The sequence below is a fragment of the Beta vulgaris genome, chromosome 4 (genome assembly GCF_026745355.1).
Source record: "Beta vulgaris subsp. vulgaris cultivar EL10 chromosome 4, EL10.2, whole genome shotgun sequence".
In the NCBI taxonomy this organism is placed as follows: Eukaryota; Viridiplantae; Streptophyta; class Magnoliopsida; order Caryophyllales; family Amaranthaceae; genus Beta; species Beta vulgaris.
Window position 1 is genome coordinate 41,076,082 of NC_079205.1, and position 72,089 is coordinate 41,148,170.

The window sequence follows — 72,089 nt, forward strand, 5'->3', positions numbered from 1 at the left end:
CCAGATCTCTGCAAATAATCATCTCTTCCTCCATTTTGCATTGACGGTTGCGTCTGTTAGTGGTTGTGTGTTTATCATGGTTGAATTTTGGTGCGAGAAAATGAGGAGAGAGAAGAATACGAAGAGAGAGAAGAAGATGAAGAAGGAGAAGGGAGAAGAACATGAAGAAGGAGAAGAGAGAAGAAGAAGATGAGAATCGACTGAAGAGTGAGAATTTTGAAGGGTTAGGGTTATGGGTTGAGAAAGGGGGGGGGGGGTTGATGAACATTAATTGATCAATTCAATTTCATCTGGGTTGTTGGTAGTTGGGATGTTGAAAAGTGAGATCTGAAAATTGGTGGAAATCATTAAGTAAGGAAGTAGGATTATGATTTTAATATATTTTTTGAGCCCAAATTAGTTTAACTAAATAAGACTTAATTAGTTTTAGTAAGGCTATATGCGTAATTTCACACTCAATTTTTTACGAAGAATAGAAAGAAGTAAATTGTTGCATTCAATTTGAAATTGTCGTTTTTAGAAATTGTTGCATTTAATTTGGAATGGAGGAAGTACTATGAGAAATCAAATAATATCCTAACGATAATATGTTATCTCTAACATTCCCCTACAAGATAAATCGCTGAAGGGGAAGTTCATCCTTGGAAAATGGGTACTTAATGGCCAAGTGATTGGTCGTTGCTGGCTATGAGAATTACACATCAATCATGAGGATAATGAGGTTGCATAATTTTTTTTTTGTAAAAGGAAGAGAAAGAAAAAAAATGGGGAATGCAGGCTTAGTGAGGAAAAGAGGAGAGGTAAATTTTTTCTAATTATTATTTTTAAGAAAGTGAATGAAGGAGTGAAGTAACATTGAAAAGCATTACGGAGTTGCAACAAAATGTTTACAAATAATAAGGTTTTGTTTTCATTGTTTTGTTTGGGAATCCTAATGAGACTGGGATTCTGTAATGTTAGTTTTATACCACAATATTGGGGTTTTGGGTAGGAAACCACGAGAGTTGTGTGGGATGTTATGGTTTTATATCTACTTTTTCCCCCTCTTTTTAGTTAAAATGTGGCTAATAATACTCTTAGGAGCTGTTTTATACTAACATTTTTCATCTAGTTGTGATTTTGTGTTTTATGATAGTTTACAGGTTTTAGGGCTTTTTTTAACCTATTTTCTGCTATTCTGGACGCCACAATGGATTGGAGAGAGTTAGGAGTCACGTGTACCAGTTCTCGAGGCCCGAAGCTGTTTCTAAAGCCTTCGGGTATGAAGAGGTTTGAAGACTTGGCGTCAAAACCCAAGTAAGCTTAGTTTGAAGGGCCGCCCCATCGGCGATCATTTTCCTCAAGCAGTTGATGTTTCGGGCACGATCAGACGTTGTTCGCCCAGTAGTAATTCGCTAAGGACGCCCGATCTGGCGCCTTGCTTGCTGAGCCTGCTGAAGACCTATGCTGCTGGAGGACCGCTCGATTGGGTCGGGCGCACGATGCCTGATAGGGCGGTTGACACGGAAGCTAAATCCAGACTTTTTATTTCCTTTTTCATCTTTTTTTAGGAGTTAGTATAAATAGCTTTGTGAAATATTTGGCAAGGACCTTTTTTCTGATTTTTAATTTACGTTCATTAGTTTTCCTAAACACTAGTTTTCTCCCTCTAGCCTAATTATTGAACGTTAGAGATTGTTCAAGTTTAATTCAAGTTCTTCCATTTTCCTTTCAATTGGTAATTGTCTCTTCCATTGTTCTTATTTACTTTCAAGTATTTGTGTCTTATTATTTTTAATAATTGCTTAAAAGTATGAATTTCAAGAGTTATTGTTTTTACTATATATATTTGTCTTGAGTGAGTAGATTCATCTGTAGGGCTTAGTGAGGGAAGCCATGCTTATCCCATGATATATTATTCTTGATTTCTTTTAGTATTATTTAGGTTGTGGTTAGAGAAATTCCAGTGTGATTCAATTTCATCTGCAATTTATGTTAGTGTATAATTTCATGAATTGTTTTCTGGCTAATAGTTGTTTGTATTGACTAAGATCTTACTTTTAGAGGCCTAGAACACACCCGTGAGTCTGATTATGTGATGTGATCATACTGCATATGTTGCCTTGAGAGTGTTAAGACCAACCACAGGATTAACACATACTCTATATGCTCGATCCTATACCTAAGTATTATTAGTTGTCTAAACCCCCTGATTACTATAAGCATTGGTAGGTGGTTGCCGTGTACTCCTAACCAAATATAATTAACCTACTCTCATGCACACTAAGAAAGTATAGTAGAAGTAGGGATCGTATCCACGGGGAGCGAAGGAACTTGATCGAAAATTAGTGAATTAAGAACCCTAGTATGTGCTAAGGCCAAAGTAACCGAATTGGGGGGATTTGGAACAGTGTAAGTAAACTAAACTACGCACAAAATTAAAACACGAAAGGATTACAATATAAAAAGGTGTTGGACTCAATTAGCATCCACCCTAACCTAGTTTGTGATCACGAAACCTTAACCCTTAACACTTCCTATGGTCACCTATTGAGAAGTCTAGACCTCTATCCTCCTAGATCGTGGCTAAACACACGATCCGCTGTGTTTGGACCACCCTTACTATGACTTAAATCAAATGAATCGCACTTAAGTCCAAACCAAAGTAGAATTAAGGTCGAGGAACATGATAGGATTACTAATTATCAAAGCAATAACATTCAAATAATAACCACTGCTTCTCTAAGTGCACAAGATTAATGTTCCAACATTTAATCGAACACCTAGTATGCTACATGGAGCTAGGAACATAACAATCCGATTATGCACCTAGAGCTAGCATTAGATGAATCACACAACACTACTAGCAACGTTCCTAGCAAATATTATGCAAGCATGATGGAAGTAAATACAAGAAGCATCACAATGACCATAGAGAAAGTAAAGAGTAAGAACTTCTCACAAATAGATTAGAGCTTCAACAACCAAATCCAATATAGAAGTTTAAGCTAGCAAAGCCATAGAATTCATTACAAATCTACCAAAGAAGAGAAGAAGAAACCTTGTAAAGCAATATTCTTTTTCGCCTTTCTCTCGTAGTTAGAACAAAAAACTAAAACTAAAATTACAACCTAACCCTCCAAGGGAGGAAAAGCAAACAAAAAGGCGGCTGACACAGGGCTCGCAACTCACGACAGCCCTCGCGACACTGATTGCGGGTCGCGGCGTAGAGCCTGCCTCAAAACCAGACCTTTATGCCCAAACTTGAGACTTGGAAGAAAAAAAAGGCCTAAGCAGCATAACTAAACCTAAGCCAACTGCACCTAACCAGACCTAGCCTTTACTATTGATGATCAGTCAAGCCCAAACTCACCTCAATTGACCCAACCTGATTTTGTCCAACAAACCGAACTCTCCCTAATTACATGTCCTACACAAAGGAGAAACCCAAGATTCCCTGAACTACTATTGTGTAGCCCACCATCCTCACAAGCCCAAATTCACCTAAACTCTCAACAATTATCCTAGCCCCAAATTCACCTAAACTCGCAACCATCTTCCCAGCCTCAAACTACTGTAAATTTCCCACCATTATCCCAGCCCCAAATTCACCTACCCCCCCCCCCCACATACACAGGACCACATTGACTTCAACATCCCACTGACCAAGGACTAAAATGAACCTAGTTCCCCCACTGACCCAGGTGCAAAAGGAACCTAATTCCCCACTGAACCGGGACCAAAATGAACCCAATCCACCACCTTCCAACACTGTAGGGGAAATCACACATCTAAAGACCGTTACAACCTTTCTTCATGAGAAGAAGATGGCTAGGACCACAACTAAAAAAAGGGCATTTGGGTTCCTAAATCTACCTCCACTAGTGCCAATGTTGATATTAATGTTGAAGTAAATAGGACTAGGAGATGTAGGATCACAGTTGTAGCTTTGGAGGGACCGAATTTCAGTGGTGAGGGTGACAGTGAGAGTGAAGAGGAGTAGGTGCCAGGTGTGAATGATAAAGATGATGGGACTGATAAGAGTTTTTTAGTCTGTCGTTAAGGCACCAAAAATCGCTTCTCAAACAATATTTATAAAACCTAACAAGCAATTACTAAGAAAATAGTAAGGGCGAGTCAAGGGTAGATCCACAGGGAAAATGGGATTAATTAAGGTCTTCAAGTCTAGATTACCTAATTGAAAGGTGGGGGTTTTAAAAGATTCGGTAATAACTATGACTAGCTAATATCAAGAACTAGCAAATAACACGAGTTAGAATATCAAATTAGAAGACACTAGAGTTAAGGTTACTAGTATGGATCAAAGTGGAGCAACGATTATTAATGCGATGGTGAAGCAAAGGAGACGATTATGCAAGGTTTAGTTTTCCTCTAAAATACTCAAGTCCTTTCTCGAATGGTCCTCGAGAATGATCGCTTAATCAATCAACTAAATCCTCTCTCGAATGGTCTTTAGTCAATTGATTAAGAGATCCAATGAATTCAGAAAACCCCTAAAGCCCCTTAATTTCTACCCAATATTTTCGCCTAAAAAATGAAGTTGATACTTGGGGATGATAAAAGAGTTCAAAATTCGATTTAAGAACATTTGAATTCAAAATACCAAAGTGTAAATGTGATCAATATATATCCTAAGGCCTCAAAACACCAAGATCAATGCAAAAACAACTTTAGAACATCACAATCACATTAACAATACATTCAAACCCTAATACATACTTTCACCCTAATCCTAGATAAGAAACTATTCACTAATCATGGATTCTAAGCAATTAAACATGAAATCTATGACTAATCTAGGGCTAAACACACTAGTAGAATAAATGCTTATTGCTGCGGTCATTAAGTGGCCTATTACGACGGTTTTGGCCGCACAACAATTAAGGGGGCAGCAAAAGGTAATTAATATATTTCTGCGGTTTCTGGGTAAAATCGCAGCAATATATATTTTATATCAGATTCAAAAAGTATATTGCTTCGGCTTCTAGGGATTACATTACACTGAATAAACGAACAAACAAATCTGAAACAATAAAAATAAAAATATACAAGAATTCACATATAATAGGCAGAAATAATATTGTTGATTCAAATTCCAACGTTATGCTAAACTGAAATCAACCTATCAACAAAAAAAAGAAACTGAATCTGAAACTAAAACTGAAATCAGCCACGAAACGCCACCATCGACGACCTTTTGGTTCTCATCCATGGTGGTGGTGCGATTCACGAGCGACAAAGGCCGGCGAGCGACGAAAGCCAGCTGCGACAAAGCACGGCGAGCGAGAAGGACGGCTAGTGAGAAGGAAGGAGAGCGAGAAGGATGGCGAGCGAGAGCTAAGGCGAGCCACCAGCGCCGAAGAGGAGAGTAGTGCAAAGAGGAGAGCGAACCGTCTATGCGAAGAGGAGAGAGGATAGTGAGGAGATAGTGGGTGAACCGTCTGTGCGAAAAGGAGATAGAAGAGGAGAGAGGATAGTGAGGAGAGAGAGGGTGAAACGTCTGTGCGAAGAGGAGAGAGGATAGTGAAGTGGATGGCTTATGAGAGAGAGAAGGTGGAACAAAACCCTAGTTGGGCCATAAATTTTTTTATACTTAGAACAATCTATATTGTTGCGATTTTCCCGAGGAACCGCAGCAATATATATAAATAATAATTTTTTATACTATTTCAATATATTGCTTCGGTTTTTTCGAGAAACCGCAACAATATGTAGTCAAAAATTTTTTGTTGAAACCATATTGCTGCGGTTTTTGGCCGAAACCGCAGCAATATGGTTATTTTGTATTTTTTCTTTTCTTTTTATGTTATATATTGTTGCGTATGGGTAAAACCGCAACAATGTCACCGCAACAATAAATAATTATTCAACTAGTGACATGATCAAGGGATGATTAATCTAGTAGAAGTAACAATTATAAAATATAATTAAGGAGAACTAATAATAAGAAAGAAAAGATATGAAAAGATGGAATAACAACTGAAACTTTGAAATTAAATTGAATGAAAAGTACCTTAGATGTTCAGGAATCACAAACTATGATCTAGGAATCTCAAATCTAGCACAAGCTTAATGTTTTTTCTCTCTAATTTAAACCTTAATAATCTATCTAGTCTAGAATAATAGTGCATCCAACACTACTAATAAAAAAATACAATGCTCTAAGACAAGCCTCAAATATTTTTCTTTGCAGATTCGAATGGTGTGGGCGCACCACAACCAGGCGCGGGCGCACAATTCTTTCTGATCTGGTCGGACAATTCAACTTAAAACGACCGTAGCTTTTTCGTTTTATATTCAAATCAAGCTTATGACCGTTTGTTGGAAAGATATTGAAACAAGCATTCACCTCCAACTAGAATTACCTTCATCCTTTTTGTGATTTGAATCTTTTGTACATTTGAAGTTCCCCATATAAGATTTTACGACATTATGTGCTCCTTTGTGCGAGGGAACATAGGGCATGGTGCAAGCATACAATTTCTCAACGTGTGCTCTATTTTCATTGCTTATTTTTTCCAACTCTACGAATCATATCCATCTTAGGTAGTTCCACCTATATTAAGAATATCGCAAAATAGGGTGAAAGCAAATGTACTAGAAATTCGGTCAAAAATGACTGAAAATCTAGCAATATATCACTATGATCAAGAATGATCAAGTGAATGAAATAAAAGGGAAAATGGAGAAGAAAGAAGGAAGAAAAAAGATAAAGAGGATCAAAATGAGCTAAAAGAGTAAAAGGAGTCCATAAAGTGCGTTAAAAACACACTTATCAGGGACTGATCAAGAAGTTGATGGTAATGATTTTTTAGAGGAAGAGGATGTTAATGAGCTATTGCACCATAATTTTGTTGATGGTGGGTGGGAGGCATTTAGGAACTCATATTGGAATGCTGAAGAAGGAGGATTTTTCAATAGGATGTATGAAAATGGTGTTATATATGATGATGTTGAGATGGGGAAGATTTTTTTAAAAACCATGGATGCTTTTTGTGGACAAAGATCACTTCAAAGACACCTTGAGAGACTACGGTGTACAGGAAGGTTTTGCCTTAGTTGTCATTAGGTCAGAGGAGCTTAGGTATACAGTAGAGTATGCTGATGAAAGGTGTGGGTGGAGAATCCATATTGTTAGGCTAGGGATGGGTACACTTGGGCAATCAAAACAATGAAGCAAAAGCATATTTGTGATTTGAATTTAGTAACTAATCCTATGGTGAACTGTGAATGGGCAGCCAGAAAATTATTAGAGGATATTAGAGTAAATGTGGACATTAGAGGGAAAACTGTGAATGAGATGCTTTAGATACATATGGTGTGAGAATGGCAACTTTCACACTTTACAAAATGAAAGATAAGGCAATAAGAATCATCCAAGGAGGTCATGATGATTCCAACACAAATCTACTAACCTATTGTGAGCTGCTTAAGATGAATAACCCAAACTCAGTTTCCTTCTATACTTGGGCAATATTACAGAGGCCTGAAAAGCCTCTACAGTTGAGGTCCATTTTCATTAGCTTCCATGCTCGTTTCAAAGGCTTAATAGATGGTTGTATGGGTTTGGTTGGTGTTGATGGCATCCATATTAAAGGGAATTTCGGAGAGATATTGTTGTCTCGTGGGATGGAAACAATGAGATATTTTTTGTAGCAGTTGCTATATTCTGAGAATAAGACATCATGGAGTTGGTTCCATCATCTGAAGAAAACTTTGACTGCAAGTGGAAGGTCAAACTGGACCATTATGTCAGATAGGCAAAAGTTAACCCTACTCCATCCACTTTTAATGTTTTTATACTACTTATTATGTATTCCTGTTTTTTATGTTACATAATTGTGTGTTATAGGGCATTGATCAAGTGTGGCCAAAGGTCCCTAGAAGATATTGTACAAGACACTTGTTCAAAAATTTAAAGACTGATTATACAGGGATCTTGATGCATAAGCTCTTTTGGTCAGTTGTTAAGTCATGTTCTCAATACTCATTCAAGAAAACTTTGCAAAATATTCAAAAAGTGGTTGGACTAGGAGCAGTTAAGTGGTTTGAAGATGTAGGTCCACTTGACTGATGAACCAAATGAAAGTTTAATCCTACTTTGTGCAATGATGAGGTGACAAACAATTTTGTGGAGAGTTTTAACTCCACAATAGGTGCAGATAGGTGTAATCCTATCCTCACATTATTAGAGGGCAAACACTAAACGACCCTTCTTAATATGCACTTGTAACTATCTTTACTAATGTATTTAGACTTATTATCTACTTGGGTTTTTATTGTGACAGGTGTAAGAAGGATTGCAATGGTAAGGCATGCCACTAGAAAATAACATTATAGAGAGGGTGAGATATTTGACAAAAGAGTCAAGGACTTACCAAGCGTATCCATTTGGGAGGGGATAGTATGAGGTGCATGATGGGAGGGCTCATCTGCCTGTGTCATTAAATAGGAGGGAGTGTGCTTGTGGAAGGTGGTAAGTTGGTGGTATTCCATGTAAGCATGGAATTAAAGCCATCTTGGATGCTGCTAAAGACCCACTAGACTATGTCTCAGATTGGTTTAGTGTATCTAGGTATAAAGCATCTTATGATGGCAACATTTCACTAATCCCTGATTTTGAGCAGTGGCCAGATTTGGGTCAACCAACACTTATTCCTCCAACCATGAAAAGGGGGATTGGTAGACCATCTACGAACATGAGAAGGGAGGAGGGAGAACACAAGAAAGGAAAGAGGAGCATTACTGTACAATGCAAGAAATACAAGGACTTTGGCCATAACTCAAAGACTTGCAAAGGTGGAGCTACAACTAGGGAGCTAAGGGAGCAGCAAGGAGGTGGGGTGCAACCAAGATCTGATGGCAGCAACCAGGCCTCAAAAAGAAGATAAAGTTAGAGCAGCCAAGTAGAAGTTGATTTAATCACATTGATTTAATGATCAATCAGTCACGCACAGACTTAGAGCAACCAAAAAAACGTAGAGCAACCAACAAGAAGACAAGTTGACTTTGCATCATCTAGCCAACCTACCACAGTTGCCAACCCTCCTCTACAACATCAGCCATCTTCTAGCCAGCCTTCAACAAGTGGCACTGGAAGAATTAGTGCTAAAAGGCAAAAGATTATGAATAGAATGACCCTTCTTTGAAGATTATAAACAGATTTTTTTCGAAGAATTATAATGTGGTGGTGTTTTTTGTGAACAATTGAGTCTAAGATACAATTAAGTATAACTTTTGTTCAATTTTTATTAGTTCACCAAAAGTTCAACATTACACCAAAAGTGAAATTACAAAAACCCTAGGTTTCATCCTTTGTTCAACAACTACACCAACTGAGTTGGATATTCCTATCTCATTACATTTTTACTAACAATTTCACCCTAATTGCATAATAACAAGTAGAAAAACATACATAAACAACCCAATTTTAACCAACTCCTTCAAATATTTGACAAGTCCTTCAACCTTCTCCTTCAAATCAGTAATTTCGTGCTTCATCTCCAACAAACCTTCTTCTTCAAGCATTACACCATGTTCATCACCACCATGCATCAACAACTTCTCAAGTGTATCTCCTCTCACTACAACATTGTCGTTGTTCAGCCACAAGAAGAACTAACAGTAGTCACATTTGAAGTACGCCTTTCGTGGATTCCTTTGGGACCCAGATATATGTAGCTTGGCAATTTTTGCAAGGCAGCCAGTTGCACCTAGGACTTATGAATTCCAATTTGCAAGCATTGTAAGACTTAGAAGAATAAGAACTTGACAAATTCAGTAATGGAAGAGAGGGAGAAGAAAAATGCAGATTTAAAAGAGATAGGATGGAAAGAGAAAAGAGATACGAGAGATTTAAAGAAGACATAACTATTACAGTGTGTTTTGGTGGAAAAAGTTCCCACCATTTGTTAGGGTTTAATAAAACTAACAGTCAACTTAACGTTGACTTAACGGGAGGGTACCATAGAGATAACTTAAAAAGTATGAGGGTATAATGGAGAGGAAAAAAAGTGAGGATACAACGTAGAATTTTAAATAACACAAAGGCATACCATAGAAAAAATAGCCTTTTAAGTGCATGGTGGATGTTTCAAATTTTGACTGTATATATACCTCACTTATATCCGGAGCTTATATATATTGATCTAATAGGAGCTTCAAGAGGGTAGTGCATAATGGCGAATCTAGGCAAAAACCAAAAAGCGATTTTGTGTGTGAGGAGTTACTTCATTTTGTTTAGTACTGGTTAGTAGTTACACTGAGTACATATCAACAAATGATCATCAAGAATTATCAACATTTATTATCTTTTCTAAATCATTTAAAGTTTGCATATACTAAGAACAACAATTTCATAATATCTTATGTGTGAGCTAGCTTTTTGTACTAACTTTTATTAATGCAGAACATTGGAGAAGAAAATGGATGCAATTAAGACAAAACTAAAAGGAGGATCTCAGGAATGACATAATGAAGAGGGAGGAATGTGGAAGTTATATTTCATGACTGCATTCGTGAAGCCCTTCTCATCATGGAGTAATAAGACAGAAGCGAGGCGAGAAAAAGCGTTTACTATAATTGGTATTAATAGGGTTGATAATGAGTTTGGTATGTTCGCCAACAGTTTAGGCTCGACTCGGTCAAAGCTTGGCTCGAGGGTTTAACGAGTCAAGGCGAACTACACCAAGCTCGGCTCTAAAAGTTCCTGAACAGGCTCGATTATTATTTTATATAAAAAATCAACATAACTTAAAGCCTTTAAAAAATTATTATATGCTAAACCACTTTAAAAAGTTATTATACGTATCCTATTTTATATCATTTTTTACATTGGACAATTTATATCTTTTCTTTATGAATCCTTTTGGATCTAGTTTGTCGATTATTTATGTATATTTGTAAGTAATTTATTTGGTTAGCATGTAAAATGCAATAAAATACGTTTATTTGTGGTACTTTTTGATATGAGTCTATAATTTTACAAGATTTGTCAAATGTCGAATATTCTGTTTGGTTTAATGTTCATGTGTTGGTTTGTTCTTAATTTATCTCAAATCGAGCTCGAGCGCGAGCCTTGACAAAATCTTACGAGCTCAAGCCGAGCTTCACTTATCGAGCTCGTCGAGCCGAACCGAGCCGAGCTAAACGATAAACGACCCAACTCGAACCCAGTACAGTTCGAGGTCGCTCGTGCAATAAGCACCCGTGGATATTAACACTGCCTTCAGCAGTAGAAAAAGGTGTGGATATTAGAGAGACTTAGATGCCTAAAGGTATATTACTATATTGCAATTTAGAAGATGCCTAAAGGTATGTTTTTTCTTATTATTTTTTTATTTTTGTTGTGAAACAAAGGGAACAGAAAGATTAAAGAGTGAGAAATAGCATATAAGTGATTTTCTTTCCAAAGTTGTGTATTACCACTTATGGCAAAAGCATATATATACTACAAGATATATGATTCAAGTCAACATATGTACATTACCCTATTATATAGGTTTTGAAAAAACTTACCATGCATTAAATACATGACATTCACTTTTTGACTTCATAACAGTTTCCTTATAATTTATATGGTTTTCTTTTCTTTATTTATAGAAGTTTTTGGTAAAATATAAGAAATATTGCTTTCACTTTCCAAGATAAGAATTACTCAATTAAAGGAGAAAGGAATTACCATCCATTTTATGATTGGCCACACATATGTTAGTCATTTTCATCTTTTCTTTCGGTATATTTCTCATAATAATTGCTCTTTCTATAGATTCATAAAAAAACTATCCTTTGAAAAAAAAAAAGTATGCCTCCCAACTTATGCTTTTTAAATACCTTGATATCTCGAAATCTTTTTAAAATTCCTATTCAAATCTCCATGTTTTCGAAAGCCACTCACGCATCCAATATTAAGGTGTATTCTTTTCACTAATAAAAATAAGTTTTAAGGAAAACAAGTACACATATTCCGATAACTTTCAATAAGTACTAAGAAGTTTTAAGTAAATTTTAACAAGTTCCATCAACTCATATTAATTTTAAAAAGTTTCAATTTGGAGAAATTCAACAAATTTCAAGTGAAGAGAACGTGTTATTAGTGATATGTGTATCCTTTCTCCAAATTAACCAAACCCTTAAGTTCAGATAGTATGCATCCTGATATGGAAGTACTCCAAAAGCCTTGGCCCGTTTGGTAGTTGGTTATAAACAACGGTAATGGAAATGAATTTGTGTGTAAATTTGTGAAGAATATCGTTGTTCATTCCCATGGTAATGCTAATTTATCCTAAAGTGTCCATTTTTCTTCTTGAATTTTCATTCCCATCCAATACCACCTTGTAGGTGGTAATGAGTGGTAATGAAAATTGCTTCCCCTTGGAGACAAAAACACAAGTTTAGGGGTGATATTGCTTGCCCATGGAGAAAAAAAGCCTCCTCATGGAGATTTTAAGGGTACTTACCTAATAAAATTACACTTAAAATTTATTCCCATTACCACAATTTATTAACAACTACCAAACGGGCCGTTAGTTTAACATAAAGGCCTACAGGCAATGGGATACTAGGCCAAGCTATCCACGACGAAAATGCGCAGCGCAAAGACTTTATAAGACTTGTAAGACTAGAATCTGGTCTCTTTTCTTTTTTCTTCAAATTGAGTTGGGAAGTAGGAAGAGGAACAAAGTAGCGACACTGACTGAGCTTACTGCTTTGAAAATTGGTTGCTTACACTCACAGGATCATGTCGAAGGTTATCTCGAGTTTTCAGCAAAGACAATCTGTGCTGCATTCATTCCATGTTAACCTGGGAATTTGTTAATGCAGTTTTACATATGTATGCTGTTGAAGCTCAGAAAACTTTTAAGAATTTTTTCATTCATCTAGATTAGAAGTTTGATAATTTGAATCAAAATCTCTAACTCGATTCAGCTAAATTTTCAGGTATGCTTTCTGCCACTCTTCTTCGCCACCATATGAAGCCGATAGTGTACGCAGGGTGTCCTGTTCTCTACCAGAAGTAATTCATCTAGTTGATCCTATATCTCATATGGATGTGATTCACTAAATTATAGCGATGGTCAAAGACAGCAAAAGCATAAACATATAGAAAACAAATAGAAAAGAACTGATAAAAGAAAAAGATCATGATGGTCGCAAAAGTTGATCAATCACCTGCACTGCAACATGATACTTCAGAACAATCAGTTTGTTGATGGTTGAAATTGAAATTATTGCAAATCTGCTTAGAAAATTCACGTTTTGTGACATCTTCATGTTCACAGGGGAGTTAAATACCATGCGTCATGCAACTGGGCAGTTTTTATGCAATATCAAAAGACCTGGCTTAAGTAGATTTCAAATTATCAGTAAGAATATCTCAGAAAGCTAATCCAACAACAATTCAAATCCAAAGTGCACACATATGTGTTGACATTTAAAGTTGTACTTCTCCAGCTAGAAGATCATCATGTCTGTTGAAATCCTGAAACTCCAGGGAAATACTCCACGTGTATACCAATGTGGATGTGTCAGTTGGGGCCTGGTTCATTGGCCTTGAGGTCGACCAGGTGGATGCAAAGTATGTGTTGCAGGACAGAGGATTGTGAGCGCCTGAGCGGAAGTTGCAGGAAGGTGATGTTTGTGTAGCATCTTTCGATTGGAAATGCAATGCAATTCGGTAGATAGGATGAAGGACGTACACACACGATGTGGTGAAGATTCAGCAGCTCTCTGGAGGGCACTTTACTAATAGCATAAACGTAATCAGCTTGACACCTGAAGTTCCTTCTTTTTGTTGGGTGATTCTCAGGGTTTATCCTCAAAAGATGTAGCATTAAGCATTGTATACAATAGCTAGCAAACGTCACTAAACTAACAGATTGTACTAGTGGGAATTTGTTAACACAGAAAAGCATCTAAAAAGAAACTAATATTATCAATGTGATTATACATTATCAGTAGACAAAATTCAGATTCTTGCTCGTGATTTTTTGTTACAAAAAATTATATTTGGATTTCTTTAGGTTGTTTAGTAACCTAACAAGTTTCACATCTTTTAGAGGATATTGATTATGAAGTACATGTACAACTGCGGATCAGTATTCAATCTAAATGAAGAAAATGGATTTAACACCTAAAATTCTATACAAGGTATACGAATCTGATCATACCACCTCCTTTTCAAGCTTCAACACAGCCATAAATGCTTCTTGGGGCACATCCACTTTACCAATAGCCTTCATTCGCTTCTTCCCTTCAGCCTGACCAAATGAACCATATTTATTGTCAACTAAACAAGAAAGTGTCTTTCAGAGCCAAACAACAGCAGCAGCCATGTATGAAATATGCTAAGATTAAGGGCTGAAAAGGTCAGACTCCAGATACATGCAGCGTTATACCTGATTTACTAAACCAAAGTGTTCAGTAAACTAGTTTTTTATTTCATATATATATATATATATATATATATATATATATTTTACCCATTTTCACTTTTCTCAGGAAGAGATAATTGACCTTATTGGGACTGCATGAAAAGAATCACATTTGGAGATCATCACAATTGTCATAGGAAAAGGGCAAAAGTCAAGATTTATACTAAAGTCCTTCAATAGGATAGAAAATTAGTTATAGCAGGGGTTGCTGTATGCCTGTATAAAAACTGAGAAAAGAAGAGATAATTGGCCTTTAACCCTTCTGTATCTTAGATAAGCAAGCTTTCAATCTCATTGGCGTCATTGCATTTATAAGGATAGTCCATAAATAGGAAACCATATAATGCGACCAACATCCCCCACATGTTTCAAAAACCTCCCTTACAAGGACCAGCCAAGGGCCAAATTAAATTGGCCTTCACCCCCTTCTCCACATAATTGAAAGAGGCAGACATCATGTTTTGAAGATATAATCTGATGCCACTGACAGGAATTTATGTTTTTTTTTAGTTTGCTTGTATGCTATTTATAGTTATGTAAGCCATACACCACGGACAATGAACTTTTGTCAAGACATACCTTATTTTAAAAAAAAAAATACAATAAGCAACAAATACAATGTAAATAGCAAACTATCTTTGAACTATATATGACGTAAAACATAAAATATCAAATAAGAAAAGTTGGTTAAGTGGACCGATAAAATGGAATGGATGATTTATATACCACTGGCTTTGATTTTCTTAGCCTCTAACGAGAATTGTTGAGCAGATGCGGAAAAGAAAAAGGAAAGAGGGGGGGTTGGGGGTGATCAGATGAAGTACCTGTTTTTTAAGCAATTTCTTTTTCCTTGATATGTCACCACCTGTTCAGAGAATAAGAAAAGAGAATTCATGAAAAAATTGTCCCATAATGGTCAAGAAATAGCTTGAACTTGAGCCTAATGTTTTCCTTGCTTTTACCAATAAGATAATTTTTTCATCACTTTGCAAGTGTTGTTCTAAAAACTCCTCTTTTTTTTTGGGGGGAGGGGGTGTTCAAGATATGTGTTATTCTACAATCCCAATGTAATACTCTTTCGAACTATCTTCCTATCTTACCATTATTAATTGCTTTATTAAATAATACTTTTAAGTCATTTTATTGGAACTCCTTAATTTATGCACACAACTTTTGAAGTGCGTTACTTCAGGGATCGGCAAAATAATATGAAAATTATGAACAAGAGGTTCCCCAAGTTCCAAGTACGCATAGCAAGTGTTTAGAACAACTTGACAAAAAGAGAGAATATCTATCCTGGATCCTGGCAGAATGCTTTACTGTTTAGGCTTCAAGTTTTCATAGTCAGCTATCAAGATTAGTTGGGGAAAGAAATTAAGATAAATTCCTCAAGCAGGGAAAGAATTTGTGTCAGTAAAAGGACAATCTTACTAAACAAGGTTAAATCTATACAAATATATTAAAAGACGTGCGTGACATGTATACACGCCACGTGGTACCTCGGTTACTCCACTAGAATTGTCCAATGTGTATTTAAGTCATGTCAATTAACAAAAGTAAAATTAGCTTGCAACAAGATTTGAACCCGTCACCTCTTACTATTATACATGACACAATTACCATCTCAACCAACTTTTAATCATGTTTTAAGTGTCCACATTATTATATTTGTACCTTTTAAATGTTGAGTTTTCCTTGATATATTTTAGTGAGAATGGAAAAAAAATACATATCAAGTCAGAAACATAATACCAACTAGGGGTAACGCCCAGGCCAAAATACTAGTTATATACAAAACAAGTTAGCCTTACCATAGCATTTGGCCAAAACATCCTTCCTGATTGCAGAAATAGCTTCACTTGCGATAACTTTAGAGCCGATGCTTGCCTGTCAAATTGTTGCACAAACATTCAATCCCTATAAGCATCAGGACCAAAAGGGGGGTAAAGGGAAGATTAAACAGTCAAAGAAAGATCTCATAGCGTCAGATATGTGAAAGAGATCAGATTAAAATAAATCATTTCTGCGGCCCAACACAATACAAAGCTGAAGGACTACATATTATTTTGTCCACAAGATATGTAATGGGACAAGACATCTACTCTATACAACCCTAAAAGTGGCGTTTTTAACAATTTAGCATGCACCAATTAAACAATTTAAAATCCTTGACCTTTAACCCTGACACTTATTCCTCAACAACAAAGGATGTCTTCAGAAACTCCATTATCTCTATTTTATAGCTAATCATGTCAACTATCATCATTTTACCAAATCAATAGCAAATTACAAACTGATACAGGAACTCTAGATGTTCGTTCATCTTGAGGAGACGATACAGGAACTTAATATCCTGATTCTTGGCTCAACAAAATGAGCTAAATAAGTAGCTTACTTCGACTTCACAACACCAAAATCTAGCTCATATCGAGGGAGGTGGGAGACTGAGCCTTTTTGGCAAAGTAACCATTTGCTAATCTGAATTCTATAATAAATATACATTTCCTTTGTTCCAGAGTATGGCACATTGTCTACATATGGGTATCGCTAAATTCAATTATCTTTAGGTTATATGAAAATGCCTTGATGGGCAATAATTTTTGCGATATCTTATGTTGACAAGTTTACCTTAGTGTGTTTAAGCATGTTTCAGCATGATGCCATTCTTTTTTCTTTCTTTTTGAGGAAAAGAATGCCATTCTAGATTTCTAGGTGATCTTAATACTCTCACAGTTTGACTACTATTTATCATATTATAGTTATCATTTTAAGGTTATCAATTTAAAGTTACCCATGAAATGCCAAGTGATCCAATGCCATATTATCAATCCTTTTAACTAGCTCTTCTAAGGGGGCGTTTGGTTTCCACAGGATAAAGGAATTGAATCAAGAAAAGGGGTAGAGGGGGAAAGGAAACTAAAACCCTTTGATTGAAAAGGTTGTTTGGTTGGTATATAACTCTTCCACCTTTCTTCCTCCTCTCACCATTTCTCCCTCCCTTGATTTGCTGCCGGTTCCCCTCCCTGTCGTCACCCCGACATCGCCGCTGCTTCCCATCCCCTCCCGGCAATGGCCCGCCTCCACACTGCCGCAGCCACCCCTTTTCTATTTTTTCTCTTTTATCTCATCACCTCCTCAAAAGGTTAAATTTGAGGTTTAAACGGTCAAATTCAGCCATAAAAACTTCAGATCTGAAGTTTTTATGGCCGAATTTGACCTCCTAAACCCATGATTAATAGTAAGAAGAGGGATTCCATCCTTCCTCTTGATTTTCTTTGAAACTTTAGGGTTATGGATTATTGGGTGGGTGGTGGTGGATCTTTTCGTTAGTTGTGGGTTTACGGGGTGGTATTTTTTTCAAGTGAGTCATGGTGCTTTTTGAGTGGTTATGGTTGTTTTCGACTGGGTGGGGGTGGGTTTTTAAGGTGGTGGGATGGGTTTCTTGGGTGGTTTATGGGTGGATTTTGTGGGTTAGTGGCAATGTTGGTGGCTTCAAGTGGTGGGTGCAGTGGCTTGGTGATTGCGGTGCTTATGGGCGGTGGTTGTGGTGTCTTTAAGTGGTGGGTGTAGTGGCTTGATGGTCGTGGGTAAGTGATGGTGTTGCTTCTGTTGGGGTCAAGTGGTGGTGCTGCTGCTGTTGGGGTCAAGTATGTATGGTGGAGTGTTGTGGTCAAGGTTGGTCAAAGTTGATCAAGGTGTAGAGGAGTTTTGGGGTAAGGTGAAACCCTAAGGGGGTTGGGGAATCAATGTAGAGGCGTATGGGACTAACAAAGGGGTAAAGGGAATAATTAAAATGGCTTACCAAACAAGATATAAGGGAATCAGAGTTGTTGTTTCCCTTTCCCTTTCTTAAAACTCCCAAAAAAAACGCCCCCTTAGTCAATATAAGATATTACTAAAAAGTAACAAGACACTAATACTTATCATTTTAAAATTACCATGTACCAATGATGTGTTATGTTTCAAATTAATAGTAATAAGTTTTCATTATAAGAATATTATTGAGAGAAATAATTAATGTAGGATTAAAGATGGAGATAATAAATTCGGAAAAGATTATCAATAATCCCACCGGATTTTTTTTACAGTATCCACTTTGACTTTTCTAGTCGTAGTTAGAAAATTATAATTTTAAATTCTAGCTAATACAACTATCAAATCCTTATCATAGATCTTGTTAGATTCGTCTCAACATGTTTTTTCAAAATATCAACCCCATATAATTTTAACTAGTATATAATTAAAGATAATAATGGCCAAATCTGTGTATCAGCTACCATGAAATTCAAGGTGGTAAGCTTAAAAAGTGGTAAGCTAACGCAGGGAAAAGAGCCAATTAAATTTCGTCCGCTCTTGATTATTATAGATATGATAGCTGTTTCTTCAGGTGAACGAAAAACATATGACCAGCTGCATAGCCTCATCAAAGATAAGGAAACATATGGTCCTTAATAATAGATTCTATTCTTTCCTGAGTTAGAAACAAAATCAGCAGATTAGCATAAGACAGGAATGTGAAAATAGAAAAGAACTTTTTACTTCTACCAGAAAAGCAGAAAAGTCCAGAACAGGGGCACTGAAAAGGATGGATGACATGCTTCACATCCAGCCAAAGTCTGTAAAAACGGCTGGCAAGTGGGCAGAACCAATCAATGACAACGAGTACATTGATGAAACTGCAGTTCTCCACAAGCCCTAATGTCTCGACTGCTTGTTAGCAAAGTTGGGTTTCAACTGAAAGATCTAGAGTTTCCTTATTCTACACCTGCAGTCCTGCACGCTACATCTGGAATGGTGTAAATTAAGACGACTTTAACAGAAGTGGATCGTATCTCCCCCTAAAAGGTTCCAACGAAGTATACTTTTGGTTGGATGAGTATACTTTGTGTAGGGTCATGTCAACACACTACATGGCCCTATTAAACTGAGTCTGAGTATGATCAATGATGACAGAGCCTCAGTTGTCAATACTTTACAAACCTGTGATATGAAAATTTCTAAAAGACAGAATGGAGTTTCAGCATAAATGCATGCCTCCATATAGCACTTATCACAAGAAAACCAAACTGAAGAAAGTTTTTAAAAAAAGAAATGACACCAGAGTCACTTGGAAGATTATGAGCAGCAAGACTTATATCAGGGATGTAGCAAACTAATCCAATCTCAGATATAATACCTAAAAATATCCATTTATCATTGTTATTTAAATTAAGTTCTTTCGCAATTTATTTCTGATTGTTAAATCGATTTCTTGCCTTGAGAGAGAACTCGTCTAGCACATCATGAACAATTATTTTCTCCAATGTGACGACGCAGTACTTACTTGAATAGGTACTTTAAACATCTGACGTGGAATAAGCTCCTTCAGCTTTTGAGTCAAGGCACGCCCCACACCGTATGCCTGATGAGAAATCAGAATAATAATCAGTGATACAATTCCATAACTGACCACAAGCCACGCAGATGTATCTTCTCAAATAGAGGGACAGAAAGAGCAACTAATATGGGGAGTGAGCAGAGTGCTAAGTGATTCAACCATGACGACCAACGATGATCATACAATTAGGATAGCTAACACTAACTAAAGCTAATTGATGAATATACTTATGAGTTATGTCCACATGAAATATCCATGTAAGGCACAACATAACAAGTCAATTCCAGTGACTTATACCATATAATGGAATTTCTCTTCTTCAGGACTCCTGCTTCTCAACAAGGAAGCAAACACAGATTGCGGTTTGAACAAATAATTACACAAAATACCTGCTGCCGAACATTATCAATCATTTCCTCCTGTGATAGGAATCAGCAATCTGCTTAGTTAAGTTATAGCTAACTTGGTCTTCAAAGTTTCACAGCCAGGCTAAAGTTTGGATTTTCAGAAAGACAGAAACAGATATAGCCTCCCTTTTACCACTCAATTTACTCCAATATAAAATTTATAATAATAATAAAAAAGAATAAAGAAAAGATAAGTTTGTGGAATAGCCCTGTGCCAATCACAAGCCTTTACTAAAGCTTTACGTCAAAGTCGAACTTTCTTCGCTTTCATATTCTACAATCACCTTCCTGAAAGCTCAGTCATAGTTCATCAACTATTTAACTCACAAAGAAAATGTATATGTTACTTATAATAAGGCATTCTACCACCAATCCTAACTATAAAAAAGTTGGTTTCAACTGGCACAGGTTTTCAGAGCACTATAAACCACAGTGAAACTTCAGATTTGCTATCTGTATTCAACTCAAATTTTCAGCTGAGCACCTATATTAAGTCAATTATACATTCCTACTCTTTAACAATTGCTCCTTCTCTCTCAAACTGCTACTTTGCTGATGCAGAAGCATCCTCACCAAAAGGAGGTCAATCATAAAACAGGAGCAACAGCCCTAATCTTGTCATCTGTTGACTCATATGAACAGTCATTTTATCCGATGTCATCACCTGATCACGATTCATCAATCTTATGATTTCTCATTTGAATCTCCTACCTCTCCTTTTTTTCTCTCTTATCCATATGCACTATTAGACCTGCATCGATATCTCTCGTACTACACCTGCACCTTTTTTATAGGTGACATTGTGTATTTTTATGAGCCAAATGTAGCTTCTACCTTGTAAAGTCCCATAAACAACTTCGTCACAAAGCATACATAACATTATATATTTATTCTCACCAACTGAGGCAAAGTATTGACCAACTTCAGGTAAAGATAGGCTAAGACAACATTCTTATTGATCCAGCAGTTCTGTATACAATTCTCTTCAAAACAGAACTTCTGCTATTGATTCACTCCTCGATATGAGATACCTGCATGTCTATAATTTAAATTGCAACCATGGAAGTTTGATGAGCCTCTTCACAGTAATGTAAGCTTTGAAAGGAATAAAAGAGGAAGTATACTGGTGCGCGTAGCTCTTCTATGGATTTCGTGGCTAGAGCAGAATGATAGAAGTCTCTATGGGGAAAAAAAAAAACATGGGGTTTTGTGCCATAAAGTGTTTCACCTTTTTCTTTAATGCCAGTATATGGGCATCTTCCTAGGCCTCACTTCAGAAAGAATGTTATGCATGGTTGGCGCATCACTTGTATTAGATTTTGTTAGAAAACAAATCGTCCTCGATGAAGGTATACTTCTCTCTTCTTTTTAGTAATACTTTTTCCTTATCCAGAGAGAGAAGAGGGGAAACCCAGAGTACCGTTGTAGGAGTCACGAGTGTCAAATTCAAATATATATTTATATATATATAGGGGCAAGATCATGAGAAATGAGAATGAATCTCAACCACACAATTGGATTAGAGTTACAACACTTGTTCATTAGAGTTATAACCCCCTAAAATATTTTGAGCCCAAAAAAAAATTTTTTGAAATTTTTTTTTCTAATATTCTTTTTTTGGAGTTACATCACTTTTTCATTAGAGTTACATCACATTCATAAGAGTTATAGCGTGTAAAATCCATTCTCATTTCTCATGTAAGTATGCATTCTCATATAAACTCACTTCTATATATATATATATAGATGAACGTAAGTTGTTCTATTATTAGCTTCAGTTAAAATATCCCTCCTCTGCTCCCAATTAGGAGTTCTCAAGTAAAAATCCACTTCTACTATACTTTTATACATACTTTTTCATCCTAGCCTTACAAAACACAAATTAAATTCACCTCTCAAACGCAAAACAATAGAAGTGATATGAAAGGCGTATTTCGTACTCTTTACAATTTTAAAACTTACAACATTTTAACCAAATATTTTAACCAATATAGCGCCACTGTAAAATGTCAATGCGGCATTTCAGTGCCACTTTATAATATCAGTTGCCACTTTACAGATAATACACGTCAAAAGGGGTCACAATGACAAATAATTTGGATCAAAGAGAGTATTTGTTTGATAATATCTGGAACGCCATTGAAGAGCACAAAAGAATGCGTAATTTGACAGAAGCTGATCAACTTAACAAAACCTGATTACCTTATCCTTGTGGACAATAGTAGCCAAAGGATCCACACAATCCCCATTTATTAGAATATCAAGCTTAACCAAGTCACTTTCTCGATACCTGGCAGTTCAAGTGAAGATAAACTATGAGCAAACTCATCATCTTCCTTTAGCTTATTAACTTCACTAATTTTTAAAACTTTTGACATTTGATAGGGTAGAAAGCCAAAAGTAGAGATGTTCCAGATTTAGGGAAAAATGCCCGCTTGAAAGCAGTGTTTTGAAAAACTCGAAGCACACTGAGGCGATAGGGGTCCTAGAGCCTGGGCGCACAGAGAAGGTGATTTGCAGTTAATAATAGTACTTTCTGGTGGGAAAAAAACTCAAAAAAACGCTTCGCCTATTGCAATAAAAGGGTTAGACACTTAAGACCCCTACTGCCTTGGTCTTTCAGCACCTAGGCACGCCTGAGACACTGCTTGGAACTTGGAAGCGTAGAAGATCAGAGGATTTAAAGCGCGCAAATATGTCAAGAAATTCATGTTTCATTAGAAACAATAAACACTACCCAATTAAAGTGTACTCCATGCTGGCATAACCCTTACTCCTGGACTTGAGCTGGTCAAAAAAATCACCCACCATCTGTTTTATTGAATTGATTATGTCAGCAATATAAAAGGAACAGCCAATTTAATTGGCAAACAAGATCACATAAGTTGGAGAAATTGACCAATTGAATTCGAGAAACCTACCTCCGCCAGCGGCATTTCATAAATTAATGATGCTCTATTCTCAGCGATATATTTCATTTCTTTAAACACTGCCCTTCTATCTTGAGCCAGCTCCATTAATGAACCAATATAGTCTTTTGGTGTAAGCATTTCAATCTAAATAAACAATATTGCAATGGAACTTCACGCAGGGAATTTGTGAAAACTAAAATGCAGCTTCAATCTGATCATAACATAAAGACAACAGCTTGTTCAAGGGACAGATGAGAACCTTAACATACGGCTCTTCAATTGACTTTCGTTTTCCAGGTTCTGGAAGAAGAGAAGGATTGGAGCATTCAATCTGAATTAATCATTATGAAATCAGTTTAACTAGTAGAACAGAGTAAGAGACAGTCTATTTAACTGATGGAAACATAAACATTTAAAAGAATCTAACTCAAACTTCACAATTCATGAACACTAAAAAAGATACCCTACACCAAGACAAAATTCCTCATCTTGGCCCCTTGAAGGAAAAAAGAGTAGAAGAGAAGATAACCAACATTCCCAAAATTGCAACTGACCTTAGAAACAGCAAGACTAAGATATTACATGAAAATTGTGCAACTTTGCAAGTGAATACAAGAAATATGAAAACTCCTACTGAGGTCCAAAATTGCGATTACCATTTCAGCATCTGAGCGATACACTCGGTATACCACACTCGGGGCAGTAGTGATTAGGGACAAATTATACTCTCGTTCCAGTCTCTCCTGCATGATTGCCACAAATCATTATTCCATATACATGGCTAGATATCATTTCAATATATGACAGCCACTATGCAAATGATTTAGATATCAGACGCATCTTCTCTCTGAGACCTCATTATAAGGGTTTTTGAGCTAACCCCAACCAGGATATTAGGCTACGACAGCCGCATTGCTGCAATCGCGACCATATCCGAGATTTAAAACCATGCCTTGCAGAGAATAGAGAGCATGATTACCTGAATTATCTCCATGTGGAGAAGACCCAAAAACCCACATCGAAACCCAAAACCCATTGCAGATGAAGTCTCTGGTTCAAACTGTAAAAATGCAGAACAGATAAAATTACATCCTGCTCCCTCTAAGCCAAGTCCAGGTGTCCAATAGAGTGCAACAAAACAGCAAGAAAGTTGAAGACATAAAATATGCTCCAACACACATGCAAAAATGTTGGTAGTTAGCTTTGGGGAAAGAGGGGAATGAAAAACTAATTTGTTAGCTCAAAGGAGAGAAGCCTCCTAGATATTTTATTACAACTCTAATAAATAAATAAAAGAAGCTCATAGTCAGTAGGCACAAGGTAGCAAACTAAATGAGGTCAACACACTGAGGATATCTTGTCTACTTTACTGCTACGGATGATACCAATGAATCTGAAGAATGATAAGCATGCAGGGAAGTACCATTGCAATTGCATGGGTAAAGTTGCATATATATTGCCCCCACTACTTTACTGTAGGCATGAGTCTCATGAGAGCCCAGGAAAAATGATAAGAATTGATAGCATGAGCTAAGAAATCCCGATCTTTCTTTCTGAATTGGTTGCATGAACTTCCTTTTGTGTAAGGTGACACTGGCACCCCCTTTGGAGTCTTTTGAATATGTCTATTACTTATCAAAATCGAATAATTTAAAAAATATATGTCTGAAATAGTTATTCTTTTTATTTACCTTCAGGGCAGCGTCATTAAGCTGCAGCTTTTCCAAGGCATCACGTAACTCGGGAAATCTGCAAACAGGAAAAACTGGCCATCAGTATCAATTGGAAATTAGTTAACTGAATTCTAGCCTCAAAATGACATTAAGCATCTTATATGGAAAATGGGTTATTACTGATCGGCATCAACAGGAAATAAACCACAGAAGACCATGGGAGTAACCTCCTGATATCCAGGAAGTGGTTCCTCTGCCTTCCGGCCATAATGAGTGATGGTGTCACCAACTCTAGCATCTGCAACTGATCTTATTGAGGCCGAGAGGTAACCAACCTGAAAGTCAAGCAAGCAAAAAAGTCAAATCATGCTCCAGAAGAGGAAAGTAGACCCTTAAAAACACTATCAATGACTACAAATAATCAACAATAAAGACTTTAGACCTAGTAGATATGCTAATATTATAATGGGTTGGAGGATAATCATAACGAAAATACATAAGATACCATCGAGAGTTGTGACTTCACGTAAAGAGACCATTAAGAATTCTTCTGCAACTGAAAAAATACTCTTTCAGGTACCTTTCAAGAGCATTCTGTTCACAAAACCTGGAAAACTACCACAACTAACAGACCTATTTCACTTCCAGCGATGACGAGGACACGTAGATTATATATTCACGCAACACTGCATATGTTTTCCCTTCACAAAGGTTCTACATCAGGATTTAGAAATATATATTAATATGATTTTTTAGAGTCACGAAATTCCCAAACACATCTTCAACCACATCATTGTTCTTTTTCCAGTGTTCCTCCAACATTAAGTCTCCCTTGAAAAATAAAAACTTTGTCCTTTGATGGAACTATGCTCAACCTGAAATGACATACACACATAGTCATCCACCTAGGCTCATTGATCAGGAAATATTATTTGAGACTTAGCCCAGACCTTGATCATGAAAATTCCATATTAGCTGCAATAACCTCTATGGTTGGCCATTAGTTTCCTCGATCACATTGAAAGGAGAAAGCCCCAAAATTCTTGACGTGTATGCTATGTATTAAAGGTAGATCTGAGGCATACAAGCATAAAGCTCAGAAGATGATCACCATTCACCTAATAGCACTCAAGATACAAGAGACAGTTTTATGTGCCTTGCAGGATTTTCAATCTCTTTACAATAAGATGAAACCATGAAGTATAGTACTCTTAGCTTATACTACCTCCGGGCTTTATTAGTTTACCCGTATTCCTTTTTGGGATATCCCTTATTAGTTTACCCATTTCTTTTGTTTCTATTTTTGAAATCGGACCACTAACTTTCCATCACACATACATTCAACTTTAACATAAAATAATAGTTTCTCATACCTTCTATGTCCCACAACATTGTTTCTCCTAAACCTTTGTGCAAAAGAAACGGGTAAACTAGTAAAGACCGGAGGGAGTATTATATCAAATTGTGATACATTAATATGAGAAGTTATTTTCTTTTTGATTTACATAAAAGTAGTTTAGATGATTGTAATGATGCATGACTTTATGTATAGCATTCTTATACAAATGACTGAATTATTAACTGAAGACATGTGTGCCTGGCTTTGAGTAGGCATGTACGGATGTACCTTTGCCTCGCACCTTATGCCTAGGTACCGATGGCCCTAAGGCCATCTGTGCGCCTTAAGCCTTTTTAGCACTATTCATGCATATTTTAGATGAGCCATTATGAGCAAGGATAATTTGATTAAACATAAAATATAAATTAAAAGATAACAATATCAAATTATGATGACATTCCCTCAATCACAAATTTCAGGAATAGATTAGAGCATTCACAACAGATAACGATAGCATTGTGACAAACTTGAATATTTAATGACTGGAATATGGGCAAAGAAAGAACAGACAGGAAAGTTCAGCTATAAAAGACATAATAAACCTACAAAACAAAATGAGGTCCAGCAGTACTATCCTACCTCACCAGCGTAGAGTTTTTCGGCTTGCATCTGACTGGGAGAAAGAACTCCAATTTCATCAGCGAAGTAATCCTGAGAGTCAGAGTAGGCCCTGCATCAGCTTCCAGAAATGGGTATCCAAAGCAGAAAAAAGCAATGGTGTAACTAAAATCTATTAAGAATTGAGACATGATGCCATCCACAATTAACAAATCAACTTATTCATTTTAAACCTGAAACATGAAAGAGCAACAAGAGAACAAATTTTCAGCTCTCGGCTATTATGAGTCAAATAATGTCCCATTAAACTATCCTGTACTTCTCACTTATCATGAAAAAACAAGCCAATTTTGTGTTTCCTTCAGGGTTAGAAAAAATAGCTTCTCAATAATTTTTAAAAGGAAGCATGATTCTTCAACTTAAGGTTCAAGAGAAGCAGCCCTTCAAAGATACGAGCCAACATCTGACTAAACAAGTCAACCTTAGCTTCTGGAAGAGTCTTGGGAAGCTGCCTTCTCAAATAATTTTCTTCATCATGTACATCTTTCGATTCTTCATATTCTCTAGAGAAGTCGTTGCCACTAGGAAAGGCAAATATTATGTGAATAATCATTACATCAGTCAGCTTTGGGAAGTAGAGAGCTTAAGGAAATGTCATGAAAGCTATAGGCAAGCTCTTATCTGACTCCTTGGGATCAGCATATCTAATTCAAAGATTCTTCTTGTTTCTTTTTCCTGTAGGCAACTTTAGTCCTCCCTGACACCCAGATATTTTAATCTAAGGACCAAAGGAAGGCAAAGCCCTTGTGTGGAAGGTTTATTAGGAAAGGTTTGACAGTAGCTAGGATGACACAATAAGTACATTTCTCTTTTGCAGGGGTGCTAGGAAGTATAAAAACAGGAAATCATGTATCTCGCATTTTCAGCTGGCTGCATCCGCTCCGAGTAGGTCATTAGAAATTGTTATGATGCTGTGGGTAAGTCTCCCATCCAGGGAAAAAAAATGCGCTCGCGGTCGCGTTGTCGCGGGAACGGCTTGTAACGGCGAAATAGAACGTTTCGCGGCCGACGCGGCGTGAATTTTTTTAAAAAATTCACATTAATATGTTTTAACCTTATTTGCGTTTTTATAGTTTATGAAGCATTATTACAACATAATATAATCAAATCTAATAGAATATCATGTTTCCTCAACTATATAATTAAATCATAAAAAAAAGTTGGCCAATGTTTGAAAAGAACGGATGTAACGGGGATAAAATCGGTCTAATGCGGCGAGATCGCGTTACGGAACGGACAACGCGGCGAGAAGTACGTGAATTTTATTATGGCGTTCCGTAACGGGATTTCGCGGAACGGCAAATCCAAAATCCGTTACAGAATGGCCGTTCTGTAACGGAACGGGAGAGTTTTAATTCCCTGCTCCCATCTACTTTGATACATTTATAGATCTTGTTATTTTTTAAAGGATAAGAGAAGGAAATTTTCGAAAGCCAGCTCTGCACCAGAGGAGGAATGGAATGACACAAAGAATGGAGTCATACTTGTTGTCATGATTCTCTATCAGTTTGCTTATTTGCTATAGTTTAGTTTTCACTTTTCATCGCTTGCATTTGGAAGTTCATGGGAATTCTTCATGGTGGAATATTGAAGACCTTTTATGCAAGTTTTCACCATCAATTTCTGCTGCTCCTCTCTGGTGTAATTTTTGTATTTTTGCTTCAGTGGCTTTTTCTCGTCTAAATAATGCACAGATGCGACCAGCATTTGCCTTCGGCAAAAGCATTCTGCATGCTGTACTGGGTTAATTGCTTTGTTTTGTTAGGTTGCCGGCATATTAAATAGGTAAGGCTGCCTTCAAATGACCTGGGTTTGGCAGGAACATTATAAGACGCACGGCATACTAATTTAGTTCCAACTATCAACAGAAAAAGGAGAGCACGCAATATGCAGAGTTCAATATGAATACCAAATACATAACTTATAAAACATCTAAAGGCTCAACGGATGTGACCTATGTCCAACACTAGAATTCATGGGTTCATCGGTTATCACAATGCACAAAGGTACAGTTCTTTTTAAAAGGTATTAATCGGGACCGGCAGGGTTCTAAGGCTCAAAGAAAATGGCTTCTCCCTCCCAGTTTTGTGAATTTCCAACACTGTTTCCTTCTTTTTGAGGGTTGTAGGCTTGTAGCCCCCTTGTAAATTGTATATCAAGCTCCTGTTTTGTGGCCTAAAAGATGATGACTCGATAGCAAATAAGGGATCAACAGTAAAAATCCAAATAAGTACTCACCTTTCCACTATTAATGAAATAGATTCGGTCACCTTTCTTCATAGTCCCATCAATTACTCGAAAATACGCGATAACTCCCCTATAAGGGTCATAATAACTGCAAAACATTCGAAAGAAATCTATTTACCAAATCAATTGGGAAATCTGATCAGTAGGATTAAAGTAAACTTGGAATTAGAATAAATAAAGGATCAAGAGATTCATAGACCCGAATTATTTGGCAATTGGTAGGATTGTAGGCCCCGTCGCAATGGTACAGAGGGCATGCTCACCAATAACATATGAAGTAGCTTTATAGTGTTTTGACAAAGTTAAAACACTACCAATTTTAATTTCTTGTTCGACAAAGTAGCACTAAGCACTAGCCTCCTTATGACATCAATAACAGCATTTCAAAAGAGCACTAGCCTCCTTATGACTTCCATCAGAGACTGGGGACATGAACCACTACCCCTTAGAAAGACCAAGAGGCTAAACCAAAGCTTTCTCATACACTGTTGTTTTTAAACAAACTAACACAAACAATCATCCTGTAGACAGCATAAGTAGATGAGATTTCTTTATTGTTGACTGAGAGAAAGTTTAGAAGAAACATCAATCTGACAAAATACACATAAAGTAATAAGCTAGAGCCCTTCCTCATTAAAAATATTAATGAGCATATGATACTCAGACCCTTCATTTTAGTTGAAATATCCATGGCGGATATTTGACACTCCAGAACTGGGAAAATTAATTTCTACTTACATGTATTACAAAGGAAAAATTTCGATGTCAAACAAACTTATTGGAAAATTAATCCTTGATCAGGATTCAAGATTCAGGATTCCTAATCATAGCTTTTGGACACTCAAAACCATGTCCCTCGAACTTCATGCTCAAAATAATCCATGTCAGACTTTTGGAACCATACCCAAGTCTGACACTCGTAAGTCGTACACTCGTATCTGAGTCCAAGTCTTACAAAGTACCAACTTCAGAGAGCAATCTAATACATCTTGTACTCCAAATCAAGAATTAAAGCTCTTAACCATGATGGACAAAGAGAAGCTACAAGCATATGAATTTTCATGTCAAGCTAAAGTTTCGGACCTGCCTGACGCTCTGACCTACTTGCAGAATTACAAATTTCAGTACTCATTAGTCATTAAGTTTTTCTTCTTACATCAGTAATAACAAGGTCAAAGTCTCAACTGCAAAATGGTGCTGCAACATAACTAGCCTAATTTCCAGCAACCAGCCTTAATCTACAAGGTAAAAACTGAGTACGCATGCTTACCTATCAAATATTAGAGCCCTTAAAGCCTTTGAGGAAGTATCAAGAGGTGGAGGAATCCTTTCAACTATAGCATCAAGAATTTCAATTATGCCAATGCCCTCCTAAAGCGAGACATCCAACCAATATTATGATTAGTAAACACAAACTGATTATATATGATCACTTCAGAATGAAGAAATCTTGCGTTAAATTTATCAACAATAATATATGTATAGTTCACTGACCTTTGCAGAGCATAGAATTGCATTGCTACAATCCATTCCAATTACCTACAAAGAAAGTTGCAACTTAGATAGAAATATAAGATTTGAAGCCAGCCAGAATAGATCTTTGCACGATAGCACATAAAAATGTAACAAGATTTGGGAATTAGAACGCACTGGGTAAATAATAACTTGCTAAAGCTCAGAGGTCCCCATAAAGGAGATCTAATTATCAACAAACTGGAACTTAGCTACATTGGACCAATTAGTATATATGCTGAACGCTAACGTCCACTCCAAGTGTCTCCAACAGTGGCGGATGTATGCTCTACCACGCTGGTGCACGTGCACCAGCACTTTCCAAAGAAAACATGAAGCTCGTTTAAATAAAAAAAAAAAGGAAGTAAAACTAATCCAACTCACTCAGTCACTCACGCACGACACTCCCTCACACCCAGCCTAGCCCACTTCACTCACACCCAGCCCACTTCACTCAAGACACTACACACAACACAGCCCACTCTTTTCCCTCTCTCTTTCTTCTCTCTTTTGTTCAACCTTCAAACTTCACAGCCACAAAGCCACTATCCCCTCCCCTCCACGCTGACCACAACCACACCGCCACTTTCCACGGCCATCATCCACTGCCCCACCACCGTCCACCACAGTCTATAAGTAAGATTCTTAGTTCTTACTGTTTCAATTTATAAATCAGGTTTTCATTTTTTTTTGGAGAATTGTTAATCAAAAATTAAGGCTCCGTTTTGTAGGGCATAAAACGTTTTCCTGAACAACTATTTTCCTCTGTTTTCAATTTTACATTGTTTGGTTGGCAAAAGAGTGTAAATCATTTTCCCTTGGAGTAAAATACTCTCTTAATGATGGAAAACCATTTTCCCTTTAAAAAAATGAAGAGAAAATTGTTTTCCTATCTCTTTTATACACTTCTCTCACTACATCCTTACTTTCCTTTCATTTTCTTTTCATTTCATCATTTTTCTTACATAGAACCAAACAACGAAAAACTAATTTTGAAATTATGTTTTCCATTGTAAATTATTTTCCATGAAAATTATTTTTACACTAAAAATATTTTACGTTCTGCCAAACGGAGCCTAAATTGCAATTTCACTTGTTATACTTAAGAAATTATTACGGAGTACTTTTGATATAAAAAAATAATTATAATATGTGATCGGTAATTAGAGGTGAACCACCATCTGAAAAATCCTAGATCCGCCACTGGTCTCCAAGACATTATGTACAAAGGACAACAGATGTGATATAAGTTTTTTAAATACTTCAGTGACATGACCACTAGCACAAGACTCCAATCATTATAACCCTCGAGAGAATCAGAAGTATACAGGTCCCCCAGAGGCTGTCTCTAGGGCTCTCAATCAAAATATAACATATTGGCTGACAATTTATAAATCACAAGAACTCAGAATACTTGTAAATGACAGTTTAGGAGACATACAAATACTCCAATATCCACAATAAAGGACTTCAAAAACAAATCAAAAACATAAATAAGTAATTTTGAGCACAGCAAGTATGACAAATTGTTTGAACTTCATAACACCAACTCTCCAGCAAGAAAACAATATTCGTTTAAACACATACTCTAACCTAGTACATCTAGGGGAAAAGGAGATTTTAAGTGTATCAAAATGGGAGCCAAGGGGACAAGGGGGTGTATAAAAAAGGAACTTTAGTCTACACATCTTGGTTTACCAAAGATCTGAGTCATACACTCATACTGTCATTGGAATTTTTGGGATGTGTATTCCTCCCTCATTGAATAACAATTTTTCTGTTTTATAACCAAGCCTTGTCTTTAGTGAAGTAACTCCCCACAATTGACAGTAATTTGGGCCTAATCTACCTTTTTTAGTTAGTTTCCTATCTCTCTCTTTGCCATTTTGTTCATTCCAGTTTGGCAATGTTGGGAAAAACATGAAATGCAATTTAACAAACCAATCATATTACCAAACAAAAGAAGAGGAGGGCAGTACCAGGACAACTCATACTCAAGGATGACTGGATGATCATGGGAACTTTATTCACATCAACAGGGGTACAATCAGCCTCAAGACTTCTATGAACATACGGTTTCATAAATTACACAATAAATTGATTTAACATACATCTACCATCCCATTTCTAAGAATTTACCCATCAGCTTTAGCCTTACCATGAAATCCTAGAAATTATTCCCCACTCCTCAATTCACAACTAAATACATCTTGTCTCGCAAGAGTTTGAGTATATAGTCTAGTATATACATATATATAGAAAGTATTATACTCAACATCAAGTAGGAGATTCTTATTTGTGAGCAAAGTATTGTGTTCCCTCTGTTTATGGTTTACGCATATTATGCACAGCTACCATAGATACGCAGACCAATGCAATGCACAAGAAACCAAAAACTGGGTCCCTTTTCGTGGGGTAAAGGAAAGTAAAAGAGGATTAGCAAGCTTATGTTGGCCCTTTTGGTAAAGTTAAAGAGGGTAAAAAAAGAGGTAATAAATTTGTTGTTGAACTATGCCTTGAATTATTATTTGACGCTAGGATTAACCTAGCACGGGGGTCTCGCTATATGTTATTTAATATATCGGGTCTGTTTTAGTTTCGGGTTTAGGGCCATCTGTTTAGGTTAATTAGTAAGGCATTATATAAACCCTATTATTAACCTCTGCCTCCGTATTATTCTGTAATCTGTACTCTCTCCTAAACCTAATAAAACAGTTTCTCCTGTGTTTGTGGACATAGCTAACCCATTATTACTGAACCACGTTAATTTTTGTGTCGATTGTTCATTGTTATTTGTTTCATTAATTGCATTCGACACAACATTTGTCAAACAAGAACAAAGCAAAAGTGAATAGAACATAGTATAAGGGAATCAAAAGCATAACCAAGCTGCTTTTGTACTACTTATTTTTGGAAGGAAGCTACATCTTAATTCCTACTTGCACATTATGGCCCACCCCACTTGTACTTTTCATTCCCCATCCACCTTCTATCAATAAAGAAAAACCACTATCCTATCACATCTACTTTTCATTGAAGTAATTATTCATTAACCAAGAACAATTTATCTCCTACAATTTTGTGCCTTAATAAGTGTTCAAACTAATTTGGGACGTGAAATTTCCTAAATAGCAACTCAGCATACTTTGCAAAAGTTGATACTTAGCAACATAACGTTGTTCTTTATTTTATTAGCCTGTGCATCACACACTCACAAAGGTTTGAAGCTAGCAATTGAACGGTCATGAGAACATCATTGATATTACCAGAAAGGTTTAGGAAATTTACAAATTTACATAGAAAACTCCACTTTCACATTGCCAACTTCCAAAGCTGAGGTGGTCAAGTCACACAAAGTAATGAAGCTACTCGTAATTTAAGGATTCATCTAAAATGAGTTACATTATGACCACATGGAATATCAGTAATATATTCTGGGCTTCTAAGGGGAAAAGCATACCAGGAATGAGAAGCATGATAGGTAAACATGGACCATATAATTCAGAAAGAAAACACTAAATTGGAGCAGGTTGATCGTATAAGTATCACAAAACAGAATCAGAGTTGCTTGCAACTATAGGAAACAGGAAGTAACTGCATACTTATAAAAGCTGGCTGGTTTCTGATTTTAAAAGACTTTTTCTAGAATACAGCATACAACATGTGAATTTGAGCTGGTAATGCTATAAAAGCACAAATTTATGAGATGTTATCGATTAGCCAAACAGTGAAGGAGAAGTGAGAGAACATTTGAAGCTACATGAGCAACAAATCCCTCAATCACAGCTCTTTTCTGATGCCATGTGAATATCATTCAGTTATTTAGATAAGTACTAAGCTAACTGAAATAGGTGCACTTAATTTCTCTGAACTAACCTCCTCAATCTCCTTGGCAACACGATCAGGATCTGCACCAGGCAAATCTATTTTGTTGAGAACCTGCAACAGGTAAACAATGTCCACTATAACAAACAAATGTCCAATTGATTGGAGTAACTCCTAAGAAACCACCATGAATTCTGAAAGGAAACCAATGTGCTAGTGCCTAACAGTAACTTTAACAAGTAATGCAATAACTATAATTTCAATTAACAACATAATGTAATCCCACCAAATTAGAGAAAGAGTCATGAAGCATAATATGGAATAACAAACCGACATAACTTGGAAAACTATATACTTGATATAAAGGGCAAAAATGTTACAAGGAAGAAATACTCACAGGGATTATTTCTAAGTTGTTTTCCAATGCCAGATAAACATTGGCCAAAGTTTGAGCTTCAACTCCCTACAAAAGTAGGGCAAAGTAATATGAATTATAGGTGAAGAGAAGTGACTAATTAGGTAATAGGAAATACATGAAGGAAACCACGTTTAAGAAATGGTGATACGAAGAAACTCAAAGTGAAAAAGATTGAAGCAAAAAATCAAAAACGACAAGATGATCAAATTGCTGGTGTGAATTATCATGCAAATCCTTGGAAGTCTATCTCCCAAGTTTCAGCTTTCTTTGTTCCTCCGGTGAGTTACAGGATTATTAGGGGTCTCCAGTTCACTTCTGGAAAAGGGGAGGTTCTCTTTGTGTATTACTGATCAACCTTACCTTGCCTTTTCTATGACAGAGTGTTGCAACTTGCATGATAAACCAAAATCTGCTTTTTATTCATAACTTCAGATTCCACGTCCCAGGATCTTTCAGTTCTATGGAAATCCTCATGATACAGAGCTACAAGAATTTATGTGTCCCCCTCCAGAGAGAAAGAGAAGAGTATCTATGCTCTTTTAAAGACGATAGAGTGGTTAAGACTTTAGTCATTCTAGCCTCTAGATTTAACTTGGGTATATTTCTGCTATATATTCTAAAGATGATAAAATTGTTAGGAATTTAATTTTACATTTATATATGGCCAAAAGTTAACAAAAAGAATAAAAACAAAAATATAAAATTCCATGTTGCCTAATGTAGAAGCCCCATTGTGTATTTGAACAAAAGTCGGTATCAATTTTGGGTTCAATCTTTGACTATCTTCTCCCAGACAAATTCAATCTTAGCCAACAAATGACTATCTTCTCCCAGACAATATTCCTTAGAGGGGCATTTATAATATAGAGTAAAATTAAAATTCAACCCTGTACTTGCTCAATTAGCTCTCTCAACCCTATAATTAGTACACCAATAGTTACTGAACATGATCAAATAAGTGAGGCGAAGGTTGATTCAAAATAATATCATGACTGAGCCAGAGTATGTACCGAAGCCAGAGAAGAGAATATTCACCTGAGAAGCATCTACAACAAGTAGAGCACCCTCACATGCAGCAAGAGATCGGGAAACCTACCTCGAAAAAAAAGTAAGCTGATAATTGTTATACATTGTTCTCAATTGGCAAGTATGTAAAGGATATGAAACTCAAAGTGAAACTACTCAACAGCAACATTCAAACTCAAAAAATAGTGAATTTCATTATCCCTAGACTCATGCATGTGACCTTTAAACAAAAACAAAAACAAAAAAAAAAAAAAAAAAAAAAACATTTAGTGATTAGTAGGCGAAAAGGGAACATTTTAGCTGGATAGATGGTAGTTAATTTTAGTTATTCCTTGATTATGTAAGAGTGGGTACCAGAACACAAAAGACTCGGTCCTAAATGGAAGCGACCACATATTTCTGCAGCTCAGCACACAGGGTATTATTGGCTTCAGAAACAGCCTCTTCTTGCCTTTGAGCTTGTCAGAGGTAGGTTTGCAACTTTGCCTACACCTAGACATACTAAAATCCACCGACCAGCCATACTGAATAACTTTAGTTGATGCTGTTATGCATGAATATGCAGCAGCTCAAATTTGACGAAAGAACCAAAAGGAGAACTAAATTTTTAATTCATGATTTTATTGCAGAATAAAGCACAAGTTGAAATCTGCTCAGAGGCCAGTCCAATCGCTCCCTTTATATTTTAGAAGCTTTCTCCTGAAGAAAAAGACAGTCTACAAAGACATCCCTCCAAGCCACTCCTAACAAACTACCAACAGATACAATCACTAATACATTCAGATATCAATTTTACATATCAATTACATACTACTTCATGCGTTTACGCTCACTAACTTGATAGCAGGGAAAAAAAAGGTCTTTTAACTGGAAAGACAAAAAGCATTACAAGAGAAGTTTATATTTCTTAAGTAGACACTTACATGTCACGTCATTCCTGCTATTTTTTGGCCTTGAATAATTCAACCAACACAGCTAACATATCCCAAATAGGTAAAAAAAAACAGAAACTATCACTTACAATCATTCCAAAAGTTAGTCCATATTTCCCCTAGGTGGTTCAAACTCGTTAACTTCTATCTCTTACAAATTTGTATTGAGTTACATTATGTAAACATCGCAACTATCTTAGTCTTAGAAAGAAATGTGTAAGATTACTAGTCCATAAATTCTATTATAAGTCAGGGACAGAGAATAATGGTAACAGTTGATAAACTTTGATTAGATGGTGTATCAAACTTCTTTCTATTGTGCATATCTATCTACTAAATTTTCGTCTTATTGACTAAGATGCAGGCAATAATTTTCTTTTTGATAAGAAAACAAAACAAATGCCATTCAATAGCAAAAGAAAGGATATACAGTAGGGGGGAAAAAGCCCACATTGATCAAGGCAAAAGAAATAAGATTTTCAATGTCGGGATACATCAAAAAGGGACACATAATGGAATGCCCCCACAAACATACCCAAAGGGAAGCTAAGTTTACACAAGTCGCTAACATGAAGTAACCAAAGCAGACACCCCACCACAGAAAATCCTACCATTCCTCTCTAACCAAAGCACTCACAATATGGCAAACGAAGCAACCTGAAAATCTTATTCCCCTTTCGCCTTCCGAACATTATATATTGTATATATAGATGACCCTATAGAGTAAAAGGGGCAATCCAATTTATCCCAACAGAACCAAATATCCTTTCTGAAAGAAACATCATTATGTGACACAAGCAAACAGTCCCTTGACTCCTCAAAGCAAGTTATGAAGTACCCACATGAGGAGATAGAGCTTTGAACGGTCTGTGCTAATATATATATATATATATATATATATATATATATATATATATATATAGGAATGGGATCTTGTGAAAACCACCTCTTAATCTAAAAACTGAAAACAGACAATCCTAACCATTGGATTACATCTAACGGACGCGATCTATTCTTATAGGTAAACAGTTGAAACGTCGCTCCTCCCCTTCTCTCCTCTCTCTCTCTCCTCCTTCTCTTTTCTCTATAGCATTTCACTGACTTCACCTCTACACCTCCCTCCGAAATTCTCTCTCCTCCCCTATCCTCAAAACGTGGCGTTCCTCACCGCCCTCGCGCGCGCAAGTCGACGGCGCGTATCAATCACTTCGAAAGAGTTCTCCGGTGAAAGGAACAGTGAGTTCCGACGAGTTTGCTGTAGTTTTGTTCGCGGATGTTGTTGTTTCGAATGCGTCGAGAATTGTGGCGAGTAGGGTTTGTGTTGGAGTTGCGGGGATTGGTGGAGTTGGAATGGCAGCTCGCCGCCGTTAACGTCGCCGTTCATGGCCTCGACGGAATTCTCGTTTCCTCAAATGAAGAAATATCTCTGTTTTGATTATTGATTGATGAGGTTGAATAATTTTAAATTTATCTGTTTTCTGGTTTGAGAGTTATGTGATTTGATGAGTAATTGTTAATTTTATGATAATTTTGAGCTCATTTTGTTCATCATTTTCAGATCTTCAACTGAATTTTTGAATCTAGTAATTTTCGATTGAAATTGCGAAGAGATCTTCATTTTTTCGTTCAATTATGCAAAGAATCTCCAGATTGTGTACATTTATGCAGAAGTAATACCGACTGTAACGATATGAAACCCTAATTTGTCAACTGCAAAAACAATAAGCCTGAATTACAACTAAGTTATATTATAGTTACCTCATTGCAACTTCTTTAATCGATAATGAAAGACAACCACGGCCCAGCAATAGTTCGAAGACCGCAAGATCGACAGCTGAAAGCGAAGACAATTACAGCGAAGAAAAAATCGTAGTTCGGAAACAGCGAAATCGAAGAATGCAAACTGAGAGTGATGAAAATGGGAAGTTGTAGGTGATTTAGTTGCCAAAGTATTGTTATTAGTTGCTGTTTTAAAGCTATTTGTTACCCCCTCTCACTAACATATATTTGGCGAAATTCATACAAAGTATTGTTATTAGTTGCCAAAGTATTGTGATTAGTTGCTGTTTTAAAGCTATTTGTTACCCCCCTCTCACTAACATATATTTCAAGGTAAAAAGTTACCTTAAAAGTGGTAATAGTTACTCTTATAATAAATAAAGTTACCCTTGAAATACATATAACTATCCTTAATATAATAAAGTTACCCCAAAACTGACAAAAGTTACCCTAAAAGTGTTAAAAGTTACCCTAAAGTGGTTAAAAGTTACTTTGTTTTCAGTTTTCAGCCTAAGAGTGGTTTTCAGCGGATCCTTCCCCTATATATATATATATATATATATATATTATATTATAATATATATATATATATATATATATTCTATAGGGCAAGATCACATGAGAATGCTCCTTGCATGAGAAATGAGAATGAATCTCAACCACACGATTGGATTAGCGTTACAACACTTGTTCATTAGAGTTATACCCACCTAAAAAATTTAGAGCCCAAAAAAAAATTCAAATTTTGAATTTTTTTTTTTTATAATTTTTTTTTTTTTTTGGAGTTACATCACTTTTTCATAAGAGTTACATCACTTATTCATAAGAGTTATAGCGCGTAAATATCATTCTCATTTCTCATGTAAGTAGGCATTCTCATATGAACTCACTTCTATATATAAAGTTTCCCCAAATTAGCAATCCACAATAAAGCTCTCACCCACTTCACATTATCATTAGTCAATTATCCATACAAACAAATAAGGATTTGGTGTCAGCTCACAAACAACATCCTTATACTCATAGACATAGTCCTTGATGTTTCCTAACATTAGGAAAATGCTGAAACCATTACCACCAAAAAAATGGATTTTGTTACTTGAGCGGGAGGGGAAGGTAACAAATTGTGGAAGTCCATTATCGCCAAGTAATGATAATGGATTGAGGAGAGGTTTAACCAAACAAGAAGAAAGGGTTAATTTCGTTTCTTAGAGCACAAAAATGTTGAACCAATCATTACCACAATAACATAAAACAATACAAAGAGAAAGACTATCAAACCCTGAAAATTCAATACAACATTTAAATATTTAAACATTTAAACATTTTGCACCAAAATATATATCACCAAAACAGCACTGTCAAAGAGAATTCCCAAAGTCCAATATTACAAGCCAAAGCAGGAAATCACCAAAACGCACAAAAAGGACGAATAAATTATGGCACATGGTAACATCATAAAATGAGGAACTCGGTAACAATAGAACAAGCTGCTAGCCCATGACACTAATCCTGAAGGTCAACATTAATTGAGTTAGATAGCAGCTTCGTCATTCAGCTGCTGATTGCAGCAAGGACATTTTACACGTGCATGATTAAACTTGATCTAAAATTCCAAAGCCTTCAAGTAAGAGTTCAATATATGTTACAATTTAGCAACTTTAAGACGAAACATCGAAGGTTCATGCACAATATATCAAGGGTTGTCAATTCTCATGGACCAAACAAGCTGCACTCGCAGTGTACAAGGCAATATAGACAGCATGATCAAAGTGTTAATAAACATATTCAACTAGTGTATTAAATGCCAGAAAAGCAACCATTTCATACCTCATAAGAGAAGTCCACATGTCCTGGAGTATCAATAAGGTTTAGACAATGTGGTACATTGCCATGAACATAACGCATACGTGCTGCCTGGGAAACATAGTAAACATATGAAGTCATATTGTGTTACAAGGACAATGTGGACTAATTTATAGTAAATCTAGTAACATTTATGCTTAACAGATCATTGCTTTCTTAGAATTGCTATATTGACTTTAAGCTTGCCGAAGAAAATCCGAGTCACCAAAAGTCATGCAAAAAAATTAATCTAAAAGCCCAATCATCAAAGAGAATATTGTAACATTGCAGTCTGAAATCTCCGCATAGCATCACCCACCACCAGAATAACTACACATACAAGAAATATGAGAAACAACCACCTGCAGTTTTATAGTGATTCCCCTTTCTCTCTCCAAGTCCATGTTGTCAAGGAATTGTTCCTTCATTTCACGCTTTTGAACCGTACCTGTAATTTCAAGCAATTTGTCGGCCAAAGTTGATTTGCCATGATCAATATGTGCAATAATGCAAAAGTTCCTGATGTTTGAAACCGGGACCTGCAACGCAAGAGTAACCGATGCACATATCATAAATTATGGGAATAATTTGAAAAGGACAGCTAAAACCTTTAATGAGAAAATGGAAAATCACCATCTAACTACAAATAAGCAAGTTTACAATAATTCCCCTGTTGAGAAATGGAAAAAGAATCAAGAAACAGAAATCTCACAAATAATGAGATCATGATTATGCAACTAAGGTCGATTTCTAGTGAAGTCATTCATTGTTCTTTGATCTTTGACTGTTGGACTTTGATGAACTTATACACTGTTCTCTAAATTTGGAATATGATGAACTAAATTAAAATGGCTCAGTAAACGCTTTACACTCTTAATCATCATAAAATTGCAGACAATTTTTACACAATTCCTCCGTTTTTCAATAAGTGCAACGATTCTCTTTTAGTAGTCAAACTTTACAAACTTCAACCACATTTTTAAACTATTATATAAGGAAAAAAATGTTATCATGTCGAAACTTGTTTGATTGGTTCCAATGTGTATTTTTATATAATCAACTTACTAAAGATATCAACTTTACAAACTTTAACAACATCTTTATACTACTATTATATAAGCAATGAAATAAAGATATAAGAGCACAACCAATGGTTGCCCTATAATTTGTGGTCATTAATTATTTTATTACTTTCTCACTCTTTCACCTACCCCACCTTTTTTTCTCTCTCCTCCATTCCCTTCTTTGCTCCTTTTTTTCTTGGTCCATCAGAAAGAGCTGGGCATCAATTTCTTGGCCAAATTTTTTCTCTCTCCTAATAAACTAATATTACTTTTATATTCTCTCTCCTCATAACCCACAAGGAGGGCAACGATTGGGAGCACTCTAAGCGGTCAAAGATACGCATTAGAGACAGAGGCGGACCTACTAAGGGTCCTGGGGCTCCCCCAAAAAAATCAATTTCCTTTTTTATTTTTAACGTCAGACAGCATTTTACATACAATAAAACTGATACCCGCGCAATAGATTAAATCAAAGCAACTTGCTCCAGTGGTAGAGACTATCACAAGTTATTACATGCTTGTACTTATGACGCGGGTTCGATCCTTCAAACAGTAAATACCAATTCCTGTTTTTTCATTTTCTTTTGCTTGATGATTTTTTTTTATTTTTCTTTTTAGTTCCTGCTCTTTCTCTTCCTTTACCATTTTTTCTTTTCTATTTTGGATTCTGATCTCATTCTTTTGAGGGAGCGTTTGGTTCACATGATTTTGGTATCAGGTATGGGTTTAGAATGAATAAAACCCATACCTAGTGTTTGTTTTATTATTTAATAGATTTAAAACTCATACCTCAAACCCATAAGGTATGGGGTTTAGAAACCCAAAAGGGGAGGTGGGTTTGGCTCATACCAATACCTCTAGGTATTAAATAGAAGAAAAAAATTTCATTCCCAAATAAAAACCAAACACATGGTATTAGGTATCAAGTTACAAACCTATACCACCTTGATTTCATTCCTCATTCCAAACCCATTCCATTATATGAACCAAACGCCCCCTGACAAGTATCCATCTCTCTTAATTTTAGCTCTAGTTTTAACCATTTCTTTTTTGTGATGTAATGATTATTCTCCTTCTGTTTTCAAATAAATTCAACAATTTGACTTTGTACACTATTGGTATATTAAGTATGACGAAAATTTATTTACAAATACTTAAATAATTAATTTTACTATGTAAAATTTTGGATTTGTCTCTATGTACATTTACTAAATTTATATCAATGAGCTTCTTGAAAACTTAAGGAACAGATAATGAAAGATAGTCACATCTATTGACAAGTATAAAAGTCAATATGTTGAATTTGCAAAAAATGGAGATAACAATAAAATATCGATATAATGAAGGTACCTCTAATAAATTACTCAAATAATAAAACGTTTAGTTTTCTTATAATTAAAACTGAACTTGTCATTTGTGTATTTTGATCATTGTCTATGTGCTTGTTTTAGTTAGGAGTTAGGACCCCCCAAATCCAAAATTCTAGATCAGCCCCTGATTAGAGACGTGGAAACAAAAAACAAAGTGCCACTTATTAAAATACCAACTGAGAATTGAAATTAGGATAATGATGCTAATGCAACTTATTCAACTTCAACTCTAGTCTAGTCTCTAAACTACAAAAATCAATGAATATACCATGGTTCAACATACAAAAAAATAACAAAAAGAGGGGCATATTACATGATAATATTAATTTCACTCTATATTAGCAAATTATATATGAATAGGATAAAAGTCCAGAAGTTGTAACTTTTAATAGTGTAAACGTTAAAACATTGCAATGATAAAAGAACGAAAAAGTAAAATGTAAGGCATTACTTTCAAGAGACGGTCTTGGCCCACTTTAGCGGCAAGTTCGAGTGCTGAAACGTCTTTGGATGGGGCGCCAGCGGTCTGAGCAAGGACTTTGAGCCTGCGATTAGTCCTAAGACTGCTAATTGGAGGTGGGAAGTGGCCATTTAAGCCAGAGGAAGAAGGGAAGTTCGAGTTTTTGAGGGGATAACGTGCGCCAGCGTTGGCGGGTAATACAACTGTGAGACGAGATATGGCCGTTGGAGTAGTGCCTGCCATTGTTTCTCCTTCCTCTACGACCTTTGCAAATTGCAAGGTTTTTTCTTTTTAGTGTTTGTGGATCATGTTTTGCTTTTTTTTGTTTTGAAAGATGGTGTTGGTTATGGTTTGAACCACAAAAAAACATGCAGATTGGTCCTTTTGATTTTTTGTTTGGGGAGGGTTTAGTAAGATTGGTTTCGAGTTGCAACTTGCAACTTGCAAGTGGCAATGGTTATTAACTTTATTGAAGTAATTTATGGAGGAGTTTAACATGTACATGCTTCATACATCATTAATCAGTTTAAAGAGGATGGTGTATCTAGTTCTTCATTTATTACAAAAAGAATAATTATAGAACGGTTATTTCACAGGGTACCCCTGAGTTCTTGTAAAATTCACGTGGTACCCACAAAATTTTCAAAATTCACGAGGTACACCTCAGTTTCCGTACATTAACACCGCATACCCTATTTCCTAACAGACGTCAACTCTCCGTTACTGTGTTATGACTTTTTTGCCCTTATTGTATTAAATCCACTATTCCGCCGACTGACCCCATCGAATATCAAGCGACTGAAAAACAAATCGACCCTTCATCTTGTTCTCCTCCCCTGTTCTGCGGTATCACCATTGTCAACAGTACCCTAAATTTCTTCCCAAAATATCTGCAACATCGTGCAATCAGCGTTAAAATCTTATCATATCAGCGTCGCAACAGTACAATTTCGTCGTGCAGTTGAAGCGTTTTTCAATCATATCAGCGTCGCAAGACTCGCAACAGTACAATTTCAGCGTCGCAACAGTACAATTTCGATCAGCGTCGCAACAGTTAATTAAAGAAGGTAATTTCGTCGCTTTCGATTTTGTTTTCGAAGTGCAAAGATGAAATCTTTAGAATGAAATAGGGTTTTTCATGGCGTTTTATCCAATGTTTTCGAGTTTATTGAAGCTCATCGTGGTCATCCTCAATCCTGATTTCTGATCAGTTAACTGATTGTTCTTTTTTTAGGTTTCTATCTTCTGAATGTCGAAGAGTAGGAATATTGATTGCATTATATGTATAATGTATGTAAATAAAAACTTCTGAATGTCGAAGAGTAGGAATATTGATTGCATTATATGTATAATGTATGTAAATAAAAATATTATCATGTACCATTTTTGTTACATGTGTGTCAATATAAATCAGTTTTAATATCTAATTTCTATCAGTAAATATTATCAGTTTTAATATAAAAAATTGATCAGTTTTCGCAATTTTCATAAAATCTTAATGCTTTGATGCTTTGATGCTATATAAAATGTCGCTTTCGATTTTGTTTTCCAGAAAATTTTAATGCTTTGATGCTGTAAAAATGTGTGTTTGTGAATGTGATTATGGGTATGCATGTTGTACTGTGAATTGTGTATTGATTATTATGATTTTGGTTAGAAAATAGATTTTTTTAAATTTGTTTATTTGAGACAACTGAATTGTGGTCTTTAATAAAGTATTGGAATGTGATTATGTTGTATTTTTTGTTGTTTAGGATGTTCTCATTCTGGCTGTTGGTGCATAGTAAGGGTGGGGACTTTGATGTATGGGTGGAGGATATTGACTTGTGTCATGTGATGGGTTTATATGAGATGATGTTTGAGAACTCCGTAAAACAGAATGTGTTTCTCCCCAAATATTTCATTTTGACTGTCAATAAACCTACGACGAATAGGAGGATGGAGTTGGATGATGATTATGCTATGTTGAAAATGTGGGAATGGAATCAGGGCAAGGAAACTATAGAGGTGTGGCTTGAGGAAGTTGAAAAGCCATGGACTGTATTCTGTTCTGCTAAGGCTAGTTGGGAGAAGTTGGATGAATGTTTCCCTGGTAATTCCCAACCCCAACCATCACAGTGTGACACCCAACCCACCCCTCCTGGAAACCAACATGCCAATCCACCTCCACCACAGCCCACTCCACCTCCAGAACAACCCAATCCACCTCCACCACAATCCACTCCACCCCCAGCACAGCCTAATCCACCACATCCACCAAAAAAATCAACTAGAGAGAAGCCAAAAGAGTGGAGAGTTCCTAAGACTACAGCCTTGAGACATGGGATTTTTATTAAGGGACAGACAGGAGGTACTGGTGGAGGTAAGAGGGTCAGAAGGCAACAGGCAGAAGTGAGGGAAGTTGATGATGATGATTTGACAGGGGATGACAGTGATGATTCGAATTATGTGTTCTCTGATTTGGATGATGATGATGATGACAACGTTGATGATGTTGACTTGGTTGATGAGGATGACTTGGTAGTTTCTGATGAGATTCATGAAAAAAGGTTTGAAGATTACTTAGATGGGAGTCATAATTTGGATAAGATGTACTTGAATGGCAAAATTTGGAGCAACTTACCATTTGGGTCTATTGCACTTGAAGAGTGGTTAATTTTTGAAAGCAAGACTGAGTTTCTACAAGTATTTAGGGATTTTTGCATTCAAGAAGGATTTGCTGTCACTGTTGAAAGAGCTGACAGTGCAAGGTACACAACATATTGTCTGGTGCAGTCATGCAGCTGGAGGATCCATGCTACTGGGTTGAAAGATAATGTAAGCTGGGCAATCAAGAGTATAACTGGGAAGCATAACACTTGTGGCAGACTTGAAGAAAATCCAATGGTGTCTTCTGAGTGGTTGTGCAGACACCTTTTGCAAGACCTTGAGGCAAATCCAGAGATACCTGTAGATGCATTACAGAAGCTGTGTATGGAGAGGTACAGGCTCAATGTGACAATAAGGTTGTTGTACAAGGTCAGAAGCATAGCAAGGGAACAGATTTATGGTTCTTTTGCTGAGTCATAGCCTTATTGCCAAGGTATGCTGAGATGATTAAGGCAACTAATCCTGGCTCTTATGCACTAGTTACATGGACAGGACACAACACAAACCAAGATCATCAATTCACATCATGTTTTTTTTCTTTTGCTGCTTCTGTGAAAGGGTTTTTAGGTGGATGTAGACCAATCATAGGGATAGATGGTGCACATTTATCTGGTTATTACAAAGGTGTGATGCTCACTGCTGTTGCCATTGATGGTAACAATGAAATATTTGTTGTTGCATTTGGTGTTGTAGCCTCTGAGAGCATAGATAGCTGGACCTATTTTTTGAGAAACTTAAGGTTGTTGTTTGAAAAAGAGGGATGTCAGAAGGATGATTGGACATTCATAAGTGACAGAATGAGGGTAATATTTTATTAAGGCATCATTGGTTTCATTTATGCAATTTTAATTAAATTCATAACTAATTAATATTTCTTTTTTTTTGCCTTGATTGTTAGGGAGTTGAATCAGCACTTTCTGAGGTCTTTCCTAGGGCCACAAGGAGGATTTGCTGCCAGCATTTGTACTCCAACTGCAAGAATGCAGGTTGGAGTGGATCAGCTTTTCACAAGCTGTTCTGGATTGCTGCAGATGCATATAATGAGTATGTTTTTGAGAAGGCAATGTCAAAGATTAAAAAACATGATGCAGCAGCTGAAGAATACCTAAGAAATGTTGGTGAGCAATGGTCTAGGCACTCCTTTGACAACAAAGTTTGTTGTGACCACAACACAACAAACTTTGTTGAGTCTTTCAATGCTTGCACAAAAGACAACAGGGACTTGCCTGTTCTCACACTATTAGAAGGTGAAATTGCATTGACAATATAATTTGAAATTACTTAATGTTGCAATATGATATATGTGTAAATAATTTTTTTTTTTTTTTGGTTGTATGTAATAGCTGTTAGGACATGGATAATGAAAAGAATGGGATCAAGGTTTGATATGGCGGTTGATATGGACCCCAATGCCCTTACTGAATATGCAGAGAACATTTTGAAGACAAGAAGTGATGATTCAAGGTTCTGCCATGTCACTGTATGTGGAGGGGGTGAGTTTGAGGTGAGGGATGGTCATGTCAAGTTCCCTGTCACACTCACTAGAATGAGTTGTGGATGTGGGACATGGCAGGGGTCTGGCATACCATGCAAGCATGGATTGAGGGTCATATACAACCAAAGATTGAACCCTGCCAATTATGTGTCTGCATACTTCAAGGGGGCAGCTTATAAGGCCACTTATGCTCACCATGTCCATCCAATGGCTGACCATACACAATGGCCTTCATTCAATGTCCCTCAAATCAACCCTCCAACTATCAAGAGAAGTGCAGGGAGGCCTGCCAAGCAGAGGAAGAGGGGTCCAAGTGAAGCAAGAAAGGGTAAGAGGCATAAGAACAACAAATGCAGCATCTGTAAAGAGTTGGGTCACAATGTGAAGACTTGCAAAAGTAAGAGCCAAGCTGGAAGTTTATCTGCAAGCCAACAAGGCAGGGGGAAGAAAAGAAAGGCTGCTTAGGCAAGCTCTTTACAACAAGCTGAGGGAAGAAAAACCAGGAGGTCAACAAAGGCTAACTAGGAAAAACATAGAAAAATTGCATTTTTTTGGAAATCTTGCACCTGTACCAAGCTGGTTGCTTTTTTTTTATTATGACAATTAGTGGCAGTAGGTGCTTCTAAATTGCACCTGTTAGATCTTTATTGCAGTTGACTAATCTTAGTGGCATAAGCTGCTTTTTTTTAACATATGTGTTAGTGTGTATTTATTTAGAACAACATTATGTAATTAACTTGCTTGTGGTATTTAAATGAAAACATATATTATTGCACGAAATATTTAGGTAACATTACATTACTTTGTTTCATCTCCCCAACATTACATAAATCTAATGTATGTAGATTCAAATGAAGAGGAAGTTATGGAATGTGAAGACATGTTAACACACAAAGGAGTACACCAACTCTCACATATATATAGCAAGGAAAACATAACTAGCCTTTATAGCTTGGCAACGGCTAGTTTTTTCATTTTAAAAAAATTGGGTATTTTGTGAAATAAGTTCAATATCTTGGGTACCATGTGAATTTTGTAAATGCACTAACGGAGAGTTGACGAAATAGGGTATGCGGTGTTAATGTACGGAAACTGAGGTGTACCTCGTGAATTTTGAAAATTTTGTGGGTACCACGTGAATTTTACAAGAACTCAGGGGTACCTTGTGAAATAACTGATTATAGAAAGTAACGGTGCATACGTCGGTATAAAGAGAATTGTGTGTATAATTTTTTTTTTTTGAATAGTAAAATTAATTCATTAATAATTGTGTGTATAATTTATAAATTAGAACACAGTCAAAGAAGAATAATATGTGTACGTACAAATATAAGATTAATGCAAAAATGAACATCAAACTCAACCAAATGAATACAAAGTCAAATGAAAAAGGACGTCCTTAGTTTTGAATAGCAGGATTCATATTTAATGTTATTTTATTTCTTCTATATGTTTACTTTGAACTAGCATTTTTATGTAATTAATATTCATTTTAAACCAACAGTTCTCTTAGATTACAATGTTCATTGGCAATCAAAAAAAAAATCTTTTTAGTGTATGGGCATCTTGCTCTTTATGTGGACATGTGCACCAGCTTCTATTTTGTGATAGAGAGGTGATTAATAAACTAAATATTCCTTATATAACTAAGATGGACAAAATTGTCAATCTTAATGGCATTTTTCGTGTGTGTGTGTGTAACCATCACTCGTAAAGCTGGCAAAAGCTGACCCAACCTCATATCCCGAGCTGAACCTAATCCAAAATTTTCGGATTTGAGTTGAGATTATCGACGAAATTTAAAAAATGGGTTACCCAACCCGACCTGAAACCTCAAAGGGTTAAGTTCAGGTTGACCTTTTGAATAACCCAAACAACCTAATTTAGAATTTGAGTTAGGTTCTGGTGAGTTGGGTCAATCTAAAATTAACCCGATTTTTACAACTTATGTCACCTATTTCCTAATTATAAACTTGCAAGGCCAATTCTTAATTTGAAGCGGGGGGCTAATTTATGGCTTTGAAGTTTAAATCTTTGACTTAATTGGCATTTGAATTGCAATGCTTTGATTTTTTTAATGTATAATTTTTGCAATTACTCCCTCCACTCCAGAAAAAACTGAACACTTGTTGAGACACATATGTTAAGGTGATAAGTTGTAATGTGACTCTCATGTTCTTTTATTTAAAAGTAGATGAGATACGAGTTGGTAGGGTATTTTTAATTTGAGGAAAGAGAAAGTTGAGTAGTTTTTCATTGATAAAGGTAGAGTGTAGGCCAAGAGAGTATAGAAAAAAATAATAGTTTTATAGTGGGATCATGTAAAAACTGAAAGTGTTCAAACTAATTTAGGACAAACATAAAAGAAAAAGTGTTGTAGACTATTTTGAGATGGAGGGAGTACAAAATATAAATCAGGTCATATTGGATTAGTTTCAGGTCAACCCGAAACCTGGCCCCAAAATCTGACACGCAGAACCAGAGGAAAGAGAAAGAAGAAAAGAGAAGAAGAAGAAAGAAGAAAAGAGAAGAAGAAGAAGAAGACCGGTGCCGAACTCCGGCCAAGTCGTCGGAGTCGCGGTGTCCGGTTCAAAAAATATTTTTTTTCCTGGTTGAAACCTTCGAAACACAACAATGGTGGTTCTAGATCTAAAATTTAGAACTTACCAAAAAGATGCAAAAAGTGTATTACGTTGAGATTTTTGGGTGTTTAGGGTGTATATGTATGTATAAATTTAGGGATTCACTAAAAGATAAGTATTTTAAAAAAAATAATCCTTTCTCAAAACCAACTCAAGTTATAATTTCAGAATTTTCTTTTCTCTCTATCTTTCTTTTTGAATGAAAAAAATGTAAAAATAAAATCTGATTTTCTTCAAAATTTTTGAAATTTTATTTATTTATTTTTAAAGATAAAAAATCTGATTATAAAAAAACGAATTTCTAAAAAATCTGATTTACTTAATTAATTTATTTTTCAGAATTTTATATTTATAAAACTTATTATAACAAAATAAATCTCATAAAATAGTTATAAAAATTTGGGATATTACATTTACTTCCCCTTAAAAGAAAGTTCGTCCTCAGACTTTGAAGTTAGCTTTTGCAACTAATATGCAAACAAAAGTTAGTATCACATTCAACCCCCTTAAAGAGTTTCGTCCCCGAAACTCAAGCGTACCTGCTGAAAGAGTTCGGGATATCGGTTTTTCATATCATCTTCGGCTTCCCATGTAGCCTCTTCAGAAGTTTGACTTGACCATAACACCTTGACTAATTTACGCCTTGTTTCGTGTATCTTCTCTTTTGGTATCAAGATCTAACTGGGCGTTGTTCAAAGATAAGGTCTCACTAGTTCAATGGTTTAGGTTGAATGATATGGTAGGATCATGGACATATTTTTAAGTGAGACACATGAAAGATTTGGACATTGGCTAACTCCATTGGTAAGGCTAATTTATAAGCTACTTCCCAATTGCTCCAAATCTCATATGGTCTAGTAAACGCAGACTAACTTCCTTTTCTAACTTTTCAAGGATAAACTAGCTATGAAAGAAGAGACGCCCTAGAATCAAAAAGCAAGTAAGCGGGTTAGAGTTTACGAGAAAAGTACCCGTCACAACATTGGCGTTGGTGTCTGCTTCATTCTGGTTCATAACATAAATTCTTCCATTGTTGCCTCGAGCACCATTTCCAGTACTGTTTTGTTGTTTCCTCCATTTGCTCGATGGTTATTCTGACCATTATGCTGAGTAGTGTTCCCTCCTTGAGCATTCGAAGCCTGACCCTGTGAGTTGTTATTGTTATAGGGGTGATTATTGTTGTTCTGGTTCTTATTAGGCCCATGACCATTTCTATTTCCCCCATTGTTTTCATTTTGTCCATTATTCTGACGCTTGGGACACTGATTAGCCTTGTGTCCTTTCTCTTCACAAGCATAACAAGTTATTGGGTCTCCTTTTTAGGTAAATCCTGGGTGGCTTTTGTTACACTTCCTATAAGTAGGAATCTGGGTACGGGATCCTGCTGATTTGATCTCTCCGCTACTTGGTAGTTGCTACGTTCCCTTGATAATTCCACCACATTAGTGTGATTATTCCCCCCATTATTATTGTTACCCCCATATCGAGGTTTTTGTCATTCCCATGGTCATTTTGATTGTTATGATGGTCTTTTCTCTTATTCCTTCCCATAACTTCCTCTTCACACCTCAAAATCCTCTTAATATTAGAAGCCTTAGCATAAGCCTCTTGAAAAGTTGCAGAAGTTGCTCCCCAAGTCTGGTCTGAATTCTAAATGCTAACCCATCCTCAAACTTTTGAGCCTTGGCTCTCTCATCTGGCACAACATTAGGGCAAAATCTAGCTAACTCATTGAACTTTTGGGCATACTCTTGCACAGACATAGTACCTCCCTGGTTAAATCTAGTGAACTCATTGTATTTATGCCTCCTAATATGTTCAGGGAAAATCTATCCTTAATAGCAACCTTAAAAGCATTCCAATTAAAGTTTTCCTGAGCTCTAACAATAGGTCCGACTCTCCCACCAAGTGTCTGCATCCTCCCTCAAATAAAAGGTAGCTTGGTCTACTTTTTGAGCTTCAGGTGTCCCAGTAGCAGTGAATAACTTATCAAAGTCTCTTAGCCAATTCTCTAAGAGTAAGGGGTCTTCCTTTCCTACATCGGAGGTTTAAGGGTTGCTAACTTCTTTGCCATAGCAGCTTGTGGGTCCTCTCCACCATTATTCCCTAATTGGTTTTGTAACACTAAACCCATACGTTGTGAAAGTTGTTCAAGAGATCTCAGCCTCTCAAGCAGTTGTTCAGGGGTTTCAGCCATTTGTTCAAAAGTCCTCCTACGAGATCTAGTGTATACTTGATAGGTTTGCATATAATTCTTGCACATTACCATTGGTATTACTACATCTATTCGCCCGCACGTGGTCTTGCACATAGTTTTATTTATTCAATACTAACTTTCATCGTAATAAAATTACATGCCTCAACAAAATATATTTCATCATAACATTGCAAGACAATCTTTGATGCTTCCACATAAATTAATTTGACAAGTAAGCAACAATTATAACAAGAACTTAACTTTATTCAACTCAAAATATACAAGTAATAAATTCCTAATAATTATAAAAAACTATATAGGAACTTAGAGAATTTCAATACTACTAAAGAACTTAGTATAACACCTTATTATAAATATATAATTTCTAAATCCTATGGGTCATCCGAGCAACATTTTCTTGTAGTTACACATCTACATATAAGAACGAAAAGAAACAATTAATAAGCACCTGAAATAAGTGCTTTCACATTAAGGCACATAAACCCTTTTCGATCCCAATCTCACAATTTATTTTAACGCTTATTATTTAATATTAATACCTATATTATTTTACCTTAGACTCGTAATTATTTAACACATTTTATTAACTCCTAATTTATATTAATTTATTATAACCTAAGCTCTGATACCAATTTGAAACACCCCAAAATTTTGGTCTCAAAACTTATAAAACATTCACTTTTCATTAAAACATCTTATCAAACTTTTAGGGTGTTACCGCCGCATCTATTGTTAAAAACAAATACAAGGCTAGTTATTAAAAAATTATAATTCAACTTACAAAGCAAAGTATCAAAATAAACCAAACTTAGTTATCTAATTTAAACCAATTTAAAAATAAAAACGTGACAGCACCGTCACAGTTTGAAACGAATTTTTTTGAGAATTGTTTCAACTTTCATGGGACAGCAAGTGACGAATCTCATGTGGACTTGCTGCACATGTAATCCTTTTTCTTTTTTTTTTTTTGCTTTTAAAAAAATCAAAGCTTGGAGTAAATAAATCAAACAAGTTCCTGGGCACGCAGAAACCAGAGGAAAGAGAAAGAAGAAAAGAGAAGAAGAAGAAGCCCGACGCGGGACTCCGGCCAAGTCGTCGGAGTCGCGATGTCAGGTTTTAAAAATATATTTTTTTTCTGGTTGAAACCTTCGAAACACAACAATGGTGGTTCCAGATCTGAAATTTAGAACTTACCAAAAAGATGAAGAAAGTGTACTACGTGGAGATATTTGGGTGTTTAGGGTATATATATAAATTTAGGGTTTCACTAAAAGATAAGTATTTTAAAAAAATAATCCTTTCCCAAAACCAACTCAAGTTATAATTTCAGAATTTTCTTTTCTCTCTATCTTTCTTTTTGTACAAAAAAAATGATAAAATAAAATCTGATTTTCTTCCAACAATTTTTGAAATTTTATTTATTTATTTTTAAATGATAAAAAAAATCTGGTATTATAAAAAAACGAATTTTTAGAAAAAATCTGATTTACTATAAATATAATTTAGTTTTCAGAATGTTATATTTATAAAATCTTATTAGAACAAAATAAATCTCATAAAATAGTTATAAAAATTTGGGATATTACATTAAATGAGCAAATTCACTAATTATACTATAATTCTTTTCTTTTTTTAGCATTTGATAAGGCATAATATGGGTAGTCTTGGAATCATAAACACCCAAACAAGACTTTAATTCACGCTCAAAACCTTCACCAAATCACCACATATTTGCTTTACAATAGGTGAACAATTACTTTGAAGCAACAACACTTTCCCAACCCATTATTCTTCCCCAATATTTCCTTCACCTTCTCATCCCGGAACAATTACAATAGGAAATAATGATTTTAGTTCTGATTTTTGTTAAGGGGTTAAAATTGAATATCCCTAGATTAAAGAAAATAGTCATTATAGTTTCCAATTTACCTTGAATTTGTGAAATTTAGTGATATGTTGTGTGACGATCCAAACTCATCTCTTTCAACGGTGTTGCATTCTCTCACTTTGCCTCTCCTCTACATTGTACTTCAGTTGCCACTTGTTGTCCTGTGCTCGTCGGTTTGCCGGTTCTCCAAGCTCACCTCATTGTGCTTGTCTTCGCTGCTCCTTGAGAGCAGAGGTATGTGTTATACCTTTTGTTATTTTCTTATTCACGTTAATTTAACCATTAGTTTGGATTTGTGGATTTGTCTTAATTGACTCTATAATGTTGAATTATGACCAAACCTATATGCGGGGACGGGAAATCTAAGAAATTGTTTGGTTATATGATTGGAAAAGTATATATGTTGAATTATAACCAAACCTATATGGATATACCTTAATGCGGTGGGGAGGGAAATCTAAGGAATGGATTGGTTTGTGTTGTTTAATTGTAATGTGCGTCATTTGCCTAGATACCCGTTCGAGGCTTACTTGTAACAACCCCAAAATCCATACACGTCTATGACTACGTCGCATCGACTTTGGGAGTGTTACCACCGTGGTGAAACGCAAAACTTATTAAAAGGAAAATTTTAACTTAAATCATTATTACGAAAACTAAACTGTAGCAGAAATAAAGATGTAACTACAACCCGGGAATCATCAACGACCCTGTTTATTTGAACCACAATTAAATAAGTCATAATAAGTCTATAGTTTTTAATCAAAATGCTTTAAAGTCGAAAGACTAGGGAATATCCCCCGTATGCTCAATCTCAGGCAGCAACACCAGCACACCTAGTCTGCTCCCCATTGTAGCATCAATGGTTCATCACAGGTCAACAAACAACACAATAACACACAATCAGCTATGCTGAGTACATAGTAAAGCATTGAGTACATACTAAGCATAAACAAAGCAATAAGGATCATTCCTAGACATGATACTACAATAGCATTACATTCATTACTTTTTATTTAGTTGGCAGCGAACGGGCACCGTCATCTTACTAGAATCATACGGGCTACTTAATCCTTAATGGACATCTTGGTCTATTAGATGAAAAGCAAATACGGTTTCGTTCCTCCCACATCCATCACCTTAGTATGCATACCCCATAGATCGTACGGAACCTTCCGCCTACTTGAGTTATCAAAATTCATAAGGACACTATTAACCCACAGTAGACCTGCGTAGGAGTGTAGAACAAGTTCCACACTCCCCCCATTGTTCATTACTTGTAGGGAATCCAACTACAAGTTTATTGCTAAAATCCTTTCTTAGTATTGTCCATTCATACCACATTAAACATATAATCATTTAATGTTCTTTCTTAGATACAATACTCAATTCTTTACTTCTTGTAACATCCTTGTTACACCATAGATCAAAGAATACAAATCCAGTACTTTCATGCTTATGATACGATAGAATTACGCATTACAATGCTACATATCGATTTCTAATCACAATCATGCTACCAAACAATCTCAGCAATCACAATCATACAATCATTCCCTATCATGATTATAGGTTCTAATAGAAGAATTCATAACCTAACATGATACGAGTACTTGCAACTGAACTGGTACGCTTACGTACCTTGTAACGAAGAATCTTCTCTGGCTAATTAAATGCTCCACTTATGAAATTGGGACCTAAACAAATAAGGAAGTACTTTAGTACTACGTCCTTGATATTATTAACATATAACACGTGACTAATTATATAAAACTTAGTATTTTGGAGTATGAAAATAAGTAATCTTGTTGTTTATTAACTTTCTTTTCTTTCATACTCTATTGAATTTAATGTCTTTTACGAACCAATAACAATGAGCAAAGCTGATTATAGTTAGTTAATAACATATTGCCATTACAACTCCACTTAAATCATTATAACCAAGTACTACCAAAATTAGATTTAAATAACAAGTTATTATAACATTCTAACTATAACTAATAATCTGATTTCTTTTACTAACTTTATACCTTACTTACTTACAAAACTCAAATCGGATTTACAACTTAAATAAGATTTACAAACTTAATCAATTAATAATTTATTCTAATTACAGCTTAATTAAATTACAACTTAATTATAAAATTCAGATTATACAGTAAATAAGTAATAAAGGAAAATCGTATTATATACATATTATTTATTTATTTTTTTATACCGATAGACTCGTCGGCGATAATCACCGGCGAGGTGATTCCGACAGCGACGCACAAGGGTCTCGTAGCCTCGATAACTCGTGGCCTCGACGACGCACAACCCTCTTCACACAATCTCGTCGCACAGTCCGGCCTCCGTCGCACCCTCGTCCAATTCGTCGCACAAACTTCAGTTTCACAGGTACGACTTTGCACCAACTCACGCACAACTCGATCGCCACACTCGAGCCTCGTACCTCTATACGCAACCCTCGAAGTCTCGCCCTCAGACCTTCGAAGGCTTCGCACGCCTTCTCGCACACCGTAGTCGACAGTGCACTCGCTCGACTTCGCACGCCTCGCCAGCACTTGAACCCCCTCCTTGGTTCGCACACACAGCAGCGACCCACCACGAGTATTGCTCGCTCGCTCGCACCACTCGCACACACAAACAATCTGGTCGTACAACCCGACTGCTCGAACACCACACACACGACATGCACACAAACCAATCCTCATCGTCGAAGGGGATGAGACTCAGAGAGAAAGAAAACGGCGAGGGAGAAGGAGAGAGGAAAGAGAAATTTTGAGAGGGTAGGGAGAAAAGGCTAAGAGAGAGAGAGAGAGATATATTACGGTTTTTGATTTGTTCTTTTCTTTTTCTTCTTTCCTATTTATAGGGTGGCTTTCCTAAGTCTAATAGGATTTGATTTATTTTATTTATTTCGATAATAAAATAAACCAAACTATAATATACTTAGGTATACTAAATAAGTTGCTTAATTCAGTTATAATTGTAAGCTTACCTAAACTGTATTGTTTTTTAGTAAATAACACTAAAATACTTTTCGATTCTATTCTTTATATTTTCATATTATAACGAATAACTCCAAAAATATGGAGTATTACATTACTCATTAGGAGTAGATCTTGCATAGTCCCCGATTTGGGACTGTCTTTGAGTTTCTTATCTCACTTAGGATGTGAATGAATGTTTGGTTTCCATTTTAAGAAAGATCCCGCTCATTTCCCTAAGCGTTCTCTCGGTACATATGTTGATAGTTTAACTACTATCTTCATTGTGTACTTGGAGAACTGTAGGGAAGTGCTGCCGGATTTTCTCTTAGAATTGAAAACTAAATGTTCATTCACTAGTGAGATGAGAAACTCAATGATGGGTTAGGTTGGAGTGATAAGGACCTAAATGTTCATGACTGTATTTGATAAGCCACTTTGAATGATCTGGATAATTGTATTCTTGTTTGGTGTCTCTAGTGTATGTATATGGATCGAAACTGGATGTATGTTAATCGAATTTCGGCGACATTTCTACAAGGGGTTGATGAATTTATCAGGGTTGCGTTAGAAGATCAATCTCAATTGGGGTCAAAGTTAGTCTTGTATCCTTGTTGTGATTGCAATGACTCTATGGGGTATCGTGATGTGGATCAAACAAAAGATCATTTGATTCGTCGTGGGTTTAAGAGTAACTATGCTAGCTGGACATGGCATGAAGAGTTTTATGATCAGGATATGAGCTCCACTAGCTTGTGTGATGAATTGCATGTTGATCACATTGACAATGAGGTTGAGGTTGAAGGAGAGGATGATAATGAGAATGACAGGGTAGATGATGAGAATGATATGGTAGATGAGATGTTGCACAAATTGAAGGATGAAGGAACCCATATATAGTCTGCATACGTATGATAGTATTCTAAGTGCAGCGGACAAACCTATGTATCCGAGGTGTAAGAGTTTCACAAACTTTCTGGCATCCTCACATTGTTCAATATGAAATTGAAGCATAGTTGGACAGATAAAAGTCTAAGTGAGTTGTTCACTTTTTTACAAGAATTGCTACTTAAAGGTAATGAAATTCCCAACTCTACCTACGAGGCAAAGAAATTGTTGTGTCCATTAGGTATGAAATAATATGAGAAGATACATACATGTCAAAAATGATTGTGTGTTGTATCGAAATAAGTACAAGGATTTGCGTGAGTATCCAAGGTGTGGAGAGTCTTGATACAAGATAAAAGAGGATGATGAGGGGCTGAGAAAGAAAGAAACTCCGGCGAAGGTTCTTTGGTATCTTTCAATCACTCCTCTTCTTCCTCTCTGCTTCTCGTGATTTTCTTATCTCTCTCTTCTCTCTCATGGTTTTCCATTTTCTGCATCGCTCAAATACTCGACAACTTTGACCAAGATTCAAGGATAACACTCCTTATTTGCTGCAAAGATTCACATAAAAATAAGCTTAAGTTTGAAACCCTCGTTCTCCTAGTATACTTTAATTATTTCAAATTTTCTTAAGCCTAAACTATACCATTCCCTGTTTAGTTTTACATGTTAAGATTTCATAAAGTTTCGAGTTAATTTCATACGATTTTAAAGCTAAAGTTTGAAGTTGGTATGAAATCACTACAAATTGGATTGCTTGGAGTAAGACGAGATTTGCAGTCTACTGAGATTGATTTTTGCGTGAAATTTTAAGTAAGTTCTTATAAGATCTGGATCTAGTTCGTGTCAAAATTTCACAAGATTTTGAGTTATTTTGATCGAGATTCGCAGAAAATAAGGTGAATTTTGAAACCTTCGTTCTCGTGGCATACTTTGACTTTTTCAGAGTTTCTTTATCCTAAATTGTACTAGTCCATATTTAATTTAACGTGTTCAAGTTTCATAAAGTTTTGAGTTGTTTTGATATATACGATTTTGAAGCATAAAGTTGGTATAAAATCACTACAAATTAGATCAGTTGGAGTAAAACGAAAAATGTGGTGTACTGGAATTGAGTTTTTTTTTTTTGCATGCTTATAATAACTAGATCTATTTGTGTGAAATTTCACAAAAATTCAAGTTGTTAATGTCAAGATTCGCAAAAAATTCAAGTGAATTTTGAAATCTTCATTATCCTAACATGCAACTTTTTTCGGACTTCTTGAGCCTAAACCGTACTATTCCCTATTTAGTTTAATGTATTAATATTTCATAAAGTTTCGAGCTGATTTGATACGGTTTTGCCGCGTAAGTTTGAAGTTGGTATGAAATCGTCGAAAATTTGACTTGTCGAAGTAAAATGATAAATGTGGTCTATTGGGATTGAGTTTTTGCGTGAAAATTTAGCTAAGTGCTCATAAGATCTGGATCTAGTTCACGTCAAAATTTCACAGGATTTCGAGTTGTTTTAGTTTAGTTATAGAATCCTCACCTCAAAAATATTATTTGAGTAAACGGGTTTACGTCATATGAGTAAAAACTCGTTTATTCATAAAAGTAACCGCATTTAATCTTGTAACACCCCGATAATTCTCTCTTTTTCAGAAATACCTTTATAATATAAAACACTAGTGGAAAAATGAAGAAAGGCTGCATTGGAAAAGGCCTATATGGCTGCGCTTTTTGACAGCAGCCCTTTCAATAGCAGCCCTTCACTTTTTAAGTAGGGCTGCGCTAGAAAAGCGCATCCCTTCACAAAGAAGGGTTGCGCTTTTTAGGTAAAAGCGCAGCCCTTCCTACCAAAAAAAATAAATAAAAAAATTTTTTTTTTTTGACATTTTTTTACTCATAATCTCACATTTTCTGAAATTATACAGAAGAGAAGAGAAACGAAAATGAAAATACTAAACCCAAAACAAAAAAAAGAACGAAACGAAAATGAAAAAAAGGAACAAAAACTAATATAGAGAAGAGAAGAAATTATAGATCTGAAAATACAAGAACATTAATCAAAACAAAGATGAAAATACAAGAACATTAAACAAAACGAAGATGAAAATACAAGAACATTAATCAAAACAAAGAGAAGTATACAAGACCTATAGATCTGAAAATACAAGAATACCTCAAATTAACCTAATAATGTTTAAATACATAAAACAAAACCCTAATACATAATTAAGGAAAAAAAATTCGGAAAAACTTAAAATGCCTATTTGGATGCTTAAACGAACTCGGATGGCTTAAAAAGCCTAAACATCATAGCATAGCGGTGAGTTTGACTCGTTGGCCCGTTCCGCTTCCGAAAAGGTATCACAATAGGCAATCGGACTCCGTCGGCATGATTAGTGCAAATCATTTCAGGCTTTTTGTCGCAACTTTTCTGGGAGTTTTTGAGAGAGAAGAGAGGATGAGAGAGGAGGAGGAAAGGGAGGAGGGACGTGAGAGAAGGAGGAAAAGTGAGGAGGGACGTGAGAGAGGAGAGAGAATGAGGGATAATATATTTGACGAATCCCGCTTAATATTTGAAGCCCGCGAACTTTTTTATTTCAAATTTTTTTAAGAAGGGCTGCGCTTTTTTAAAAAGCGCAGGCCTTCTGTAGGTAAGAAGGGCCGCGCTTTTCCTAAAAGCGCAGCGCTACTAAGTGAAGGGCTGCGCTTTTCTTCAAAAGTGCAGCCCTTCTGCTATGTAGGGCTGTGCTTTTTAAAAAAAGCGCAGCCCTTCACTAGTAGGGCTGCGCTTTTTTAAAAAGCGCAACCCTTTCTTTTTTTTCCCCTAGTGAAAGTAGAGAATTACCTAAGTATTATCGCCCGTGTGATAACGTATCGGTTTATTCAGAATTTTGCAGCGGAAAACAAATAACTAACCTTTAAACTTTATTATAAATAAATAAATAAATAAGTATTTATAAATCTAACAATCTAAATGAGCCTACTCAAACAAACTTAATAAAATATGTTCCTATTAATGCAGAAAAATAAAATATACTAGTTACACATTCTCTCCATTCCAGATTCCCAATGATGCACATCTGCGAACCTGTAATGTCAATGCTTTAACGAATCTGCTCACCAAAATGGGTCATCACAGGATCAATAAGGCAAAGCCATGATCACAATCACAAACAAAGCACGTAATCAGCAAAGCTAAGTACTACATACTAATACATAAGCATTCCTAACATGATACTAAATAAATAACATGCAGAGATAAATAATAATATAACAATATAACATTTTGCAGACAACCTTAACTGAACTAAACTCTAAACATCTTTTTATTACTCAAATTGAATAGTTATTGGACCTGAGCTGTCTTATCTACTAATGCCTTCACCTAGGAAGACGAAATACAGGTGCTACTTCATATTTTAGAATGACCTGCGATGTCGATGAACTTTTGAAAAATAATAATACGTTTGGTGATCAATAATCCATCTCCCAGAAAAAACCATGGGCTACCACCATGTACCTCAACTCCTAATGTCCAACTCTAGACGTGAAATAGTCTAAAGTCTATAACTTTCCTCGTTACACTTTACGTTCTTTACAAGTTATTACTTGTTATGACACACATACAAGCAACACAGAACTACAAAGCAAACATGCACAACTGAACTTCTTTTATCTTATGATTTAATAAGTGATCATAACTTACAACGCAAGACTTACTTTCTTTAGTTCTCCAACTTTCTTATTTGTTGAACCTAGCCAACAATCAAACTTACCTTTAAAAAGACATAACTTATCAACTTACCAATTTAAATAAGGCCCACAGTCCTCATAAAGTAGTGAAAATGAAACTTGTAAAAGAACACGCGAATAACATGATTCAATCTTAATAATATATTAATTCCCCCATGCGTATTAATAGATAAAATTCTCATCTACATGCTTGCATCAATAAATCCATACAAATATAACAAATCTTTACTCATAATAGATCTCATAATTAACACGCTTGCACACAGGCATAAAACATGTAAAAATCAATCATACTAGAAATCACATATGAACTTATAAAGTTCCTATACATGATACTAAAATTTCTTTCTCCTTAAATTATGATACTAATCACATAGCACACAGGTATATACGTACCTTTTGCAAACTAGCCAGTAGACCACTTTTAATTCTTTAAAAGTCTCATAAAGAATATTCTCCGCCTAGAAATCAATATAAACTAAAATCAATACTCTTAAATAAAAATACAGCAACTTCAAAATATTTAAGATCCCCTTTAAATATATTCAAATTGACTTTACTGTCAAAACTTCAATTACTTTTAATTCCTAGCATAGTACTACCATACTAGTAATTAAAATTCTTAAAACTCCATAAATAAAATCCTTTTTGAAATTCCAACAACTTTTAAAATCATAAAACCCTCTTTAAACATATGTAAACATGATTAAAGTTATAATCTAAACCAATCTCATAGTATACAACATGCTATTATGATTTTCTAATAATTAACACCCTGAAAATCCATGCTTTAATGATTAAAACCTCAATTTAACAATAATAAACAAATCTGAATTTTTATTCTTATAATATATAATATATATGCATCAAGATTATTTATTAAAACAGTACATAAAGATCAATAAGCATGATTAACATTAAAATAAAGCATAAAAACATCGTCTTTAATGGAAACTTGAGGAAGAAGAAAAGAAATTAACCAACAAACGAAGAACCAAGAAAGAACAACAAAGGTGCCGGAAAAATCAGGTACTACGCAGCAACATTTGACGCCCAAGGTTAAGAACTGGAAGGTTTTGTGACGTTTCTTGTTGAAGAAGAAATATTGCTTGAAGGAGAAGAAAAGATTTGAGAGAGAGAAAACGAAAAAACGGTGAGGAGAGAGAAATGATGCTGGCCGAAAACTTTGAGAGAGAGGAAAGAGAAAATATTCTTTGTGTGGAGTAAAATAATTGGGTATTAAGATATTTATAAGATGCTTCCTTTTGGGCTTAGAAAAAGGAGATTAAGCTCATTTTAAATTGATGATGATGATAAATAAATTAGAACTTCTAACATCAATATAACTCCTTTTTCCTAATCTACTTAAAATTTGGGTTCCTCAAGTCCAATTAGACTTCTTTTTCAATATAAGCTAGTCATTAGGCCCGAGCTATGCCTCGGGTAAGAAAAAATTTCATTTATTAATATAATATTTTATGATAATAACACTAAATACAACTTAGCCTCGTGGTTAGAACTTTAGTATATGTACTTGAGGTCTTGGGATCAAACTCTATACCATGCAATTTATTAATTTTTTTATTGGACATGAATTACATGAACTAAAACTCCCTCGGGAGAGCGCCACGTGACACAGTTTTTTTTGTTTTCGTACGCCTTTTAATATATTTGTATAGATTAGTATTTAAAACATTTATCAAAGTATGCTTAATTAATATATTTTTAACTTTCTTAAATCCTTAAAATAATTTCATTTGACTTTTAAAATAGTCAACCTTCTTTATAATAAACAACTCATTCAAAACTGAATTATATTTAAATATAAATATATAAATGCTAAAATATATATATATATATATAATCCTTTAAAATTATAGGGGATTACAAATCTTATGAGTAACCCCATTTGTTCATACTAATAACCTCATCTATTTATATAGGTAGCATCATTTAGTCATACGAGTAACCACAATTGTTTACAAAAGTAACCACATTTAGTTAAATGAGTAAACCCAAATTTACAAGGCAATATGACTACTTTCTCATTTTCTCATTTAGTCATACTAAGTAATGTCGTTTAATATATGAGTAATCTCGTTTGATATTATGAGTAATAACCTCGTTTAATCTTGCGAGTAACCCCATTTATTCATAAAAGTAACCTCATTATTGATACGGGCAACCTCATATATAATCATATGAGTAGCCTCCAGTTGTTCATAAAAGTAAGGAATTTATTCAAACGAGTAATCTATTTCATTTGTAAGAGTAAATTGTTTAGTTTTTGATTTTCTTGTTTATTAATATAAGTAATGTCATTTAATCTATGAGTAACCTCGTTTAATCTTATGAATAACCCCCAATTGTTCATAAATGTAACCGCATTCATTCAAATGAGTAATTAGTTTCATTCATAAGAGTAAATTGATTAGTTTCTCATTTATTCATACTAAGTATGTTTAATCTATGAGTAACCTCGTTTGATCTTACGAGTAACCTCGTTTAATCTTATGAGTAATCTCATATATTCATACTAGTAACCTATATAAGTAACCTCATCTAATCATACGAGGAATCCCCAATTGCTCAAAAAAGTAATTGGATTCATTCGAACTAGTAACCTATATAAGTAACCTCATCTAATCATACGAGAAATCCCCAATTGCTCAAAAAAGTAATTGGATTTATTCGAACGAGTAACCCTCATCATTAGAGCTGGCAAAATATTACCCAACCCGCCAACCCGACCCGACCCGAACCCATTAATAATGGGTCGGGTCAAAAATTTGAACCCATTTAATTAAATGGGTCGACCTGACCCAACCCGTTTAATTAAATGGGTTGGGCCAGGTTCAAAATTTCAACCTGATTTCGACCCACCTAACCCATTTATGAAAAAACAAGCTAAAAAATCCCAAAAAAAATTGGAGTCCTCTATTGCTCTTAGTTATTATGACTTAGTCATTACACTTAAGGTTGAACAATTGCTTACGAAGTTGTAATGATGTTAATTTTGAACAAAAGTTATGTTGATTTTGAACAATATTATCATATGGTTATGTAATGACTTAATTTTAATTTGCCGCCTACTGTTATTTGCAAATAAATTGTGTTGTTTTTATTTTATTTTTTTAGAAAAAACACGAAAAAAAAATTAAACGGGTCGATCTGAAGGTTGACCCGCTTATCATAAGGTTGGGTTGGGTTGTAAATTTCAACCCGTTTAAGTTAACAGGTCAGGTTGGGTCAAGGGATTCTCAACCCACCAACCCAACCTGATCTTGACCCAACCCGACCCATTACCAGCCCTACTCATCATTCATAAGAATAAAGTAAATTGCTTAGTTTCTCATTTTTCTCGTTTAGTCACAAGTAATGTCATTTAATCTATGTATAACCCAGTTTAATCTAACATTGTTTAATCTTAGTATTAACCTCGTTTATCTATACGAATAACCTCATTTAATCATATGAGTAACCCTAATTGTTCACAAAAACAACCACAATTATTCACGAGTAACCCCATTCATTCATAAGAGTAAAATGATTAGTTTCTCATCCATAAGAGTAAACTGATTAGTAATAGCCCTATTTATCCAGAAGAGTAAGTTCATTCACAAAAGTAACCCCATTTAGTCATACGGATAACCTTATTCGCTCACAAGAGTGACATTATTTAATCATAACCTACCCTATTTAATCATATGAGTAACACCAGTTCTTCACAAAAGTAACCCTACGTGCGCGGCCACATTTACTATAGGTTTGATCGACCTTACTTAAGATAGGCTATAAGAAGTTTAAGTGAAGTTTAAGTGGAGTTTGTGAATATACCAATTATCAATATGGTACAAGTACAAGTTAGAAGAAATATTAATAAAATAAATCAAATTATATAGATAAAAATTCACATAAGCCGAGTTTTAATTAAATTAAGTTCGCGATTTATCTACAAAACCCTAATTTTCAACCCAGGGGTTACCAGCCTACCACCACCCTATTGGGCGGTGGTAAGCCCCTTTTCTCGTTTATTACTAGTTTTGTATGTTTATGTTTCCAATAAATCTCAATCTTTATCTAATGGAGAGTTTTTCTACCCATATATTGGGTTATGCTACCATATATTTGGGTTTTATCTCTCTCCATGTGAGAGTTTAGAGAATTTGTTTTTGGGTTTTTGTGTGATTTAAGATGTTGATTTGTTGATCGAAATTTGTGTGGAGTTGCAACAGTTGTCAAGATTTCGTTTACATTCACTTGAATTGAATCTGGTTCTACTTCAAAACTACAAAAGATCGATAGACCCCCTTACAGAAGGCTGCATCAGACAGCGATGTGAAAGACAAGGGTTTTCAGAAATGTTAGATCTACTCAACGATCGTGATTTTATCATATTAGAATTGTATTTATTTCATTTTGATATGTATTTGTTTAGTTTTGACTTCTATTATAGATGTATGATTTTGAATCAATGAATTAATATTATTTTTTTTTAAAAAAAATCGCGATTTATCTCGTTTCATTCTCCACCCATGTTCCCGGACCCGGCTCCCGTTCCTTCCGACCTTATGAGTTACTGTTACTTCATGATTTATGAACAACACTAGGGTTTAAGCCAATTACTGGAACCAACCACCTAGTTCTCCTTCTTCCTCTTCCTTCCTCCCTCACACCATGAATCTAAGACTCAGACAATTGCTTTCCAAGCAAACTCTCAAAAATCTCACGCGAATTTCAACTTCATCATCCTCCATTTTTGTTCCTCACTACAACAAACTCAATCACACAAAAGATTTTCTGGGAATTCCACCATTTCTGAGCACCCAGAGAAAAAACTTCCATTCTTCCCAAATTCCCAATCAGTCTCTCTCCTCTGCTGCCGCTGCAATCTCACCTGATGAAGACGAAGATGAGGCCGCCATGAATGAGTTCTTATCGAGATTTGTGCACATAATGCGAGGTAATCTAAACGAAACATACCCAGATTGTGATAAAGACACCATTGATGCAATGTTGTTGGTAATAGTGGAGAAACTTGTGAGTGAGATGGAAAAAGGGGGGAACTTGGAGGAAAAACTGATGATGGTGAAGGAAGATCTAAGTGAGGATTTGTGGAAGACAGTGTGGGAGGTGAGTAATAATGTGTATAAAGAAATGGAGAGAGAGAAAAAGAAGGAGAAGATGAAGAAGTTTTTGCAGTCTGAGGAGGTTAAAGGGATGGCTAGGTTTGCTAGTGAGGTGGGTGTTCGTGGGGATATGCTGCACGAGCTTAGGTTTAAGTGGGCACGGGAGGCGATGGAGAAGGCCGAGTTTTATGAGGGGTTGGAGCGGTTTGGGGAGGCGGCGAAGGCAGACGAGGAGGTGGAAGGGGTTGAGGTGGAGGCCGAGGCCGAGGCAGGTGGGGAGGATGGTTTTGGAGTGGAGGGTAGTGCTGGTGGTGGTGGTGGTGGTTTGCCAAAGAGGCATGGGAAGATTAAGTATAAGTTATATGGACTTGATTTGTCAGGTTCAAAGTGGAAGGAAATGGCTGATAAGATTCATGAGGCAGAGGAGGTAATTTTGCCACAAGAGGCTAAGGCTATAAATGGGAAATGTAGATTGGTTACTGAGAAGTTACTTGCTTTAGGGAAACATGATGATTTTGATACTGTGTTTTCTCCATTACTGGATGAATGGAAGGAGTTGCTGCAGCCGAACAGGGTTGATTGGATTGCCTTGCTTGAGAATCTTAAGGAACGGGATTCTTCTTTGTACTTGAAGGTATAATTTGATTCTGATTTCTTTCATTAGTGTTTGATCAATTATTAGTTTGGTTTCCTTACTCATTATCATTTTCAGCCATTTGAAGGTTGTTTATTGAACGTTTTTTATTTCTCTTACATTGTATTGATGGTAGAAATTTATCCCCATTAATTTGTGTTGTTGGATCTTTTTGTCATTTCTAGGAGTTAGTCTCTTTTTTCTTGTTATCGTTTTTTTCATGATTGCATTTAGGTTAAGGTTTTAGTATGCCAGCCGTGGAGATATTTGTTGGTTTTTGCTCTTGAATTTTATGTGTATTAATGCATCATCCATTTCCAGTTTTGTTCTTGTTTATGTGTATTGTGTCTTATTTGTGACTTCGTGGAGTCTGGATTAGCAAATCTGATATGTTGTTTCTACTGGTCCATATTCTAGGTGGCAGAGCATGTCCTTGACGAGCCTGCTTTCCAAGCTAACATCAGGGACTACTCAAAGCTTATTGACGCTCATGCTAAAGAGAATCGATTGGAGGATACTGAAAGAATTCTTAACAAGATGAGTGAAAGCAGCATACCACCAGATATTATAACCTTAACAGCTTTACTTCACCTGTATAGTAAGGCGAACAATCTTCAACAGGCGCAGGAGGCTTATGAAGCACTGATTGGTCAAGGATTTAAGCCAGATATGGAGGTTTACAACTCCATGATAATGGTGTATGTCAATGCTGGTGAGCCCAAGAAGGGTGAGTCTCTGATGAGAGAAATGGAGCTTAGGGACATCAAACCCTCAGAGGAGATTTATATGGCCTTGCTGCGGGCATTTGCCAAGGCTGGTGATATTCATGGAACAGAGAGAATTGTCACGACTATGCAATTTGCAGGGTTCCAACCAACTGTAGAGTCTTGCACCTTACTTGTTGAGGCATGTGCCAGATCTGGTGATTTATATGGTGCGAAAAAGAATTTCAACTACATGATGAAACTTGGATACAAGCCTGATGATCACTGTACTTCAATCATGATTTCTGCATACGAAAAGAAAAACTGCTTAGACGACGCATTGCGTCTGTTGATGCGGCTGGAAAAGGATGGATTTGAACTTGGAGTTTTGACTTACAGTGTTTTGGTAGATTGGCTGGGTCAGTTACAGTTGATTGACGAGGCTGAGCAAATATTGACCAGAATTGCTCAGCTTGGTGAGGCCCCTCCTTTTAAGATTCAAGTAAGCGTTTGTGACATGTATGCTAGAGCTGGCATTGAGAAGAAGGCACTTCAGGCCTTGGGGGTCTTGGAGGCTAAGAAGGAGCTTTTAGAACAAAAGGATTATGAGAGAATTATAATGGCACTTTCAAAAGGTGGGTTCGCGCAAAATGCACAAAAAATACTAAACCTGATGAAAGATCAGGGATTCACTCCATCAGAGGATGTCAGTTTTACACTGATGTCAGTGGGAGCCTTTGGTACTGGTAGCAAGAAACCAGGAATGAGATGATCGTGGCTGGTTAGTTCTTGAGCAGTGGCAAATTGATTAGAACTTCTGCTAGCAGATTTGACCAATCAAGATAGTCTTTAGATCCTCATATAACCACATGTCCCCGCTTTGATTTTACGCATCTACAAGAGTGCCTTGCTTGTTGCTACTATAAACAGTTGTTTGTAGTTGTTACTTCTCTGTGCACGAGAACATGAAATTATCTTGTAGAATCTCAATTTGTTGATTTTCCCATCATCCGTGGTTTTGCTTCGCACCTATGTCATTAAGATTCATACACGTATACTCTTCGATTATCTGCTTTTTTGTCACTTAAGAGTAGGAATTTATTTCATCCTCCGTATTTTATTGTACGTTAGAGCATTACAAAAGGGATGGTTGGATATTCTAATAAAAGACAATTGACCTTTTGTATTTGTAATGACTGTATTGACAGATGGATGATATAGCGAGCACCTTATGATTGAGATGTTGTGCTCTTTTTCTAATCATTCTTTCATGCAGTCAATATTTACATCTACTTTCAGGACCTTTAGAGCACTTTCGACATTTGGTAATGTGCTGAGGAAATGAGTATTGAACAGCTTGTTTGACTTGGAATCTGGGCCACTGGAGGTGCCTGTGGAGCAGAATCCTCTTAGTGCAGAACCAATTTGGATACACAACAGACATTCGTTGTAACATCTACTTTCAGGACCTTTTGAGCACTTTTTCGACATTTGGTAATATGCTGAGGAAATGAGTATTGAACAGCTTGTTTGACTTGGAAACTGGGCCACTGGAGGTGCCTGTGGAGCAGAATCCTCTGTAGTGCAGAACCAATTTGGATACACAACAGACATTCGTTGTAACCCAGATGCATAAGAGGAGTTATAGCCTGGTGGCTTATGTAACTTTATTGTACATTATTATATGGCATTATAGTTACATTGTATTTATAGTTGAAGCCTCACTTTTAGATTTCACTATTTATTTCTCTTGGCAACAGGTATGACGGTCTGATGACTGATAGTAATCTTCAAGTGGCTACTTGTTTCACCAAGTCAAACTGAACCTTCTACAATGGCCTGTGGACCTCGTTATCTAATAATCCAGAGTGTACTTCGGGTATTTTGTTCAGATATTTCAAGGTATGTCTATGATAATATGCATACCTTTCATAAATTTTCTTTATCATTGTATGATTGCTATGTGCTCGTACTGGCTAATGCAGTAATGCTTTGAAAGAATCCATAAAAGATTTAAACTTGGATCTACTGAGTTCTGAAGTAGATGTTATACCTTTCAATGAAAAAAGAAAAAAAAGTAGTTGTAAGAATCTTAATCTTAATCTTAAACCTATAAAAGCAAGAAGTTGGCCAAAATTGTAGGAATATTGTTTTGAGCCTAAAAAGATGAAAATTACTGTTCATGTGGCATAGTTGTAATTTTTGCAAAGTTTAGGGGTATTTCTTGCACTGCCATCTTTTCATTTACCTTTTCTTCCGCTTCTTTAACTCCCTTCCTCTGTTTTTAATTTCCTCCCTTCTTCCTCTTCCCCCGCCTAATAAGATATTGATTTAATGGTACTAGTGAACTCTTTCTCTCTCCTTTCGTCGCTCTCTTTCTCCCATTTTGTCTGCTAAAGCAGTAAAGCCAAGGTTCTCAAAGTTTCATTCTCTCTTTATCTCTCTTCTCATATTAGATTTTCTTCTTCTTTCGATATCCTAGTAAAATTCTCTCGTCTCTTATTTTTATCACCTTCAACTCGATATATATGATATCTTATCTACCTTCTACACATTTTGTTTTGCTTTAGGTTTGCCTATTTTTCTCTCTATAGAGTTTTTATTTTTACACCTTTAATTTGTTGAAAAGGTCACAATTTGATGTGGGTTTTGCATTACCTTGTGTTTACGTTTGATATGATTTTGGGTTCCTCATATTTATGAAATTGGTCCAACTGCAATTTACTTCAGGTTCTTTTTAACTTGTAAAAATTCATTATCTGTTCTTAATGGTTGCTTGTTTAATTTTCACTTTATTCATGTCGCCTCATCTCTCAAGGTATAAAGCGATAATATAGTTTTTATTTTATGCAATCTGGTGGTAGGTCTCAACATACTGGTGCCTGTGGATATGGCCGGAACCCAGGGTCTGCTGCTGCATCGCCGGCATTGTCGTCATCCGCCGTTACGGCTTCGCGACAGCAGCAACAACAGCAGCATTTTAACAACAGCAACAACAGCAATAACAGCAGCATTTCAACAACAACAGCAGCGGCTACACCAGCAACAGCAACATTACAGACAGGTTAGGGGTTTAATGCTTGACTTTTTATGTCTCAAATTTGGATTTTGTGATGTTTTTGGGTTGTTGGTGATAGCATTATCACTCTTGTAATCACTTATATGTAATTTGGAAAGAAATTGTCATGCTTACTTCTTTGGGATATTCGGGAAAGAGCTTAAGTAAGTGTTACTATCATTATATGGAGGAAGAGAACATATGTATATACATTTAATTTCTATTGGAAATGGGAAAGAATATTAAAAATTTCATGCTGAATGGTCATTCTACAACTTTTCAATTAAGCAGAAAGGTAAAAATTGATGAATACAGACTGAGAATGGGGAGAAAATTACCACAAAGTATCAGTACATATACTAGAACCTGAATCTATCTTTATTTCAAGATATTACATGAGTTCACAAGTGATATTTTTGGGATTGGAGCACTGGAAAAACTTGGAATTATTAGAATACAAAGGAAAATAAATAATGTGTTTGTGAGATCGAATGTTACAGACTTACAGTAGATGGACAACCCACCACCCATCTAGGTTCCTTTCATGGGAAAAAACAGTCATATGTCCAACATAAACAAATACTGAGATCTTCATGTCTTGTAATCCCTCACTGATAGTGTCAATGCATGTCTACGACCTTCATTCTCGGGCACTTGAAGTGCAATTGTTGCCTCTATCCTCTGCTTCCTTGTCGTAAACCCTGTCCAAACACCCTAGGGACCACCAAATTTGTGCAATGTGTTCAAGGAGATT

General features: G+C 35.8%; 3 protein-coding genes and 2 pseudogenes across 3 annotated transcripts; 3 read left to right on the forward strand and 2 right to left on the reverse strand.

Moving 5' to 3' along the window:
- Nucleotides 1–7,685: 7,685 nt before the first annotated feature.
- LOC130591138 (beta-1,3-galactosyltransferase 7-like) lies at nt 7,686–14,123 on the forward strand (annotated as a pseudogene).
- Nucleotides 13,911–43,702, reverse strand: LOC104884414 (translation factor GUF1 homolog, chloroplastic). Its single transcript, XM_010669054.4, has 22 exons — nt 43,288–43,702; nt 40,765–40,941; nt 40,388–40,474; nt 35,856–35,912; nt 34,800–34,865; nt 34,454–34,516; nt 30,560–30,604; nt 30,336–30,436; nt 29,057–29,153; nt 26,780–26,851; nt 24,982–25,136; nt 24,820–24,877; nt 24,108–24,188; nt 23,785–23,871; nt 23,388–23,459; nt 23,138–23,272; nt 22,954–23,027; nt 22,419–22,506; nt 19,756–19,833; nt 16,244–16,319; nt 15,257–15,297; nt 13,911–14,258 (listed from the first exon to the last, which is right to left on the reverse strand). The coding sequence occupies exons 1-22, from the start codon at nt 43,537–43,539 to the stop codon at nt 14,163–14,165; spliced, it is 2,058 nt and encodes a 685-aa protein (XP_010667356.1). The 5' UTR covers nt 43,540–43,702; the 3' UTR covers nt 13,911–14,162.
- A 1,174-nt stretch (nt 43,703–44,876) lies between these two features.
- On the forward strand, nt 44,877–48,067 carry LOC104884317 (uncharacterized). Its single transcript, XM_057394067.1, has 5 exons — nt 44,877–44,902; nt 45,051–46,277; nt 46,379–46,748; nt 46,844–47,192; nt 47,289–48,067. Exons 1-5 carry the CDS (start codon nt 44,877–44,879, stop codon nt 47,903–47,905), a joined length of 2,589 nt encoding a protein of 862 aa, XP_057250050.1. The 3' UTR covers nt 47,906–48,067.
- An 18,274-nt stretch (nt 48,068–66,341) lies between these two features.
- Nucleotides 66,342–69,518, forward strand: LOC104891215 (pentatricopeptide repeat-containing protein At2g35130). The gene is made up of 2 exons (XM_010676876.4): nt 66,342–67,573; nt 67,991–69,518. The coding sequence occupies exons 1-2, from the start codon at nt 66,488–66,490 to the stop codon at nt 69,047–69,049; spliced, it is 2,145 nt and encodes a 714-aa protein (XP_010675178.2). The 5' UTR covers nt 66,342–66,487; the 3' UTR covers nt 69,050–69,518.
- Nucleotides 69,519–71,763: 2,245 nt separating this feature from the next.
- Nucleotides 71,764–72,089, reverse strand: part of LOC130591139 (protein RTF1 homolog) — a 4,331-nt pseudogene continuing 4,005 nt past the window's right edge.

Bases quoted from the DNA above. Each gene is read 5' to 3' on its own strand.
- LOC104884414 (XM_010669054.4), bottom strand. From the start codon at position 43,539: ATGGCAGGCACTACTCCAACGGCCATATCTCGTCTCACAGTTGTATTA. The intron at 40,942-43,287 runs GTAATGCCTTAC...CTTGCGTTGCAG, and splicing joins GCCAAGACCGTCTCTTGAAA to GTCCCGGTTTCAAACATCAG. The intron at 16,320-19,755 runs GTAAGTACTGCG...ACAATTTGACAG, and splicing joins TGTTTAAAGTACCTATTCAA to GCAAGCATCGGCTCTAAAGT.
- LOC104884317 (XM_057394067.1), top strand. From the start codon at position 44,877: ATGTGTGTTTGTGAATGTGATTATGG. The intron at 44,903-45,050 runs GTATGCATGTTG...TTTGTTGTTTAG, and splicing joins GTTTGTGAATGTGATTATGG to GATGTTCTCATTCTGGCTGT. The intron at 46,278-46,378 runs GTACAGGCTCAA...CTTATTGCCAAG, and splicing joins CAGAAGCTGTGTATGGAGAG to GTATGCTGAGATGATTAAGG.
- LOC104891215 (XM_010676876.4), top strand. From the start codon at position 66,488: ATGAATCTAAGACTCAGACAATTGCTTTCCAAGCAAACTCTCAAAAAT. The intron at 67,574-67,990 runs GTATAATTTGAT...TCCATATTCTAG, and splicing joins ATTCTTCTTTGTACTTGAAG to GTGGCAGAGCATGTCCTTGA.